We start from the raw sequence: 72,089 nt of genomic DNA on the forward strand, positions 1-72,089 counted from the left end.
GACCATCTGGAGAAGTCCACACAAAAAAAGTGCTGAGGGGGATAAATCTGCATCAGGAAGGAAAAAGGCAAAAGAGTTTTAATAGAGAGACGAATGAACAGTTCTCAGTGCGTTGATGCTTGACTTTGCACGACAAAGCACTGGAATAAACCAAGGCACCAGAACAATAACTATCTTCTCATCGTTTGTGTTTTATGTGGTCTTCAGGCTATGAACGCAGCTTTAACACGCCGCTTTGGACTTGAAGACATGAATGCACGTCGGACGAATGGACTGTGTCCATTTTACAGGATGATAAAAGCGTCTTTCAAGTCCGAGTTTCTATCAGCCTCTGGGAGAAACATGTACACACTTCTCTTTCTGGGGACGTGACTCAAGACAAAAGGTGGCCTTCAAACTCAAAAGCCAACCAACTTTCCAACCGGCCTTTGCTAACAAGGCTAATGAGATGATATGTAAATGAAAAGTGGGGATGATTGCCTCTGCGTGGGTGTTTTCAATTAAGACCGCATCAGATATGAAAGTGCACAAGGTCACTGCGCAGATCACATTGGAGCATTTGGTTTAACTCCCCCGCTTGTCACTGCAAGCTGATTTGCAGGCGGACTCAGGTGGTCCTGGTCCAATTAAGCGGTCCTGCTGCAGCATGAGTAGGGAAACTGTCAATAAAAAGGAAATGAGATCAATGCTAGGTCTTATTCTAACCCAGATGGGACACGGGATGTCACTGAATCCTGAAACCTGACTTGGATTTATCACTGTTGCATTTCATGTCACTTGACTGCAAATTGAAGAGACCGTTATTGGGACTGACTGAGTTTATCGTGATGCACAAAACCTTGCAGCTGCTAAAAAGGAAACGCGGCTCTTTCTAATCTCTGTCATTTGACTGATTGCTCAGTGAAGTGTCCACGAGATCTGTCGTTGCCATGGTGTTGTGTCTCCTCATATTTCCATGGAAACACAAAAATTATAAATTATGACTAGCGTGGCGCTTTGGGGGAAGTTTTCAAGTCCGGCTACATTCATTAGGGTTACTTTGTGTAAGATAAGCATTTGATGCACACTTAACCCCATGTGAATTGTCATTATCATTTCATTGTTATATTCATGTACGTCAGTGACTGCAAGTGCCAAAGGAGTGGCAACTTATTTTACAGTCTGTGTACTAGTTAGTGTTATATTGGTGAAATAATCACTAATCATCCTTATTTCATAATGCATTGACACCGGTGTGCAGCTTTACTGGAAAGGTGGCGCCCCCTTGTGGTTGGCTTCATGTGAGCAAGGCTAAGGCAAGTGTGACGTGTAATCTTCACCGGTAGATGACTATATTATGAATGTACCAGCAAAAGTGTCACATTGTGTCTCCGTTACTTATAGAGTTAAAATCTTTTTTTTTGTACAACATTCGGGGCGAAACTAAAAGTGACGTCATCTCAAACCAGGTCCAAAGCGTAGGGGTAAATGGCGACATCCGAAGGATAAAAGACTTACTACATGTTTGGCAGTCACCAACGGGGCGATAACTAATGAGCCTCCATTCATGGGCACGTTTACTTGTTCTTGTGGTCTTTCTCTTGTAGGTTTTCATTCACCTAGTATGGCCCCGGTGATGACCAAAACCCACAACGAGGACATGAGCTCGTGTTTGCCGGTGGGGCGTGTCTGTTGGTAGCAACACTGAGCTAATAAGCCAGCGAAGAAGCACACTGGCAGTTTCATATCAAAATAAAACTAGAAGCCAGCTATCTAAACGATTTCAAATCATAAAATCTGCCAATCAAATGTGTACCGTCCAGGTCCAGCACCATTTTTAAAATTGTAATTCACGTTTTAGCTACAATAAGCACAATTTAATTTAATTAGTCGTGTGCGCTCTAAAGCCTTTACTTTGAAGGTTATTACAGGAAGTAGAGTAAGCGATTCCGATTAACTTAATGTCACTTGTCAGACACCTTGTGAACCAGACGGTGGGCGCTCACGACTCACGTGCGTCGACAAGTATGGTCTCAAAGAAAAACAAAAGCTTTGCTAGCCCCTTCCCAACTTCAGTCTGATGTCCATTTGCCGAGCGGAGGAGCTATGAAGAAGCACCACAGTCCCACCAAGCAGCATCAGCAGCTGGCGGTGACAGACGTCCCGGTGGCGGCGACGACGGCTCCGGGCGGTGAGGTGACCGTCCAGCAACTCAACGAGCTCCTGTCCAACGGCAGCGGCTTCTACAGCCTTCCGACGCAGCACTTCAACGAGGTCTTTCCGAGGATTTACATCGGCAACGCGTGAGTCTTCACTATTTCATTATTATTGTTGTTATTTGGTGACGCCGACAGGTAGCAGGTAGTTGGTGGCAAAATGCCCCACTTCCGGCTTCATGTGCTTCCGCCTCGCGCCATGACGAAATGCACGCGCCCACACGGGCTGGTTTATTTGTATTTTTATTTTTTTTAAATCAAAAACACAAAGTTTAAAGTAAGGTGGCATATTAATGTTTAGTTGACAGTAATATGTGCCTCTGCTAATGCCTAATAAGTTGTATTATTTTAACAATAAACACCTTTTAGAGTCAAGTATCCCTCTGATGTTTGTGAGCCTTAACATCCTCCGCCATTGTTGCCAAGCAGCCATTTGCTGGACTCAATTAATGACATAAACACAATCTAATACCTTGTGGATTGTTGTTTGCACTTTTGGTTCTATATTTTCACCAATGCAGCTTGCCCTGTCTTTATCATCGTCTTTATAATATGATGATCATTGTCATGGGAGTACCCGGAGAGCACCCATCCTTGAACCCAGAACCCAGACTGTTGGCCACATTTGTTTTCCCTTTAATGTAAATGATGTGTTTTTTAATATTTGCCATGAATGTCTTTCTGGCATACACATATGAAGCCGTATGAATCCACATAAATCTGTGGATGCTGGCTGTCCCCCGCCTATTGGCTTTCCAATGAATGTGTCCACTCGGAAGGAATTTACCCCCCCCCCCCCCCCCCCCAAGTTAATCCATGGCTATGTACACGAACCACCTGCTTGAAGACTTGTTAGCTGTGTTCTTTATGTTTAATTTGGTTACACAATAACGATACAGGTATGATACCATGTTTATCAGATGAGCTTGTAGAATAACTATCAAGTGTAACGTCATTGCACAGATGGATCTCAGCCTGTTAGACTGATGCTTGGAAGAAGTAGAGGAGCTTAGTGTCCCAAAGCTCTCCATCTCTTGGCGTCGGTTGCTGCCAAGAAAAGGCAGCGGGATGCTATGCGTGCACTTTAATGTATCGCTGCTACAACACAATCGATGGGATTATGTCAATGAGGCGGGCCGAGGCTGCAAACACCTAGCTGCTGTATGGTAATTAGTGCACTGTGTGTCAAGGGAAGGTCGTGTTCTGTGTTCCCAGACTGCGTGAAGGTGTTATTGATTGCCAATTTAATGCATGCGACCACCTCGGGGACCCGCCGCCCAGCCTTTTTGTGCTGACGTGTCCGCTTCACCTAGGGTCCTATGAATTCTGTGAAATCACGGAATTGACCAGTAAAAACGGAATCTACCGTTAAATGCGTAATCTCATGGAAATTTACTGTGTGAATAAAATGGCTCGTGTGGGAAAACGTTTCCCCAAAGACCACTCATTCAAAGCTGCGTGTCTTCACAAACACTAACCACCCCTTCTACTGAAATACTACTACTACTGAAATACTGGATGTCAAAGCTGGAATGGAAAATCAGTCGGCGAAGACACTTTGAAACTCATTACAGCAGTACCCAGTGTAAGCTAGCTAGGTTAGCTGAGTTTAACGTGTGTGTCTGCCACTCAGGCTATAAAGGTTGTGCTTTATTCATTCATTCATTCATTCATTCATTCATTCATAGGTATATATAGGTATGAATGCAAGTGTGAATGGTTGTTTGTCTATATGTGCCCTGTGATTGGCTGGCGACCGGTCCAGGTTGTACCCCGCCTCTCGCCCGAAGACAGCTGGGATAGGCTCCAGCACCCCCCGCGACCCTTGTGAGGAAAAAGCGGTAGAAAATGAATGAATGAATGAACGTGTGTGTGTCTGCCACTCAGGATATAAAGGTTGTGCTTTATTGCTTGCAAAAAAACCAAAACTAACAGCTGAAATGAAGGTAACACGACAAAAACTTAAGCCAATGACACTACTAGTTCATGGCACGAACGGTGCAATCAAGCAAGTAACTTGTCCACACAAGCTACCCAACATTGTGGCTTAAAATACGCTGGGTGGCAGTTTTGAAAGGTGATTAGTGATATGATTATGGACAATTAGGCCTGTTACAAATTATTACTACAAATTATTGTCTTGTCATTACAGCTGTTTATTTTTCATTTCTGCTGTTTTTTCTGTTGTTTTTTTTAAATTTAACATTTTGATTTCATTCTTTTAATACAACTTTTTCTCCAACCTAATTTTCCAAGTTACAACATTATTTAGTTTTGTCTCTTATAATATTGCGACTATAAACAAATAATATTTTTTCTTCAAAAATAGCATACATTTTCCTCATAATGTTGAGTTTATTCTGATAAAATGCCAACTTTTTCCTCCTTAGACTGACTTTTTTTCTTAATATTTTGACATTATTCTTGTAAAATTACTGCTCTTTTGTTTTTTAATTTTCCAACCATTTACCTTTTATATGTACTATATTCTGTTTTTGTAATATTAGACTTTATTATCATAGCATCTTTACTTTATTTTTGTGACATTATATCCCGAAACCAAATATTTTTTTTTTTTTACCAGTGGTTATACATTATAAATAGCTAATTGTAATAAAACATTTTTTAGTTATTTTGCAAAAATTACAACTTTTTTACACTACTTTACCTACGACTTTTTCTTCATATATTGACTCTATTCTCGTCAAATTACAGCCCTTTTCAATTTCTGCTGTTTTTATTCCAAACAATTAAAAAAAAATCTTCAAATTTTCTTTTTTTAATATTATGATGTATTCCACTTGATTTTTCTAACATTAGAACTTTTTACGTAATCTATTTTTCCACAATTTGCACCTTTATTTTTGGTTTATTTGATTGTCAAAATATAACAACTTTAAAAACAATATGTATATGTGTATGTATGTATATAATGTATATGTTTTTGTAATATTTCACCTTTATGCTCCTAAAATGTTGTTATTTTTCTTTACAGTATTACAAAATGATTCTTGTAAAATTCCAACTTTTATATATATATATATATATATATATATATATATATATATATATATATATATATATATATATATATATATATATATATATATATATATATATATATATATATATATATATATTATTCTTGGAAAAATTACTGCTGAGTTCTCTATTTTTGCTGTTTTATATATTTTGAAGTTGTCTTGTTAAATTAAATCTTGTTGTTAAATTATATTTTTACAACGTGCCCCAGGCCGATAAAATAACAGCGGCGGGCCGCACTTTGGCCACCCCTGACTTACGCCAAGCCAGCAAGGTGCTTCAGTCCTTGGAAGTGCTCGTAAAGTTCCCTCTGAGGCTCCCTGGGGAATTTGACCTACGTGAGGTCTCGGTTTCTGGCAAGGACGCGAGTCAAAGGGGCATGCTGGGGTTGGGAGTGCAATGCGTTGCTAACAAAGCACACTGGCATTGATTCAGTGGCAGATATTGGTACAAAGCAACACAAACACTGCCTCAGCTGAAAGTGTTTGTTGCAACAACTGAGGCAGCAAAATGTTTTATGAAAGATGCAGTGCATATATCACTTTCAAATAAATTGTGCTGACACGCTGCTTTTTGATCACTGCAGTGTGATGCTTTGTTCCTCTATTGTGCATATGCATCAGTCATCCCTTTACTGCACGGTTTGGCTGCTCTACATGCCTTTCAAAGCCCTCATCCTGACAGAAAGGTGCTAAAGGGGATGAATGTTTGTCCCTCTCCTGCCTTGCAGGTTCGTGGCCCAGAATGCAATGCGTCTGCAGAAACTGGGAGTGACCCACGTGCTCAACATGGCGGAGGGCACCTCCTTCATGCACGTCAACACCAGCGCCGACTTCTACGCCGGCACGGGCATCACGTACCATGGCATCCAGGCCAACGACACCGAGCAGTTTGACCTCAGTGCCTTCTTTGAGGAGGGGGCCGACTTCATCGACAAGGCCCTCGCGCACAACAAAGGTGAGAACAAATGACATCAGTGCGACTCAGGAGCGAAGATGGAATAATACACGAGTATCACAACCTAGAACCTTCATTGGCATCGTAGATAAGCCTCGCCCCTCTCGGCACCCGCAAGCGTTTACCATGCATGTCTGGAACTTTGTGCTCTCCTGTGGTGATTACTTCGGGTTTTTGTGACAGCTTGTACTTCATTGTCGAGTCGATGAATGACGCGGGAAACGCATCTTGCCACTTGTCACTTTTAATGCATACTGCATGGGAGTATGGAGCGGAGACACGACATGTACAGTCAATGTTTGGGAAAAAAAACTGTGGGAATGTTGGTGTGCTTAACTCATTCATTCATTCATTCATTCATTCATTTTCTACCGCTTTTTCCTCACGAGGGTCGCGGGGGGTGCTGGAGCCTATCCCAGCTGTCTTCGGGCGAGAGGCGGGGTACACCCTGGACTCCCAGCCATTTTTCAAAGGCCCCTTCCGGCACACAGAATATTGTATCCTATGCCTATATAAACATTGAACCTACCAAAAGAAAGAATAGGCTCCTGTCTTTCATATGAAAAAATGTTTGATCCCCCTTTTTCCGGCAGTGGAATATAGGCAAGTTTCAGGAAAATATCACGTGTAAGACGATGAACTATAGTGTTAAAATGTCCCTACAATGCTATGCCACAACATTAACGACACAGAAAAAGGGTTGTTTTCCATCAAAATAACCATTTATTTACAAATATAACACCAACTAGTTAAAGTTTTAACTTATGGAACTGAACTAGCGCACGCTACACTCCTTCCTCCATGTTCTTCCACTTCCTCCTTCCTGTCATCTTATCAAATGTAGTTCTGACATTTTTTATGCTTTAAGGTTCCTCTAAAAGTGATATCCATGAGTGTGCAGTTGTGTCATGGAATCTTTTTGCCTCTCGCACCCCCCCCCCCCCCCCCCCCTTCTGTCTTTAACTCATTCAACACCAAAGATGTAGTTTATAAAAACTACATCTTTGGTGTTGAATGAGTTAAAGACAGAAGACAATCACGTATGGCTAATTGCGACTTACCCCAGAGTCCTGCTCCATATTCCATTATCAGATCACATTGTGTGGTTTATCAGTATCCACGCATTGCTACACCTGTGGCTCCCAAGCGGTTTTTTTTTGGTTGAAATACTGCAGAACCTTTATCAGAAATGTTCCACATTCAAGCAATAAGATCTGCTCCAAAATATGAAATGAAACTGGGAGCCAAGTGGCCAAGTGGTGGCTTTTGCCGCAGTATCAGGTTTTGCATTACTGGCACATTTTGTCGCCGTCATTTGCAAGCAAGCTTTCAAAAGGTTGAAGGTCGAGGATTTTAACGAGGAGCTGCATCGATGTTGCTGCAGTGAGACACCATCTCCTCACGTGGCGTCATCTCTTCTTGTGCGTGCACTCCACAGGGAAGGTGTACGTACACTGCAGAGAAGGCTACAGCCGCTCGCCCACCGTGGTGGTGGCTTACCTCATGCTGCGCCACAAGATGGACGCCCGGCAAGCGGTGGCCACCGTGAGACAGAAGAGGGAGATCGGCCCCAACGACGGCTTCCTGCGCCTGCTGTGCCAGCTCAACGAGAAGCTGGCCAAGGAGGGCAGGCTGAACGGCGAGGTGGGCAAACTAAAGACCAAATGAAAACCTCCCATTATGCCTTTCACTGGTTTCCACTGCTCCGGAGGACCCGCCCACAAACCAGCACCCAGTCGAGGGGAGTATTCTGGGACACACTTTTAGCAGTGAAGATCATTACACACACACATCCACGTTTACCTTCTGATCCCCATCGGTCCTCTGCTGTAGAGCTAGGTCTCATAGGGCAAAGCGACTTCAAGCATTCCGTCTCGTTCCGAAACCCTGACGCCCTTACCGCTGAGATTCCAGAAGTAAAAGACGACAGCACAATCATTCCAAGTGATTCCACTGCCGCCTTTGTCGCTGCCCTCGACGCCATTAGGGGAATCCTCAAAGTAAAAATCTACGGCCCCAAACCCAATGCAACAAAGACCCTAAACGAGGCAGAGAAGCATTCCATGTTCACACAAACGCAGGCGGAATCTCAACTTTTTATTCCTAAAAACAACTATTCACAGGATCCCAGGAGGTGCGAAAGGTCTGCATAAAGTAGCTTAGGCTTTACGCCACTTCAGGCCAACAAGGTGACTTTTAATCATAGCTGCATCCTACCCAAGGTCCCGTGAATGTCGATCAATCACATTCCTTCTCGTCTCGCCCGCCTCAACATCGGCCAGTCACACAGCCAACGCATCAAACAGCCGCAGGCGTCCGTTTCAACCCCTCAAATGCATCATGGGACATTTTTCCACTGCCAGCTCTCACATCCAGGACCAGAACCTCGGGATGCAAAGGTCCATTTTATTGATTTATTTATTTAATTTCAAAATTCTGATCTTGTTACAGTAATCCCCCGCCACTTGCTCAAACTTTGCGGCTTCACCCCATCAACGTTTTTTGATCATATATGAATTAGTATTTCTGGCAGTTTTGCGTCTATCATTAAAACCTATTATTAGTCACATATTGTGCATATTTAAGCAAATTTGGCATGTTTTGCCTCAATGTAACAAAACAGCTAAATGAAGTAAAATACAAATATAAGGCATTCAGAAGAGAAGGCGCATTAATTAATCATTAGGTGTCGGTCATGTTACTGGAATGTTGGGTGAGACACACAAGCACCAGACTTGATCGCTGGTTATTGCAGGTTTGATTTATCAGGCACTGTGATCCCTAACACGGGCTACTACCCACACCAAGTTAAAACTCAACCCTGAACCCCGACGTCACTTCCTGTACAACGCCGGAACACATTTACAGCTACACACGAGCAAAAATCTTATTTGGTCTTATTTTCTCTTATGTCTACTATATTGGGTAATAGGAATGGAAAAGTGACTATAGGGGTGTTATTTCTTGTCTTGAGGGCTCTAATCTAATCTAATTGAGGGCGTTAATCACATTAATTGTACACAGCAAAAATATTAAAGGAATCATACTTTGAGGAAATTCACTTATCATAGTCGGCTCTGGAGCCAATTAGCTGCAATAAACGAGGGATTACTGAATTTGGATATCTGCCAATGCTGATACAATTGGGATACCAATTCAAAGGAATATCAGCAGATCTAGCTGGAAGAATATCGGTAAACACACACACACACACACACACACACACACACACACACACACACATGTTCACAGCCTAACAAACAGTCTGACAATGCTTCCAGGTCATTGCATTGTCATTGTTATTGTCGTTTACGTGAGGCTGTAATGGACCCCGCTCTATGCGCAAGAATGATTTTGTAGCGACCTGGAAGTTTTGCATAGGGCGGACGTCTGACTGTCTTTTGTGGCCGTGAGTAAGGAGACCAGATGCAGTGTGCAGATAGCCGCAGCACATGTGCTCTTACTCTTTTGGCTACGTTTGCTGATATTCTTTCTAGTTTACATTAAAGCACAGACGCGGCTCACGAAAATCTTACACAATTTCCAAATTACGTCTATTACAATGGTATCGCGATCCGATACTGGGTTGGATCGGTCCCACACCTTTTTTTTTTTTGTTTAAGCAGAGAAACATTGCAATATATGTCAATACTCCACCATATACAGTATGTATAGAATGTAAGGACATCTCAGTTATTCAACACATCTCTTGTGTCGTGTAAACTCATCTCATGAATGAACTCGCTATTTATTCCTCCTTTTCTATATATGTATGTCTATATGCATATGAATATATACATGTACCGTGCGTACTGTATATACGTATTTACTGTACTGTACATGTTGACATATATGAATGTATGAGCAATGTGTCTGTAACGTGTAGGTATCGTCCGTGTGTCTTATATATCACGCTATGCTCTTCTACAGCTCAACAATTGGCTTTCCCACATCTCATTTGATGAGTGACATGTACTCTATGAATACTCGTATATGACGTGCATGTGAAGCCTTTCCGTGTGATCACAGTAGTGGAATCAGGCGTCTCCAAAGCGGAGACGGAGCACCGACTATCACAGAGTCTCTGATGATGACAACTTGTGTGTTTACATTCCGGTGCAGGCGGCAGTGTGGATTGTGCACATCACCTCCATGTTTGCGTGTATCTCTTTCTGAACGCTCAGACCATCATTTGCAATGTTGTGTTTTGACCCGGTTCAGCTCCACGAGGGGGCGCGCTTCCATCCATCCAGATAGTGACTGCAGAGGTTTTTTGGGAGACATCCAAACAAATGTGCTCCGGGCCCGCCTGATTCAGACCTGACTAAACGCTGCCAGATGCAACGTGGTGTTGCAGCAGCGTTTGCTGACGTCTAACATGGAGAATACTATCCTGTTGGCTTACAACTGACTTCAGGCTCTCCCTTGAAGGGCGAGCTGTCCTTCCCCTATTCCGGCTCTGGGCGGCGCTTCCTGTCCGCACCGAGTGTCCTTTGGCCCACACGTCGCTGCACACGCTCTGTTGTGTTTGGCAACACACATCAGGTGCACCGAGTGAAACAGATACCACGTTATCAGCCACGTGTAATCGTTCATTTACCAGCACAACCTGCTGTACTACACTGCTCTCGCGAAGGCATACAGTCCTCGTCTGTTTCAAGTGCAACATCTGTACAATGGCAATGATTTGTCTGGTCAACCGTGAATTTGGAGCGGCAGTCGTTCCTTGCCACTTGGTGGTTCAAACATCTCTCACTCGCTTGTGTTTTCCAAGTCTATTCTACACTGGCCGAGAGCTTGGGAACTTGCTACGCTTAAAACGGCAGCCGTCTCCTGTGTCCATAAGCACTACCTTATGTTTGAGATACTGCCACAGTAAACTTTCCCAATACTAACATGTAAGGTATAATGTATTACTATTGCTTACCATGTCCGCTGCATTGGGTAATAGGAGCGTAAAGGTGACTATAGGGGTGTTATTTCCTGTCTCGAGGCCCGAATAATGTGAACGGTATTTAGATTTAGAGGATTGTCAACATTTAGCGATCGGTTCGGCCCCAGATGTACTTGTTTTCCAAAGTCGGCGCTGATGTGTGTAAACAGCAAAACACAAAGACAATAGGTCTGCTTTGGTGGGTGATTTAGGGCGTTAAAAAAGATGCACGTTCGAGAGGCTGAAATCAGAGGATATTTTTATTTTTAAATCATAAAATGGTGAATCAAAAACCAAAATAGGTGGTAGTTAATTGGATAAGCGATTAATCATCAATTAATTGTTTAATTCTTCAAATATTTTAGCTCGTTACGCTCTCTTTCTCTTTATGTGATGACTTTATTCCCACAATATTTTCACTTTTTAATATTATATATTAAATATACTTAACTTTCCCAAAAATTTCAACCACATTTCGTTAGTTTGTTTTTCATTTTTGTTTCTCTCTGCTTTTTTCCTGATGACGGACTCACCACAGCGGGTCTTTTTCAAAATTAAAAATTCTATATTTGTGTATTTAATGTATCAACTTATTGCGACTGAAATGACCTTTTTCCTCATAGGTTTTTCTTGTAAAATTGTTATTTGAGTATAACTTTTTTCTCTTAATATTTAGACTTCATTCTCTTAAATGTTAATTTCTGCTGACAACTATTTCAACTTTCTTCTTGTACATTTTCTTTAATTATTTTTATAATTATTATGTAATTATTATTTTATAATTATTAATAATTACTATTTTTTCTTGTAACATAACCTTTTCCCCAATCTAATTTCCACCCATTTTTTTTTCAATATGTCATCTTTATGCTACTAAAATAATATTGTAGTAGTACTGCCAATGAAGCAACTACGTTTTTCTTGTATAATTTAGATTTTCCTTCCTGTAAAATGACTGCAAAACTTTACATTTTTGCTTTTGTGTTTTTTCTTTGTTTGTTTTTTCTTGCTGTAGTTTTCTTGTTAAATTGCCGCAGGCTGTAAATGGCCCTAAGGTTGCACTTCGGACACCCCTGGTGTAGGGCCGAACTGATTGCTCGGGAAAAAAACAAGCTTCAGATGAATTGACAAAGAAAATAATGTTTGGTTGCGGGCAAGAAGGGCAAAATATATTTAGTATAGGGGAGTTTCCCAGGGAAAACAGGAGGTTTGACCGCTATGATGAACACGCAAATCAACACTGCCGCCTGCTGTCCAGCCAATGTAACACCGCCAACGCCTTCTCTGGACTGAATTGACCCTAACCGGATTGTGTTACAAAGTGCGGTGTAACATTGTATAGCGTTGGTGCTCGATTATTTTGTGTAGCGATGCGCCACCAGCATCGCGTTAGAAGGTCTGACCCGGCTTTACTGTATTATTTCAAACTCTGAATGTCAAACGTGAAGTAGCCTTTGTGTATATTGTTCTGTACCATGCACTAAGTGGTGACTTGCTGCATTTCATGTTAAAGCTGGCCTACTATATGGTATATATGCGTCTACCGTAACACGTGATGAACGTCTGGCAGGGATGTTTGTCATTGAATTGTTTTGCTCGGTTAGGAGAAGCAGGAAGTGCCCACAGGGTAGGGATAGGTTCACGACCTACTTCTTTGACCGACTGTCATTATCGTGCATGTCATTGGACGAGGCGCTGGATCCTAAATGTAATGAATTCACAGTGCTGGTTTTTCACAAAGGATTGTGAAAGCTTCAACGCCGGCTCCAAGTGAACTTGTCCATCTCAAAGAGGTTTGCTCATTTGACTCCCAAATAGAGTACAAATGTGAAGTCTCCTGTGGTGTAATTTGGACATCTGCGCTTTTGTCGGACTGACAACTGATACTTTACATCATGGAAACTCATCTGGCTCAACTTGTCCACCGTTTTTTTTTTCCTTCACCGAGCAGTCGGCTTGATCCACTTGGGAGTTTTTCAAACACGCTCCGGAAACGACCAACAAGTTTGCATTGAGGCCAGGTGGAGGGCAGACGCCATCTTGTCCTCCTCCGTGGTTTCTCGCACAAGAGTCCACTGCCTGACTCCTCCAGAAGTCCGTCATCTCGCCCCCCACCTTCATCCGTGCTCATGGACAGATGATGATAATGATGCTGCTGCCACTCACACATGTGACCCGGACAACACAACAGTCAACCCCGAAGCCTTACACAGTGTGTTGTTCACTTTGTGTATTTCACCTCACACGACAGGATGGCAAGGCTTTGTTGAAGTGCACTTGATTTAAGATTGCAATCTTCTTTTGGTTTTTCTTATATTGGACAACTTTATTAAAAATAAACGGCTGTGTTATCACCTTGGCTCATTGCTGCTTTGTTCTGCGGAGGGAATCACCATCCATGGGGGGCAGGGGCACAGCACCCATCTTGCAGAGGTGTAGAACAAGTCACAGCAGGAGAAGCGGGAGAGAGGCAACAAAAGAATACTTGAACACTGTGTGACAGCACACGGCACAATAAGAGATGGTGTAATGGTACAGCTGCTGCCTTTAAAGGGAAAGCACTTTTTGGGCCGAGGAATTTTGCCCACCATCTACACTCCTTATGTGAGACATGGAAACATATCTTTCTCTTTTCTGTGTGTTTGAAAGATATAAGTGGAGGCAGCTGAGAATGCCAGTAATGGGATGCCACCATTCCGTCTACAAAGCCTTCAGACGGAAAGTCCATTAAATACCAACAATGCTCCGTTTACATAATACGACTGGCATACTAACCAAGCTTGTTACCATTGTTACGCCGAAGAACTGCTTGACTGATGTAGTGACACCTCACCACACTACCTGGGGGGCGGTTGAAAGTTTGAAAACCACCCCCGACCCACAAATTCCCTCCTATTTCGCGTGGAAGTGGTAAATGTGACTATCGAGGTTATTTCATGTTAATGATAAAAAACACACCGATTCCTAATTAATCGTGATTAATCACTATTAGCGATTTATATGTCCATTTTTACTGTATTTAATGAAGAGAAAGATAAATGACAGGACAGGATTATAGACTGTATATTTTAACTGCTCCAAATGAAGTCAGCATGTCAAGCTAAAAGAACTCTAGAATGTCTCTTTAATAGTACTAAAAGATTTGAATCACACTTTAAACCGTGTTGTTATGAGCGATGAGATGTTGTTGAGATGTTGAGCAATGAGACGCCGAGTAGTTTCTTAGTTTCTACACTGGTGTCATTTATGTTACGTCATATTACATGGATGAGACAATATAGACACCACGGGAAGTAGTGTCCAGAAACCGGAACAATACCAAGAAAGTCTCCCAGTGCTGGATGTGAGACCATATTATGTTTTATTTTCTCTTATTATGTGTAGGTACTATATTGGATAATAGGTACGTTAAGGTAACTAAAGGGGTGTCATTTCATGTCTAGAAGACTCAATGTTTTTTTTAATATAAAAAAACATTTAAACAGGTTTCCTATACTATGCAAATATTCAGCTGAAGACAGCTGGGATAGGCTCCAGCAATGTTTTATTGGCACAAATTAACAGCACTATTATCATCCATCATAACACTAACAATTAAATGTGTCTTATTTTTGAGCATATACTCCCGTAAGTTTCATTTTTCTTTTACCTAACCTGAAGGCTGAGGTCCAGCGGCACCCGCCCCCTGGCAAAACATCTTTGGTTTCATCCACATCACGTGGTGGCGGCCCCGTCTGCCATGTGCTGACTTGATTAGGATTTTGTTGGTGTGAAATGTGCTCATGGCCCTATACCCCCACTCCAAGTAAAAGCGTTTACAATGCTCTACCACAAGGTGGAGCCAAACCTCTGCATTGAGGGCGGATAACTGAGGCCCGTCAACAATCCAGGCAGGGCAATGAGGTGTTGGAATCAGATGACAAGTTATGACTTAATCACCACCTGGGGCGGTCCGGTCCACAAGCATGACAGCCTGTCGTGTTACGACCACGCTCTTCTCTCTACCTTCAGTGCACGGCTGCACACACGGTAATCCTTACAGAGCAGCTGTGTGGTCCCTCAGGGGCCTCAATTAAAACTAATGTCTACCTTCTATTAATTTTACAGCTCATAAATGGATTTAACTGATCTGTTCAGGTCTGCAAATGCGAGGATTCCTGCTGGTCTTGGTTTGTAGAAACATGCCAGGTAAAGAGAGCCCAGCACAGGACAGGAAGTATGCTGACAAAGAATGTGTTGGAGCGTGTTATAGGTCCCTCACTGCAGCTTTATTCCAAAGCAGCTCTCAAATGTCATCAGTATCCACGCAGGGGCGCGCTGTGATGAAGTGACATTCATTCCAACAATGTAAAACAGCGCGTTTGCTTGTGCATGGAAATGTTTACAGCTTCAGTTCAAATCAAACCTGACTGCTTCCTGTGAGGGAGTTGCAGAAAGAAACACAAGCCGGCGTCAATATGGATTTAGTTTTTTAGGCTTTTTCGAACATGTTTGTTTCAAATACCTGAAATGCTTGGAAACGTGTTTATTTTCATGAGTCATCTTCTCATTGCTCACATCCGCTAAGCTAACATCACCTGTGAAGAACACGGGTGTCCGTCGATGTCGGGCGCTTGTTTATGGAGGAAATGATTCATGAGTGAGAACCAGGACATCTAATTTGCGGCCTTGATGTTTTCACCACAAATAAAGTCAGCGCCACCGGCCTGGTCATGGAGAGCGCACCTTTGCGCCTCCATAGTGTCATTTCCCTGCTTGGCCACGGGTCAGAGATCACACTATCAAGTGGAAAAGTGAGTGATGCTTCCGACACTGACGTTGAAGCACATCTGTGACACAGCGCTGGTTTATCAGGAAATATGAAGCAATGGGAGGAGGAGCCGGATTCTCAGATCCACTTCCAAGTGGTTTCGCCCGCGGTGTCCATCGTTTCATCCCTGTGATGTTTGCAGCCTGCTGGCTGTGCCGCATGTGGATACTGGGAGGATGCAGATACAATAATAAAACCACAGCATCACGCCCAACACATGATAGCCTGTTAAATGTACGGATGTTTTAGAGCTGTCGTAACTTGGCGTACGCTCCAAGATGAAGAGCATGTTGTCGGATCGGAGCGCAACGTGATTCATTGTTCGTTTGATTGTCCGTTGGCAAGAATTTGTATTTTTTGTTCCTTTTCTGGTTGTTTAGGTGGCCTTTCTGAGACGCCCTTCCCGTTGATCTGCGGCACTGGAGATGTCCGGTGTCTTGGTGTCGCAACCAAACTTGTGCATCGCTGCACTACCAGAGCATATCTTTGAAATACCCGTGAGAACACGGCACATGTTGACATGAGGGGTAAAAAGTAAGGTGGCGTTGTTAAAAGGCAGGCCTGGCATTTGCAACGTTTTGCTGCCTGGCTAATTGCTAAAGGCTGCACATGATCATCTTGTTGTGCGGCCAGATGTTGCCGCACCTCCGTCACGGAACCATGCTACAGGTTACACAAACCCTTGGAAATGTTCACATGAAGTGCCCGGGCACTATAACTGACACCTCCTGGTGCTCCACTTGCCTGACTGGCATGGTTCGCTGCATTAGAGTGTGTTTCTAAACTGCCCTTTTAATGCATGATCATAATGATCATCATATCATACCCTGGTTTGCATCTAAATGTGCTGTCACACACGGTGAAGGTGCAAGAGAGCGAGGTCTCGGTGTCTAAGAATGGAAGCAGCACCCTGGGTGGGCTCGCTCGTGTTTGTTATTAAACGCTGCAGGGTGAGATTATTCTCACATGTTTGTTGTGTTTGACTTATTAATCATGCAAAGAAAACAAGCACGCAGACTGCCAGTGTTGCTCTGTTTGTACTTACATGCTCAATTAGCACCTCCTGCATATAATCCTGGGATATACGTATGTCATTCAGAAGGAACGTGAGACCAGCCGAGCGTCCGGCGCGCTTCAAATTGTCCATTGTCCAAGTTGACTCAACTTTAAAAAATTGTAAGCTGTTGACTTAAAATATTGATGAAATCTAGCAAATTATTTCAGGTAATTTCAACTCACAACTGAGTTACTCCAACTTAAAAGATCAATTTTAAGTTGAACTTTTTTAGGTCAAATAACCAAATATTTTTGTTGCATACAACAATGTAAGTCAAGTAATCTCAACTCATTTTCAAATCTGGTTAACAAATGATTTCAATTAATTTCAATTTAATTGTAATTGTAATTAGAGGGCTGCACGGCGGTCGAGTGGTTAGCGCGCAGACATCACAGCTAGGAGACCCGAGTTCAATCACACCCTCGGCCATCTCTGTGTGGAGTTTGCATGTTCTCCCCGTGCATGCGTGGGTTTTCTCCGGGTACTCCGGTTTCCTCCCACATTCCAAAAACATGCTAGGTTAATTGGCGACTTTAAATTGTCCATAGTTATGAATGTGTGCTATATGTGCCCTGTGATTGGCTGGCCACCAGTCCAAGGTGTACCCTGCCTCTCGCCCGAAGACAGCTGGGATAGGCTCCAGCATCCCCCGCGACCCTCGTGAGGATATGCAGTACAAAATGAATGAATGAATAATTAGTTAGAATAAATCAAAAGGGAGTTGAGATTACTTGAATTCTATTGTTGATACAACAAAAATATTTGTTTATTTGAAACAATTTGCTACATTTAATCACAATTTTAAGGCAGCAAGGTTACAAATTTTTTGAAGTTGAGTCAACTTCGTCAAATTTAAAAACTGGAAATGCATCTATTTTTAGTGGCAGTGGGTTTTTTTTTTCCAAGGAAATGCTCTACTTTGCTACACCAAAACCACAGGTTTAGTACGCTAAACCTAAACCTAACCTAAACCTAAGAGTTGTGCTCTATGTGGAGTTGACAAGCAGGGTTTTTAGCCAGCATGCCAGCGAGCACTCATGACTTCTCTGGACTCGGTTTGAGCCCAGGGTGCTACATACATTGGTGACCTGGATGTGTGAGTGAGTGGACCCCCGTAATCAAGCGGGTTAGAACCCAGTCACATGAAGCCTTGGAATGGGAGGATCCTAGAATTCTGGATGTGATAGAACTTGGGTCTAACGGTCACTGGTTTTGATACTTTTGGACGTGGGCCAATGGGAGACCTGGTAACCTGCTAGCAATGTTCGAAATGGGTATCACACAATCCAACCAAACCTTGTAGCGTTACTTTGAGTCATTTGAGATATATCAGAAGAATGTCGACTGTGGTGAGTCCAGCCAGTCAAAATATTCAAATATTACGTTGGCTTGTTGTCAAAGTTGTTGTTGGCGACGGGTCTGAGTCGTCGCGGTTTTGAGAAAGAAGCAGGTTTCTTGTCTACACGGAAACGACAAGTCGCCATTTTTAGATTTTCCCACTCACAAAATACCTTTTACCGATAAAATACTTTGTTGTTTTGACCTGAAAATGAATGGACTCCTCCTTCAAAGAACAGCACATGCGTCCGGCATGCTGTTGTCGAGTGGTGCAAGGAGTGGCTAAGGATTGTTTGCAAAGAGTTCCATGCAGCGTTTGAGGTCCAGCCAGCCTCGCTCCCGCCGGCCAACTTCCTACTTTGCAGCTTGTCTTTTCAAGATTCTAGACTCTAAGAGGTCCTCAGACAAACAATGAAGATGTGACGTTTGCTGCCGCCAGGGTTCAATCTCCACTTTTCCTGTGTGGAAGCCTCATAAAAAAGATCAGAGTGGTACAAGCATCCCTTTTGGGGCTTATTGTGCCTCGGCCGCCCCGTAGCAGTCTCTCAACTCCTGATGACCTCCTTCCCTGCCGAAGAACTCCAAACTGGGGCGGCTGCCAGCTGATAAGCGGTCAGGATAAGGAACATAACAGCTTTTGGTGTCAAAAACAGCGTCCAGGGAGCGATGCAACATAAATTGTTGTTTCATTCAGAGTCTAATAAGTAGCTGCAAGTGAAAATGGGAATTCTTCGTCCGAGATGACTGCCATATGTTGTCTCTTGAGCTTGTATCGTGCTGTCACAAATGATAAACGTGTCAGAGGGAAGTCTAATTTACGAGAAAGACCGGTCAGGCTTGTTTGAGAACTTTAGCATGTTCCTCATATCTGAGAGCGGCAAATATGAGCGACTCCTCGTTGCTGGTGTTTATTGTGGTAGTGCGCTCTGATTACTGCCACATGTTGCTGCAACAACAACACACTTGCCGCACACTGATATTGTATAGATCACAATGATTGACACCCAGCTTTGTGTTCAGGCGCTCATACCAGTGTCAGCGGCTGGTAGGATGCCAAATGCCACTCCGGTCTTTACGAGGAGACACAAGGGAACGTTTTACTTACACACTCGAAGAATGTTCGTGTAAATTATCCAGCGGATCGACTTGACTGCGGTGCATGCATGCAAGGCAAAGATTTCCAGTCTTTACCTTCTTTATAGGTTTACGGTCTACAAACGAGTTCCGTTCCTACGACGGTAAGCTGGGTTTTAGTGTGGGAACGTTTGCCTCGATACGTAAAGACCTAAATCGTGGCGTTTCAACCGATCTTGGTCTGGGTTTCTCCACTTTCTGTGCATTTTCAAGATGTCCAGTTTCACGTCGCTTTCCTTTTCCTTGACGCACTGCAATCCGGAGTAGAACCCGTGGAAGACGTAATGAAGGGAAAACATTCATTCATTCATTTTCTACCACTTATCCTCACAAGGGTGGCGGGGGTGCTGGAGCCTATCCCAGCTGTCTTCGGGCGAGAGGCGGGGTACACCCTGGACTGGTCGCCAGCCAATCACAGGGCACATATAGACAAACAACCATTCACACTCACATTCATACCTATGGATAATTTGGAGTCGCCAATTAAACTAGCATGTTTTTGGAATGTGGGAGGAAACCGAAGAACCTGGAGAAAAGCCATGCATGCACGGGGAGAACATGCAAACTCCACACAGAGATGGCCGAGGGTGGACGTGAACTCGGGTCTTGTCCGCTGTGCAGCCTTGAAGGGAAAACCGTTCACAACAAACAATGAAAGTGGAGTCCGTCCACAGTGTATTCTTCCTTCGTGTACTTGCCCAGCGCAGTGTTCACTGGCTACATTGAGGGGGCCCCAGTCAGTCAGGGACCCTTGGAATGACTAACTTTTCCCCTCATTTGGTGCCCCCCTGGCTAGGACACGTCCACCGCTGCTCCAACGACCACCCCACACCCAAGTTGTCATGGACTTTGACCGGCTAGAGATCACGTACCCACTGGTCCGACATCATCAACCAAGAACTCCGGCAGATCAACCTGTCACTGGGGAAGCGCCGCGCTTGATGCCAAGACCGTGCAAGCTGTTCTTAACCTAGAGGGCTCACCACTGTGCTGGCATGAGACTTAAGAAAGAAGATGAAACCAAGGCCGCCTGTATCGAGCTGCTTCACTGCGACAAGAAGAGCTGTTGCCTACATCGGTGAGTACCTTTAGCCAAGTCTCGGTAAGCACAGCAAAACACGCCTTTTGATGACGTATAGGTCTCGCACCGAATATGCACCCTGACCGTTCAGACTGCAGCAGCATCGCATACCTGCCGGTGTTATACATATAAACATGGGAATTGTCCTGCAGTGTGAACATGGCCTTAAACTCCGCCGGCCATGTCTTTGGTTGACCGTGTTTGGTGCAGAAACAGGCCTTCCTCAAAGATGGAAGCGTCCACAATGTCTTGCCAAAGACAAAGCATGTGCAGTGCTGGAGGCAGTCTTCCAATCTGGTGAGCATCTGATTGTTATTACACTGCCACGATGATTAAAAAAACAACAACAACAAAAAAATGCTGGGCCCCGGGGGTGGGGGGTGCTTCCAATGGAAGAAGCCAGAAAGGACCAAATGGAGATTCTGACTGACATCCGTCGCTGAGCACATATATTTAGTAAGAGCGTAAACACAACTGGCAACACTTCACACAACATAACATCTCCTCGCTGTGAAACCCCCCTCAACTGGTTTGGCTGCGGGATTCACGGGCTCTCAAATGTCCTCCATTTGAAGGGACTGTTGGCAGCACGACAGTCGGAGGTGACACGCTGTCTCTCTCACTCTCTGTATGTCACGCTCTTCTCTAGCAGATATCTGCAGCTGCGTGTCGCACAGACGTCACGTTAAAGGAAAACTGCCCATCATGAACACCAAAGACTTTGTTGTTACAGTGCTTTCTGAAGATATAAAAACAGCTAAAAAGAGCCACCTATTCCGCCAACAAGGTTTATATCCATGTAGTAACAGGTACATTCATGAAAACATCTACCGGATTTTCTGGACTATAAGTTGCTCCGGAGTATAAGTCGCACAAGGCCAAAAAGGCATAATGAGGTAGAAAAAAACATACATAAGTCGCACTGGAGTAGAAGTCGCATTTTTTGCGGGTAATTTATTTTCCAAACTACTTGACCAAAATGGACATTACGTCCTCTTGGAAGGCAAGTTCTAAATAAACAATAAAAAATTAAAAAATATATATATAAAAAAGGGCGGCACGGTGGTCTAGGGGTTAGCGCACAGACCTCACAGCTAGGAGACCAGGGTTCAATTCCACCCTCGGGCATCTCTGTGTGGAGTTTGCATGTTCTCCCCGTGCATGCGTGGGTTTTCTCCGGGTACTCCGGTTTCCTCCCACATTCCAAAAACATGCTAGGTTAATTGGCCACTCCAAATTGTCCATAGGTATGAATGTGAGTGTGAATGGTTGTTTGTCTATATGTGCCCAGTGATTGGCTGGCGACCAGTCTAGGGTGTACCCCGCCTTACGCCCAAAGACAGCTGGGATAGACTCCAGCACTCCCGCGACCCTCGTGAGGAAAAGCGGTAGAAAATGAATGAATGAATATATATAAAAAATAAAAAAAACTTTAATTATATTAGGTACCAGTTACTGATTGTAAAAGTACCCTGATGGAGGGGTAGGATTTAATAAGCTGTGCTTCTTCCTACTCCTTTTGGACATGTGGAACTGTGAACTGATTATGGGATGCACTCAATTGGAATCTGATGCATGTTCAAATGAAATAAAACCATTACCATTACCAAAAGAATAGAGACCAGGCTGAATAGGTGTAAGATATGCTAACACAATGGTTATTCAGCTACATAAAAAATAAACATGAACAGAAAAGGTGTCCAGTGTTTATGTAACATAAACACTTTTTTCATTTATAAGTCGCTCTGGAGCAGGGGTGCTCACACTTTTTCAGCATGCGAGCTACTTTTAAAATGGCCGAGTCAAAATGATCGACCCACTACAAAAATGCAAAACATCTATTTATTTTCAAATGTATTGAGGATTATTTGTACGTACAATGTATGTTGATGTACCTTACATAACCAAATGAGCCAATATTGCAAAACACACATAATTAACTATTAACATTTTTTGTAATTACCTGAGTTTACTTTGATGACTTGCACTGAATTGAACCAGCCAGGGATGCATAGTCCGGACAGTAGCTGCTGATAGCCAGCCTCAAGCACACTTCCAAATGTTTATCAGTCATGGATAATATCCGTATCATAATATCCGTATAATATTCCATATCCGTATGGAAGTGATATGTTTTTGCCTTTTTACTTGGTCCAGCTCCTTCACTCATTTTAGTGACCATAAACTTTAGCGAGGGCTTAAAATCTCGCAATTCGCCGACTAGCTTAGCACTTTGCATCGTTGTTTACGCATGAGCGGTGACCTAAAGGTCAAAATTCAGTTGTCATCTGACTGGTTGTCCTGTATGTCAATCAAGTAACGGGGATGGATGATAGGCTGACATCGTAAGTTCTGCTGCACTTAGAGACGTTGTTTGATTTGATTGGTCGCCCGAAGGGCAACATTCAGTTGTCATCTGAATGGCTGCCCTGTATGTCAATCAAGTGACGGCATTGATGCTAGGATGATATTTTTTTAATGTCACGCCGCGATCGACCAGTACCACCTCCGCGATCGACCGGTAGATCGCGATCGACTTAATGAGCACCCCTGCTCTGGAGTATAAGTCGCAGGAACAGCCAACCTATGAAAAAAAAGTGTGACTTATAGTCCGGAAAATACGGTAATCGTGATAGTATTTTGCTGTATTTGGATCATTTCAAGCATTTGTGGAACTTCCTTCCTGGGCTCATTGATTTCACATAGCAACCCAGCATTAACGTTTCCGAACTCAAAAACATGTGGCAATGACGCACTGTGAGCGAGTGTGCGGTGAAGCGAGTCGCTGGGTAGTCGCTATAGCCGGCGTGGTGTAGTGAGGTGTCGCTACGCCTGAAACGTAGTTCTTAGGCATAACAAATAACAATAATAATAACAATGTCGCTATACTTGGTGAATATGTGGATCACATTAGCTTCCTCTTTTTGGCTGTTTGTATATCTTTAGAACGCACAGAAAAGAGAAAGATGGACAAAATGTATGTCCCGACCTGACAGGGGCAGGCTGACAATCGGGAATACTAAGAGTTAACATTCCGGGAGAAAACATGTCTCTCCCAGGTGAGGTACGACAGAATTATTGACAACCACCGATATTAAGTGTTGTTTGCTTTCAGCTTTTAATATTTCAATAATGTTTTTTTTATTTTTTATTATTGTACTTATTTCTCACGTTCCTAAAAGAAATGCAAAGCATCCTACTGATCCCTAGGGGGCAGCAGTGCTTGCTCTCACCAGAAATGTCTCAACTTCTTCCAGGGGATCAAGTCACCTTGTTCTCCAGCCGTAAAAGATCCAAACTATGAATCAAATAGATTCCATTGGATCTGAGAGGGCGAGCGGCTTTTGTGCTGAGTTCACCGGTGCAGAACCGGACCTGTTCTGGCTCACAGCTCTTGGCTCGCTTGATTTTAGGTCTGACATATGGAAGATGAGCGCAGAGAGAAATAAAAGAGCCATCCGGCATCTTAAATTAAGAGGACGGCCACGTCTCTGGAGGTGACTGCGAGAAGGCCAAAATGTCATCCTGATGTTAAACGGATCCCACCCGGACGCGGCGTGGATCAGGACTAGATCTCTATTTGGAATTTTCCTTTTCTCCGAGGAGCCTCCATCTGTCAGCGCTTGTCAGATCACCGAATAGCCGAGGATGCCAAGAGGCTCTCAGTCAACAGACTAATTTGAAGCAGACTCATTCCCATATTAAACATTTGGATGGAGCCGTGCTGGAGTACACATGTTGTCCTATTAGTCGGAGCAGATGTGGAATTGTCCAAATAAGAAGAAGAATTCTGCTTGGGTTCCTGGTGGATGATAAAATGAGGCGGCGGCGTGGCCCACTCCTCATTCCGGCATCAGCAGCACACTGACCCCTAGCTTCGGCCCCGCCCACTCCGCCCACGTCACAGGCTAATTGGCGGCTTTAAAAAGCGTGCGCGGCTCTCCGCCGTCCACACGAAGGCCCCCAACAAGCACGCGCGTCTTCTCCTGGTCTTCTGCAGCCTCCCCCCGCAGCCCCCTCCCCGCCCGGGTTCGCATCTCCTGCTCGGGCTGCAGCATGCGCTCGCCTCCGGTCCTCCTCCTCGCCCTGGTCCTCCTCCTCCGCGGATGTTGCAGCACCTCCGATGGAGGGGGGGTCTCGAACAACGGCACGGAGCACATAGCGGAGTACCGGACGCGGCAGCACGCGACACACAACAACACAATGAACAACAGCAACAACAGGGCGAAAACAGGCGGAAGGACAAGCAACACCGTCGCATACAGTAAGTTGATTTTTCACGACCTGTGTCACAATGGAGAATTATTGTTCAATATTATTGTTGAATATAATACTTTATGGGGGTCATACATCCCGTTGGTGTCATTGAACTCCATCAGGGAATAAATGTCATATTGTCTGCAACAACTTGGCATCATCGGTATGTACATTATATATTGCATTTTTATTTATTTATTAAATATTTAAGAGGGACTAAAAAGGTGTTATTAAATTTGCTCCAAAAATGCATTGAAATCAATTTGATCAATTATTCTAGATTGTAGAAACGGCTTCTACAACCTCATCCCAAATATTCCATTGGGAGTCATTTTTGGAAAATTGTTTGTTTAATCAGAAAAATGATAAAATAACAAATTGAAATTGTTTTTAAATAAATATTTTTTAAATTAATGAATTAACTAATCAATACTTCAAACATATTTTTATTATGCATAAGCCTCAAAAGTGTCTCATTTGCTCCAAAAATGCATTAAAATCAATTTTACGAATTATTCACTTCATTTTTCACCTCAACCCAAATATTCTACTTTAAAACTTTTTTTTGGCAAATACTATATAGTATTTTTTCCATAACAAGACAGGGTTTGTTATGACAAAATGTCACATTAACATTAAATAACTTATTTCAAAGTATAAAAAATATGTATAAAACATTATGTAAAAAATTATTTGAAAAAAAATCCACTTTTATTAGCGGGACCCTTTTGGGTCATAAGAACATGTTTTAAAAATAATACTAATAATCAGTGTTATAAATGATCTTCTATGCCGCCTCCTCATTAGGGTATGCTGGAGCCTATCCCAGCTGTCTTCAGGCGAGAGGCGGGGTACACCCTGGACTGGTGGACAGCCAATCACAGGGCACATATAGACAAACAACCATTCTTCAGGCGAGCCAGCCCGAAGCCCACATTCATACCTATGGCTGTCTACCAACTCATTTTTGGAAAATATTTTCAGTTTTTCCAATTGGAAAAAAGACAAAAAGGGCATAAATACATAAACAAATGAAAAAAAAAGCAATTTTTTAAATTACATCCCATTTTGGGTCGTATGGCTAAAAGTGTAAGGTGTTTTGGCATCAAGTGTTAGGATTGTTCTTCTTCTGGTCCTGAATGTTAATTGGATTTTGTTAGCTTGAATTAGAAGAATAAGAACGAGGTCGTCGCTGTGATCAACACACACACACACACACACACACACACACATTCCTGTGGTTTCTGCCCCGACACCAGTGGAAGTGGAGCATTCACAGAGACATCGGAACCTCTCATTTGTTCATCAGTTTATTCCCTTCTCAATTTATATTATTAGTCAAGCTCTACTTAAGAAGACGTGCGAGTGATTGCAGCAACATGTCGCGGCTAATAGAAAACAGCAGTCTCCTTCGGGGGAATATGTACGGGGGGCGGGGGAGGCGCCCTTTAAACGCAACGCTGCCTTTGAGAATGATCCCCACCTGCGTCTCGCCTCATTGTCTCATTGCGGGTGTGAGTGTCACTTTCTGAAAACAGGGATGACAACGGGAATAAGCTTGTTTTGATAATGGATGTGAGGCCCTGTCCGTTTCTCCCTCCACCCTGTGGGAGGCCCTGGCCACCTCTTGCGCCCGCCCTCCCCCACAGTCCTTCTCACTTTGGCCGGCAGAGTAGACAAACGGTACAATCGCGACGACGAGACAAGCTAACATGATTAATCGTTGAGAGGTGTGCTTATACCGCGGCACCAGGATCAGGTTCTCTCAGGGAGAATAAAACGGAAGTTGCTTCTCATAAATCCTTTTGTTAGTTGCATTTTCTTTTTGTCAAGCAGGCACAGAGGAAAGTAGATCCCTCTTTGCTCCTTTCGCCACACCGCCTCTTAAAGAAAGCTACACAAAAAACCCTGACAATAGGTGTTGAATAGGTTTAAGGTGTCCCCGAAAAAGATGATGAAATTCAAGATGACGGCACGTTGTTTGACGGCCGTTTAGTCTTCTTAGCACGTAAGGAGCAGCTCAGACCTCCATTCGGTTTGACTGAACTCTTTTCATGGAGCTCGCTTCTCTGGAATTGGACGTCCGAGCAGAGGCCAGTTGACGGTTTGCCAGCAGGACACCAATTGAATTAATAAAGTCATCTTTGTTTCTTCAGACACTTTTTAAGAATGTTTGAAGTAGACATTGCCAAGAGTTCTAAACGGGAGAAATAAGAGCTTGTCAGCTTGCGAAAGCACAAAAAACCCAAATGAAAGCATACCCAATGTCAGGGCATGCAACCTTGCTGACCTGGAACCTCACTCCCTTTAAACTGAGAAATCACCAGTGTTTCATTTCTTACTCATTTTGTGCAACATGGTCAGCAGAAATCTGATTTCTGATTGACAGCATTCCTGATGATCAGTTAACAGTAATCAATAATTGTGACCAACTACGCAGTTGGTCAGTGCTGGTGTGGTTGCACGCAGCTGCAAGCAACGAAACAGTTAAGGTCTGTGTTGTTTGTCTTGTAACCGAGCGTATATCCCGATCTTCCCATCCAGGCGCCTCGGAGCTGAGCTGCAGGGAGCTGCGTTCCTCTCGCTACATCACAGACGGATCCTGTCGCAGCGCCAAGCCGATGAAGGAGCTGCTGTGCTCAGGGCAGTGCCTGCCATCTCACCTCATGCCCAACTCCATCAGCCGCGGGAAGTGGTGGCGTGGCGGCACCTCGGACTACCGCTGCATACCGGCACATTCGCGGACCCGCCGGATGCAGCTCCACTGTCCCAACGGCAACACTCGGACTTACAAGATCCGCGTGGTGACCGCCTGCAAGTGCAAGCGCTTCCGGCCGCACCACAACCAGTCTGAGGCCAAGGAGCTCCCGCGGCCGCCGCGCAGCAAGAAGAACAGTCGTTTGTCTCGGGAGCGGAGCAAGAATGACACGCCTTTGACGGGCAACTCATACTGATGCTTCCTTCGGCGTCTGAGGCCAAAGACACACACACAAACCAGCTGACCGACAAGCCAGGAGATGCAAGAGACTTTTCACTCGAGACTGAATTCAGAAGCTAACTGCTGGCCTGAGTTGAGACGTTTTCAGTCGACTATCAGCGCATTTGTGAAATTTTGCATGACAAACCTCACAAGTTGGGGCTCGCTATGAGGAGACATGGGACATGTCCTCCTGAACTCTGATATAAACGCATCTCGAGTGTAACAAACGTCCTGCCTGGGCCCTAAAAGCCACCTGTACAAACACGACTTCGCACCCCTGCTTGATTTAAGGCCGACAAGGTGTTCCGAAGGGGCTGCAATCCATCTGCTTCTGCCGAGACGGGACGCTGGCAACTCGGAGGGTGCTCTGATGGTGAGATGGAGACAGCTTCAGTGAGGCCCCCACCTCATCAGCGGTCCACAGAGCCCTTGAAGGGCCTCAGTAGCCCACAGCGGTCTCAGGCAGGGGCTCATCTGTTATGAGGACAAACTCCAGAGTTGGGGCATTCCACAGAATTCACTGAGGCTACCCTGGAATGGACCTATTCTGTAAATTTACACGCACGACCACAATGCTTCACCATGTTCCCCGTCATTTCCCATTCAGGTGTTCAACTAATCTTAACAACGTGGCCAGATTTCAGTTAGCAAGCCATTGTCGAGTGTAATTCCCTGCCCAGACTGGGAGCGATGTGATTTCCACAAACAAACAAATGAACTGCATATTTATTTTCTTTTTCCACATTTAAATTATTTATGCAACCTTTTTAAATAGTAATCGCCATTATTGTTGTGATGTAGTATGATGATGAAATGACTGTACAGTACATGAATAAAGTCAATACACATATATTTGACAAGGTTGTTTTTTTCGAGTGCGTTTGCCAGTGCTTTTTATTCTCCAACCTCAAGCAGCCTCAGGAAAGGGATCAGTCTAAATGAGGTGCTTGTGTTTATGGTCAAATAAACGACGTGTGTGCACAAAACAAGAAATTACCGTGGTAACCGCAAACGAGCCTTCGGAGTCCATATTAGATTTCACTACATCATCCCAAGCGTGTGGTCATTATGTCATCCCCGAGCTGTGTTTTCCCGCAGAGAACAGACATGCCATGCCTTTTCTCACTCAGCTCCGACCCGGCGAGAAACTCAAGAACACCACCTGAAGTGCAAAAACAGTGCAGTGATGCTGACAAAGCATCTGTCCCGCGTTAAGGTGCGCAAACTTGCCGACCCCTGAGTGACCCTTCTTCCCGACCGCAGGGATACTGCGGCGCATGAGAAGTGGAGCGTGTTGTATTCCCAAGCAACGCATCAAGTCCACGGCGCTCAGCTCCAGCCCTGCTGCAAGTGTCATCAGTGGAGGGCCAGGTGCTGGGGTCCCACAGGACCCGCTGCCTGCGTTACAAGGCTCAGAAATGAGCTTGACATGTCGCCAAGAGTCCACACACACTGGGCCATGAGTAATATTTATAGAACTGACACACTGACCACAATAAATGACAGTGGACTTCCTTAATCCAAACATGGGAACACAAGGGAGATGTTTGCTTTTCTGACTGGACTTCATGAGGTCCCCAAACCCCAGTTGAGCCACAAAACACCTGCTGGGCCATTTGCGGGATAGCTTTAAACTCTCATTCTTGCTTGAACACCTGTTGATGCGCTTCAAAAACACGACTGGTCGGACTGGAGAACTGGTCGGCAACTCCTTGACGTATCGTTTTTGTGCAGGGGTGTCTAACACATTTTCACAGTTGCGTTGCAGTTATGGTTACCCTGAGAGGGCCACTGGTAACTGTGAAATCATGTTCATGACATTTGATTGGGATCATTTTCACCTTCTATTGTTTTACCAGCAAAATTAAATCTAAAAACATTTCATTGTCCTTGTGTGTGTTATTTTCAGGTTGAATCTTGGAACCAAAAAGGGGAATGCCACACCTAAAAGTTCGAGCTGAAGGAGCCTTTTGGATTAAAGGTGAAACATCTCACCAACAAAAATTGTCCAGTTGCCTCATTTCAAGCTTTTGCAGATTACCCTGACCTGGATGACTGAGGATCTACACAGACATTATTTCCAGGCTTTAGCAGGCCGAGTTTGACACCTGTGATCTGGTGTCAATCTGCGTGAAGAAACCAGCAAGTAAGTATCAAATCCATACAAAAAAGGGTTTTGAGTATTTCAAAAAAAGTTCAACTGATCCATCCCTTTTCTATGCCGCGTATCCTCGCTAGGGTCGCGGGTAATCCGGAGCCTATCGTAGCTGACTTTTGGCGAGAGGCGGGGTACACCCTGGACTGATCGCCAGTCGTTTGCAGGGCTACGACTGATCCAGTCCTCTCAGTCTTAAATATAAATCGTCGTAAATAACAATTTAGAACACAAAGTCTTGCTTAGTCCCTGCTGCCATTTTTGTGTATGCACTGTGGTTGTAGTTCGTGTTCTGTCTTGTGACCCTGCCGTCCACTGCGAGTTCACTCTTGCCAAATTAAGGATTCTCTTCCGTAAGACAAGCTGTACCTCTGACCGTATCTTACAAATAAACAGCGCGCTGACACTAAACTTTGATGTCAACTAGGGGCCGCAAGTTTGACACCCCTGATCTACAATAAAACATCATATGAACCAATTCCCCCCGTGAGCCAGAAAGTGAGCTAATAACCGTGGGTAATGTGTTGCGTTTCTGCAGAGCAGCTTGTGCAACAGCTCCAATGTCCAAAAGATGAAACACTTTTACTGGAACCAAAGATTTAGAACTTCTTCAGCGATGATGCAATCATGTCAAGATGATTTGCCTCATTCGTTTCAATCACACTTTCCCCAGAGTGGAAACCTCTTCTGTAATCAAACAATTACAGAAGCAATTACGGATGCTGGATTCGGACATGTTTGTGTGGCACCAACCACCAAGCATCAGGCTGATTGAAACTGGACATTCAAACTGGAGACTTAAATCAAGGACGTTCCAAGATTGTCTCTGTTTCAGGATAGTTTTAGGAACCTTTCAAAGAGGATTCTACCAAGACTCTCAGTACCAGAGATGGACAGAAGCTATTTATGGGTCAGAGGACTTACGCTTAGCTCTAGAGTTGCTCCGCCAAGTTAAGCAAACGTGCTGAGGATAGCAGAGGAAGTGGGCTGTCAACAAAGACTCCTTCTGAGCAAGGACTTCCTAGGTGTTACTCAACACCTGATGGATAGCGTTGACAAGGTGTCGGTTTCATGTGAAATATGTCCAGGATTAGAAAAGCACAGTTTGTTTTAGTAGTCTTTGGCCTTGAAAGCAGCGAGCAAGCTGCTTGAATTTGATTGCGTTTACACGTTTACGTCACTCGGCAGTAGAGCTTCAAGATCAAGTCTGCCACCACTTGCCGACTTTGTTTCGGGTCCAGTGAAGGGTGTTCCTTCCAAGTCCATAGTGAGCTTACACTGGGCTTGTAAACTTGTTTCATTACTTTTGCTGATAAAGTTTCATGAGGGGGGTTTTGGCATTTAGAGGCTGCACCCTTCGAAGGATCCAGCCTACGCCGCCTACAAAGGAGATGCCTCAAAAAGGCGCCTTTAATGGGCTCATTGGGACTTCTGTCATCACATGTTTCTTTTGTTACTCACGATGCTAGGCTACATGTTAGCATTTGACAGAAAGGTAACATGATGTTCATTGAGTAATACATCCATTTAAAAGAAAGCTCTTTACTCTCTTCTTGATTAAGGGATACGGTTAGAGTTGGGGTCAGGGTAAGGAGACTAGGGTTAGGGTTGGGTTCAGGGTAAGGAGGCTAGAGGTTGAGTTGGAGTCAGAGTAAGGAGGCTAGGGTTAGGGTTGGAGTCAGGGTAAGGAGGCTAGGGTTAGGGTTGGAGTCAGGGTAAGGAGGCTAGGGTTAGGGTTGGGTTCAGGGTAAGGAGGCTAGAGGTCTGGTTGGAGTCAGGGTAAGGAGGCTAGGATTAGGGTTGGAGTCAGGGTAAGGAGGCTAGGGTTAGGGTTGGGGTCAGGGTAAGGAGGCGAGAGGTCGGGTTGGAGTCAGGGTAAGGAGGCTAGGGATGGGGTCAGGGTAAGGAGGCTAGAGGTCGGGTTGGAGTCAGGGTAAGGAGGCTAGGGTTAGGGTTGGAGTCAGGGTAAGGAGGCTAGGGTTAGGGTTGGAGTCAGGGTAAGGAGGCTAGGGTTAGGGTTGGGTTCAGGGTAAGGAGGCTAGAGGTCTGGTTGGAGTCAGGGTAAGGAGGCTAGGATTAGGGTTGGAGTCAGGGTAAGGAGGCTAGGGTTAGGGTTGGGGTCAGGGTAAGGAGGCTAGAGGTCGGGTTGGAGTCAGGGTAAGGAGGCTAGGGATGGGGTCAGGGTAAGGAGGCTAGAGGTCGGCTTGGAGTCAGGGTAAGGAGGCTAGGGTTAGGGTTGGAGTCAGGGTAAGGAAGCTAGGGTTAGGGTTGGGGTCAGGGTAAGGAGGCTAGGGTTAGGGATGGGGTCAGGGTAAGGAGGCTAGGGTTAGGGTTGGGGTCAGGGTAAGGAGGCTAGAGGTCGGGTTGGAGTCAGGGTAAGGAGGCTAGGGTTAGGGTTGGGGTCAGGGTAAGGAGGCTAGAGGTCGGGTTGGAGTCAGGGTAGGGAGGCTAGAGTTAGGGTTGGAGTGATGATAAGGAGGCTACAATTGGGGTTGGGGTTACGAGGCTAGGATTAGGGTTAGGGTCAACGTTAGGAGGCTTGGGTTGGGGTCAGGGTTAGGAGGCTCGAGTTAGGGTATGGGTTAAAGTTAGGAGGTTAGAGTTGGGGTCAGTGTTAGCGTTGGCAGTTTACCTTATTTCAGCTCCACAGCGAAGTTAAACATGTTAAAAGAAGTCTGAGTGTTTCCCAGGAGAATGTTCTGCCATTTGAGCTTCAGTCTGTTATCATGGAAGATCTTGTGTGGGTGGCTGTCTCGCTTGTTGTGTCAGGCGCTCGTCAGTCAGTCACAGACCAAAACCAACGCCTCCTGTTTTGAATGCAGAGCAGACACCGAGTAGTGAGTCAAACGCTCTGTGTCGTCAGTGTTAACCGCAATGACGGTGGAGCCAGACAGGCTTCGACTAGCCAACCATCTCGGCCGTTACCTCCTTCTCTTTCATAACTGACTTTTTGGCTCCTCAGGACACTTTGGGGAACTGATGATGGTTGTCTTTGGTTTGGATTATTAAGCAAAAGCCTAAAAATAAGAGGCCACGACTTCTTAAACCACAGAAGTGCCGCTCATTGGCCGTAATGGGAAAGGAGACCGAGCGTGATGGAGGAGCAAACCTGGCGCATAGAAGGCCCCAGATCAACAAACGCTGGACTCTTGATGGTCGCTTACACAGACAGACCGGTGCCTTTGTGCTTGTTTGTATGTTTGTCTCCTTAATATTTATCTTTCCCATGAGCGCATCGGCCCACATGGAACTTTTTATTTTCTGGTTCCTGCTATTGTTTCATCCGGCGCCAGTTTCTCTCCATCCTGCTTGGACGAGCTCGCCGCAATCAGGTCCGTGTGCGGTGGAAAATCCTTGCGGCTGAGGGTGCACGACCTGGGACGTATCTCCTCAATCTCCCCGGCTTAGGAGAGTTTAAGATCAGGATCACTACAGCTCGCCCACAACCTTATCACATGTTGGCGTGCCTCCAGAACCAAACGCCTTGTCCCGGTGTTGACTCGGGTCACTAAGACTCTCCCTGGTGGCACAAACTGAAATTGGAGAACTACAACGATGTTGATAACTCTTTTCCTCTGACTTTTTGTCCATAAATGGACTTTCAGCAGCTTGCATTAAACCAGTGCTTCTCAACTAGTGGGTCAGAGTCCGGTGGGACTACTTTCAGTGTTAGTGCAGACCTGCCAACATGTCCAAAGTTATTGTACTCAACATGCAATTTGACTCTAGAATACGCTCGGATGCTTTACAGCGCTCTTGCATTTTCCTGGTTTCAGTTTTGAGTTCCGTCTGTACAATGCAGATAAATACTCTAGATATTATCAGTTTCTGCATGGTAGCATTTCTGTCCTCTGGGGGGGGGGGTCATGACAGAATATAACTGACAAGCACCGCTTGAAACTTGGAGGATTTAGGACCTTTAAGTTTGCCGTACATTTTCAGCTTCATTCATTCATTCATTTTCTACCGCTTAGCCTCACAAGGGTCGTGAGCTGGAGCCTATGCCAGCTGTCTTCAGGCGAGAGGCGGGGTACACCCTGGACTGGTCGCCAGCCAATCACAGGGCCCATATAGACAAACAACCATTCACACTCACATTCATACCTATGGACAATTTGGAGTGGCCAATTAACCTAGCATGTTTTTGGAATGGGGGAGGAAACTGGAGTACCCAGAGAAAACACAGAGATGACCAAGGGTGGAATCGAACTCGGGTCTCCTAGCTGTGTGGCTGTGCACTAACCACTCGATCACTGTGCAGCCCATTTTTTTACTTCTTGTGAAGATTGTGAGCAGTGCAGCCCCGCTTTTCGTTGGGATTATATTCTAGGGCCAGCAGCGAATGTTGAAAAACTGGTGATACACTGGTGATAAAAATGTTGATGTATGTATGTATGTATGTGGCCTCCTATAGGTTGACATTGATGTTCTTCCATTTTGGATCAGAATTTGCATTAAAGGTAAGTTATTTTATTATTAGAATAGGGGTGTCCAAAGTGCAGCCCTGGGGCCATTTGTGGCCCGCGGCTGTTTTATTGACAAACAAAATAAAGTTGTAATTTTTGGCAAATTAGGAAAATATTATTTTTATATATGGTTTTACTAATATGAAAATGGAAATACGCATTTTTACTTAAAAAGATTTTCATTAAAAAGTAGAAGAAATGGAAAAAAGCTGTTAATTCAAAAATATAAAGTCTAAATATTACGAGAAAAAAAAGTCAGAATTTTATGGAAATTATGGCAAAAAGTAATTTAATTTTTGTAGCAGAACCAGTGTCTTTTGTAGTGTTGGAATATCAATATTATGAGAAACAAATACAATGGAATAAAGTTGTCATTAAAAGAAAAATAATTACAGTAGGTTGGGGGGAAAGTTATAATATTATGGGAACTTTCAAAGAGTTGATTTTGTTCATTTCAAACTTATATTGGTACTTTCTTTTCTTGAAAGATTACCACTTTATCCTCCTAGTATTGTGGCAAAATTACTGCTCTTTTGTTAGATTTTTGCTGTTGTTTTTGGTTTTTTTTGTTTTCCTGTTTAATTGTATTTTTGCAGCGGATAAATAACCTGCCATGGGGGCAAAGAAAGTTGCGAGTGCAAACATTTGACAAAGAAGGTGAGAAACAAAATTGAATTCAAGAAAGAACGATGAGGCCAGCGCCATTCTCTCTGCTCCTCGTCGTCCTCGCCAATAAAAGTCTTCAATAAGTCATATGTAAATAAATGCAATATTTTTGTTGATACGTTTGAGTGTCTGGAACAATTAATTGGAATTACAGTACATGATTCCTTCCGTCACTTTTCCTCAAATGAATAATGAAAAGCCAGTTTGTTATTCCAAAATGTCACCACAGGAAGACACCACTGAGAATTGACACTGAGAAGGCCCATTGGTCTTTGGCATTCCATTAGCACCTGAAGCTCTAACCTGAGCTCTTTCAGACATTTTTTTTAGATTGGTCACCAGGAACCAGAATTATTGAGTAAAGTATGAGTGGAGTTCCTGCTGAGGAAAAGGTTGTGTCCCAATCCGAAAAAGCGAACCTATGACTGGAATTAAAGCTTCCCCTGCTGCTGCTTCATGTGACTTTTCTTTCGGTTTAATCCCCTGCCGAGTGTTTGATCGGCGTCCAGACTCCAAAGCAGACACATCGTTTCCAGTTTGCAGTGAAAACACAAAGCGGCTGATTAACCGGTGACACCGACGCGGTCCCTGTTTTTTTTTTTTATGATTTAATTGGAGCTATTTCTTAAAGTGCCTCCTCCTCGCCAAGTGGCAGCAAAATGATGACGGATGGCATCGTAAAAAAAAGCCACTTTGCGAGAAGACGCTTGGCTGGGCTCTCGGGCGGCTGTACTTCATCCGATGGCGTTTGTCACATTTGTATGTGTGGGGGACGCTCGCGTGAGAGTCCTCTTCGGCAACTACCTGTTTGGATTCTGTGACAGCACGGTAGCTGAGGTTTATGTGGTTGTCTTTAAAATGGGTATTATAACAATGTGGAAAATCCTCTAAAAAAATTCTATCCTGCTGGCCTGCTAGCCTGCTAGCCTGCTAGCCTGAAGACCAGGTTAAAGGCTTCGTCATCTTACTTTACACCCTGGACTGGTGGCCAGCCAATCACAGGGCACATATAGACTAACAACCATTCTTGTCCTCCACTGAAGTGCTTTGCTCAGACGAAATACATCATGAGAAAACTTTTAAATACATATATTTTTAAATTTTTAACTTGTATTCAGGTCGAGTGGTTAGCACACAGACCTCACAGCTAGGAGACCCGAGTTCAATCCCACCCTTGGCCATCTCTGTGTGGAGTTTGCATGTTCCTCCCACATTCCAAAAACATGCTAGGTTAATTGGTGACTCCAAATTGTCCATAGGTATGAATGTGAGTGTGAATGGTTGTTTGTCTATATGTGCCCTGTGATTGGCTGGCGACCAGTCCAGGGTGTACCCCGCCTCTCGCCCGAAGACAGCTGGGATAGGCTCCAGCACCCCCGCGACCCTCGTGAGGAAAAAGCAGAAAATGAAAATGAATGAATGAATGAATGAACTTGTATTCAGGTCCAGTGGTTAGCACACAGACCTCACAGCTAGGAGACCCGAGTTCAATCCCACCCTTGGCCATCTCTGTGTGGAGTTTGCATGTTCCCCCCGTGCATACGTGGGTTTTCTCCGAGGACTCCGGTTTCCTCCCACATTCCAAAAACATGCTAGGTTAATTGGCGACTCCAAATTGTCCATAGGTATGAATGTGGGTGGGAATGGTTGTTTGTCTATATGTGCCCTGTGATTGGCTGGCCACCAGTCCAGGGTGTACCCCACCTCTCGCCCAAAGACAGCTGGGATAGGCTCCAGCACCCCTGCGACCCTCGTGAGGATAAGAGGTAGAAAATGAACGAATTAACTTGTATTGATACAGTTTACACCCTGATGCAGCTTACATATTTTTACATATATGTTTTTTCCTTTATATTTAGTGGGTGTGGCTTACACACCACTGGGTGTGTTTGTAAAATAACATTTTTAAATGGAAAAATTAGCAAAAAACCTTGTCACTACAACACAAAACTTTTCTTTAAATATATGACCTGCTTATTAATTTCTCAGGATGTGGCGCTCGGTGGAAAAAGTTTGGACACCCCTCTATCCAAACTTTGGAGTTTCTATTTCCATCCACCCAAAAAAACAACAACAATAAATACAAATCTTTGTTCAATAATAATAATACCAATGAAAGCATTCATTCATTCATTCATTCATTTTCTACCGCTTTTCCTCACGAGGGTCGCGGGGGGTGCTGGAGCCTATCCCAGCTGTCTTCGGGCGAGAGGCGGGGTACACCCTGGACTGGTGGCCAGCCAACCACAGGGCACATATACACAAACAACCATTCACACTCACATTCATACCTATGGACAATTTGGAGTGGCCAATTAACCTAGCATGTTTTTGGAATGTGGGAGGAAACCGGAGTACCCGGAGAAAACCCACGCATGCACGGGGAGAACATGCAAACTCCACACAGAGATGGCCGAGGGTGGGAATTGAACCCTGGTCTCCTAGCTGTGAGGTCTGCGCGCTAACCACTAGACCGCCGTGCCGCCCCAATGAAAGCAATACCTCCAAAATATTCCTCATACTGATTAGCTGCATCAATGATGATATCATGGATGTGAACCTGTTAGACAAAGTAAGGAGAAAATTTGCTCATGAGAAATGATTCTTCTCCAGCCTTCAGGCTGATTTGCATGCACGCTTGTTATTAAAAAGCAGCACATGCGGGACGCATGATGACCAAAGCAGACTGTACTCCACGTCTGGGATGGGTGCCTACAGCCACCCAGAGGAACTCTTACAAGTTCATTTGTCCCCCCCCACCTTCCGGCGATGGCATTTAAAGGCAGCACAGGCGGACGGCCGTGCAGCGTAAATAACTCCAGCCGAGCCTCCGGCCTGTTGCATCCGTCTGCGGGATGTTTGCAGAGGGCCCGGAAGCATCCACGTTCCCTCGTGTGGGAACCTTCCGTCAAACACTTCATGGCGGTCCTGTCAAGCTTTTGGATGTCCAAACGCAACATGTCAACAGGTTTTTCAATTCAAGCTTTAGCGCTTTAGTGTCTCTGGAACATTAGCCTGTTGATTTACAACGTCTTCCGCTGGACTTTTTCTTTGGATTAAACAGTCTAATAATGGCGCTACAACAAGGAAGACAAGTTTGATAAACATGGTGAATCCCCCCTCATCGAGTTTTGGTTTAAAAATGGTTCAATCCTGCAGTAATCCTTCAGTATATTTACAATTTTACACTCATTTACTACATTTTTGCTTTCCAACTTGTGAAATTTTGCTGTTTTTTGTGGACCAATTAATTGGTGTCTCCCTGTTTTTTTTACTGGCAAGAAAACTACAAGAAAAAAAAGAGAAAAAATCTGCAGTGAGAATAGCATCAAAATTTTAATGGCTAAAACTTGTATTTTACAGAGAAAAAATGTGAAAAGTAATGCCACTTTCGTAGCATAAAGTTACATTAAAAAGACAAAAGATGTAATATTATGAATGAACAAAACAACAATTAAAGTTGTTGTTTTTGGAAACTTAGGTTGTGTGAAGAAGCTTCTGGGATGAGACTCAGCACCTCCAAGTCCGAGACCATGGTTCTCAGTCAGAAAAGGGTGGAGTGCTCCCTCGGGGTTGGGAATGAGGTCCCTCCCCAGGCATTATTGCAGTGTCTGCAGTAATGCTCTTGCTGTAGTGGGTAAGAAAGAGCTGAGCCAGAGGCCAAAGCTCTCAATTTACCCCCCCCCCCCCACACTCCCCATCTATGTTCTACGTAAATATTAGTCAATGACAACACAACTGAACACAAAATGCAGTTTTCAAATGAAACTTTTTATTATTAAGGGAGACAGAAAAAAAAACAGACCTACATGAAAAAGTGATTGCCCCCTCATTAAAACATAACTGACATCTATAAAGGTTATAAAATCATTTCTAAAGCTTTGGGACTCCAGCCAACCACAGTGAGAGCCATGATCCACAAATGGCCAAAACATGGCACAGTGGTGAACCTTCCCAGGAGTGGCCGGCCAACCAAAATGACCCCAAGAGCGCAGCCACGACTCATCCGAGAGGTCACAAAAGACCCCACAACAACATCCAAACTGCAGGCCTTGCTTGCCTCAGTTAAGGTCAGTGTTCATGACTCCACCATAAGAAAGACACTGAGCAAAAACGGGAAATTTTGCCAAAAAGCATCTTGATGATCCCCAAGACCTTTGGGAAAATACTCTGTGGTCTGACCAGACAAAAGTGGAACTTTTTACAAGCTGGTCTATTGTTTACTGACAGTTAGCGAGCAGCTCACACAGTAAGCTAGTTTGCTAACTATTAACGACTTTTGACCACAACAGGAAAATGGTACAATGGAAACTGATGGCATGGTTCTTGAGCCCTGGATGTTGATGGGGAGCTTGGTGAGGTGCTGGACTAACTTTGTTTGGGTCTCGTCAAGCACAAAGAGACTATTCAGCCTCTTTCCTGGATGGCCTACTTCCATTAGCTCAAACACCAGCCACAGAAGCTCCTTCTCCGGCTTTCAGACCCCAAGGAGGCTGCTGATGGAGGTGGAGGTCTTCAAGCGCCCACTCGACATGCCGGGCCTTCCTTTTGACCTCACAAGGGCCTGTTCCTCATCACGAGTGGGATAACAAGCTAGCTAGCAAGCTTGACATGAGACTCCTGGTTATTCTCGCTGAAATGTTCACGTATCACCCCCCCCCAGCACCCTCTTGCAACTACAACAGCTTGTGGGGTGACTTTCCCCAAGGGTGTCCGTCCCCATTCTCCCCGGGTTCCCAACCAGGTTCTAGAAGCCAACTCAAGCTTTAGTAGGATGTTCCACGTTGGAAGTCACATGTGACAACAACTAGCGGGAGCATCAACATGTGTACGGCAGCCAAGGATGAAAGGGAAAAGGTCACGGGTGTTTCCCGTCTCTCCGATGGCTTGCGCTGGGCTAAGTGCAAGACATAATTTGGTTCCGATGGTGTGATGTCATGTTGATTCTGACCAGCGACTGCAATCTTCTCTTTCATGATTCTTCATTTGATGTGTTGGGCTTGAGAGCTTCTTCACTGCCGCTGCAATGGCGCGCAGCTGGGACTCATCACCGAGGAGCGGGGGGGGGGCGTCGGTCAGAGGTGGACGACCGCATAAGTTGGCAGACACGGTAAGTACACGTGGAGGTCAGTCAGCTTGTCAAGTTCGCTTGCAAGAAAATCTACCTCCCCAGTGAGCACAATCTGATGGTTGCTGGTTCGATCCTCAGAACCTTCACAAGAAATTCTGACTGAAATTGATTTATCTGATTTTTTTCCTCTGAAAATAGGCCAGAAAAAATCTTAATTCTTGTAATTATGACAGTGGTTCTCAATTATTTTCTTCTGTCATGCCCCCCCCCCCAAGGGACAGACCCACCCACCCCCAATTTGAAATGCGAAAGAAACTGCTCACCAATTCATTGACCAGTACTGTACAGACTGGACTTGGAACCAAAACCAGCAAATGCAAGAAAATGGAGACAATATTCAAATGCTTATTGCAATGCAATCCCACCCTCGGCCATCTCTGTGTGGAGTTTGCATGTTCTCCCCGTGCATGTGTGGGGTTTCTCCGGGTACTTCATTTTCCCCGCTTTCCTCCCACATCCCACAAGTGATAATAATGTGAAAAAGCATATTAGCACGATCGACTTCACTCTTTCCTCTTTTTTTCCTCATAAAAAAATATTTTTAACTTTTTTAAAACTTATTTTAACTTTATCAAAATATTATATATAATATTTTAATAATTATAATATAATATTAAGACTTTATGCATTGCATCTGGGCAGCACTCAGTGGCTGCTGGGGTGTTGCAATGACGTCAGCATCCCTCCAGTGGACACAGACACCATTGCTGCGCCATCCATCCATTTATCCTTTTTCCATGTCGCTTGTCCTCCACTTTTAAATATATATTTTTATTTTTAACTTGTATTGAGGGCTGCACGGTGGTTGAGTGGTTAGCGCGCAGACCTCACAGCTAGGAGACCCAAGTTCAATTCCACCCTCGGCCATAGGTATGAATGTGGGTGTGAATGGTTGTTTGTCTATATGTGCCCTGTGATTGGCTGGCCACCAGTCCAGGGTGTACCCCGCCTCTTGCCTGAAGACAGCTGGCATAGGCTCCAGCATCCCCCGTGACCCTCGTGAGGATATGCAGTACAAAATGAATAATTAGTTAGACTAAATCAAAAGGGAGTTGAGATTACTTGAGTTCTATTGTTGATACAACAAAAATATTTGTTTATTTAACCTAATGAAGAAAGTTCCCTAAACAAAGCAATAAGTCACGTGAACTTGGTCTTTTAGCCTGGAGAAACTTAGTTGTGAGTTGAACTTAATAATTTGCTACATTTAATCACAATTTTAAGGCAGCGAGGTTACACATTTTTTATAAGTTGAGTCAACTTGGATTTTTATCCAGTTCCCCATTCCAAAAACATGCTAGGTTAATTGGCCACTCCAAATTGTCCATAGGTATGAATGTGAGTGTGAATGGTTGTTTGTCTATATGTGCCCTGTGATTGGCTGGCCACCAGTCCAGTCTCACCCAAAGAGGAAACTGGAGTAAACTCCTTGCAGAGATGCCCAAGCAGATTCCCGATCTCCTGTCTGTGTAGCCAACATGCTAACCACATGTTCACCGTGCGGCATTATGACTTCATTCCCACAATATTTTTACTTTATTCTTGTAACATTTGAACTTTTTCCGCAATCTAATGTTCCCAAAATGGCAACTTTATTTTGTTTTGAGTGTTCGTCATAATATTATAAAATGTCAGGAAAACTGCACTTTTGGGGGAATTTGGCCATCATGCACAATCTTTCTGTGAAACGGGAACATACCTGTCCTTCTCTTTTCTGTGTGTTCTAAAGATGCAAAAACAGATCAAAAGAGGCAGCTAAGAATGTGTATAAGAATAATAACAGGCTACAACTATTGAGTGCCAACCATTCCCACCCACATTCATACCTATGGACAATTTGGAGTCACCAATGAACCTAGCAGTGGAATCGAACTCCGGTCTCCTAGCTATGCGGCCTGCGTGCTAACTACTTGTCTGCCGTGCAGCCTGGTTGAAACCAGATCAGACCGATGCACCAACAAACAGTTAACAGGAGGTTTACTGATCAATGGGACTGCCTCACACTGCTAAAAGGGCCGGACCGAACATTAGCCTGTCTGATTGATTATTATTGATTAGTGGTTATATTTGCCAACGTCAAGCTAGCAGGAGCGTTTGGAGGGGCAGAAGGGAGCCTCAGTCTCTCGTGTACGATGATATGATCGTCTGTTGAAACGTGAAACGCAAACAAGGACGAGGCCGTCAATCCTGCAACATAGCTATTCAAAGGAGCATGTGATTTGAATTAAAGCTCCCTTATGTCAAGTGTTTCGAAACACGCTCCGTCGGGGAAGATGTTGCGCCTAAGAGCAAGCTGCAGCAGAAACACTTTCAGGGAGATTTTTATTGCTTCCAAAAACAACAACAACTAGAAGGAACCCAGGACTGACCCCCAACGAGCTAATGTGTCAAAGGCAGGACTAAACATTCACCAGGACTCCAATGTCTCCACTCCACAAAGGCCGAAACCGTAGCCGACCAAAGGGAGACGTCTTTCCTTTGGACCGGAATGGAGACTGGATTGCAACTGGACTCCTGTTGTATCCTCAGTGTAGCTCGCAGTGGGACAAGGGTGACATTCCCCTCCGCGGTTGTGGAGCATCGCTGCAGGATCCATCAGGACCAGGCGGAGCGACGCTGATGGAGCAGGCAGATGGAGCCCAAATGAGGCATGGACTCGGTTGAGCACCCTCTTGTCATTATCCAAGATGGGATTTTCATTTTCCTCACAAGCATCCAGGGGATCTTTCTCCTTGTTGGACTCGCATCTGTTGCTTTCCTTTCCGATGAAGACTTGTATCGTACCAGCTTCTGACATGCCAATATTTGTGAAAATCACCATGAAATAACAAGTTCTTCCAATGAAGCCTTCTGGAACCTTTGATCTGCGAACTGAACAGGCTCTACCTCCATGGATCTTCATCAAACCTGAACTCAATCTTGTAAAACGTCAGTAAAACAGCCAATGTAAACCCCGACAGGAAAAAAACCTTCCAACCGTGACGCCATCGTGCACCTGCAGTGGGAGAGCGATGAGGGGGTGGTCCCTGTTAAAGCTACACACACACAGAGGGCCTGCAGGCCAGTGTTGGCCTCCAGAGGTCCGATTAAAACGCTCAGCTGCACTTTGATTTAAGGGCTTCGTTAGAGCTTGCAGCGGCTTGTACAAGTTCAATAAATGTTACACAACAATATCTAAGTGGAAGTGACATTTTCATGGTTTATGATTGAAGTTTATGGATGTTTTTTCGTGAATACATCAGCCAGTGGAGTATACAGTGGTGCCTTGGTTAGCATCATTCATTTGTTTCAGATGGTCCGACTCAAACCAAAATGAACTCTAACCAAGGCAGGTTTTCCTATAGAAAATATTACAAATCCAATTAATCCAAAAATTTTTAAAACAAAACTCATTTTGTAATGCTTGTTATAATCCATCCATCCATCCATTTTCCTCTGCTTATCCGGGTCTGGGTCGCGGGGGCAGCAGTCTTAGTAAGGAAGCCCAGACTTCCCGATCCCCGGCCACCTCCTCCAGCTCCACCGGGAGGACACCAAGGCGTGTCCCAGGCCAGCTGTGAGACATAGTCCCTCCGGCATGTCCTAGGTCTGCCCCGGGGCCTTTTCCCGGCTGGGCATGCCCGGAACACCTCACCAGGGAGGCGTCCGGGAGGTATCCGGACTAGATGCCCGAGCCACCTCAACTGACTCCTCTCGATGTGAAGGAGAAGCGGCTCTACTCTGAGTCCCTCCCGGATGGCTGAGCTCCTCACCCTATCTCTTAGGGTGAGTCCAGCTACCCTACGGAGGAAACTCATTTCAGCCGCCTGTATCCGCGATCTCATTCTTTCGGTCATGACCCAAAGCTCATGACCATAGGTGAGGGTGGGAACATAGATCGACCGGTAAAAAGCTTTGCCCTCCGGCTCAGCTCTCTTTTCACCACGACGGTCCGGTACAGCGACCGCATTACTGCCGAGGCTGCACCGATCCGTCTGTCGACCTCACGCTCCCACTTTCCCTCACTCGTGAACAAGACCCCGAGATACTTAAACTCCTCCACCTGGGGCAGGACCTCATTCCCAACCCGGAGGGAGCACTCCACCCTTTTCCGACAGAGAACCATGGCCTCTGCTTGTTATAATCCTTTTTTTAAACTGTTATTGCACTCATCTTGCCTGTTTTACATTTAATGCCACAAACACGACATATGTATGCAATCTGCAGAAAACATCATCCAAATAATGAAGGTGGTAAATGGTAAATCAGTCAGGAGGGGACGTCAGGTCACCTGACTGAAGTCCTTTCCCTCACCATCCATCCTTCCCTCCGGATTGGTGGGTTGAGGTGCCTCACCGGCCGCTGGTGGACCCTAGTGTCACGTTTCACGTGTCACGTTTACGACGGTCAACCGGAGGCCTTTGAGTCAGGCTTGGTGGTGAAAGAATGGGCAGTAGGCCGTCCTCTACCACTCGGTGACCTGCCCATGTTGACCAAGGAACCTGGGCAGGCCCCCCAGAGCTGTTTCCTGGAGAAGGATAGAGCCCACCATGGAATTCCACAAGAAGACCACAAATGTTTTTCATTTCCTACAATCTGTTAACGTGTATTAACAGAAAAAAACCTCCAAAGGAGTCGGTGCCTCGCCAGCTGTGAACCTCACTGGTTAAGTCCCTGTTGCAGCGAGCCTGCAGTGGTGCTGGAAACTTTAGCAAAGCTTCCTGAGTTGTATTTCACTTTAATGATCCAGCTTCCCTTGACATTCCCTTTATTGATGATTCCTCTTTGTCAAAGACGTCGGCAGCTTCCTGCGGTGACGCTGCACCTTGGAGGCCTTTGGCGTTTTGTTGTGAAAACCAGCCTGGTCGTTGAACGGGACTTGTCGGCGCCAGGACATACTCGCTTCTTTCCCTCCTTCTTCGGCTGCGATGGTTTTCAGTCTCTCTGCAGCCTGGCAGGGAGTCGGCCATGTTGTTCATTCATTGGCAGAGCACACGCGTTCCATGGAAGAAGAGTGCAGGTTGAACAGTTTGTGGCAGGCCAGACTACGTGTCTTCATGCTGCACTTTAAAAAAAATTTTTTTAATTTAAAAAAAAATTTAATCCCATCACATCATCATCATGCCAGGGAGGAACACTAGCAACCTTCTGGTCTCACATCTCAGACTATGCCTCACTGAGAATGAAAAAGGTGACACGTATGAGACCAAAACATTAGAAACCGAGCGTGAACGTAATGGTGCAACCTTGCTGACTGCTGACATGGAACAAATTACACAGAAGCACAGTACACAATGTACACAGTATGGAGGTGTAATGGCGGAAGTATCGTATTTGAGACAGCGCTAGCATTGTTAGCTCCATTTTGACAGGTGGGTTAGTGCACAGGGTTGCAATACGGCCAATTTGTGTGTTATTGTGCGTAGGGAGAAAAAAATCCATTAAGTTTTGCTGGAAATGATGCAGATTAAAGGGGATCTATTACACTCGGTTTCAAAAGGTGTGGTAAAACTGCTCCTTTGTGATGTCACAGAGGAGCTGACTTCCTTATATGGGCATGGCTGTAAGCCAGATAGACTTTCTGCCCTCCCCAAGCTCTGTTTTCCCCCGCCCTCTCCCAAGTGCTGCTCCACTGTTTGCGTTGCTGGCAACGCCTCCTATCAGCCACATTTTCCAATTCCTATGCACGCCACCATCAGGCGGAGTTCAAGGAGGTTGGAGTTCCCTATTCCCTACCAGCAAACAAAATTCCAAAAATGCATATTCAAACAAATGTTTTGTCCTAAATGAAGCGTTTTCAAACATATTCTACACGGGTCACTCGGTGTCAGTAATATTACTTAGCACAGGTTTGAATGATCTCACAACAGGCACAGTAATCCCTGACAATGTTGCGGCCGTAACACACGCCAAGCTTAAACTCCTCATTCGGCTCCCTGAACACCAGAACACATCCACAGCAACAGACACAAGCACAAGTCTTATTCATGTCTCATTTTCTCTTATTATGTCTACTATATTGGGTAATTAGTGTGGGACTGTAGGGGTGTTATTTCATGTCTGGAGGGCTCTAATATTATTCATTCATTCATTCATTTTCTACCGCTTATCCTCACGAGAGTTGCGGGGCGTGCTGGAGCCTATCCCAGCTGTCCCAGAGGCAGGGTACACCCTGGTCTGGTGGCCAGCCAATCACAGGGCACATATAGACAAACAACCATTCACACTCCTACATACCTATGGACAATTTGGAGTCACCAATTAACCAAGCATGTTTTTGGGATGGGGGAAGAAACCCCGGAGTGCCAGGAGAGAACCCACGCATGCATGGGAAGAACATGCAAACTCGAGGGTGGAATCAAACTTGGGTCTCCTCGCTGTGAGCTCTGCACGCTAACCACTTGTCCGCCTTGCAGCCAATACTCAATTTGTTTTTCATCAAACAGGAAGCAGCTAACATTGAGACACAAATGAAGCGCCTCAAAGTCAACAGAAGATTTTTCTCATACAGACGGTCATCCTGTTATGATGTTTTGTGGTTATGCACTCACTTACATTGGGTAAGGATGTTAATTTTGGCTTTTTTTCATTGACATTTTCCCTTAATTACGTCTCTTCATTTTGAGGTATACTTTTAGGGAAGAAAAGGAAAGTGAAAGTAAAAAGTCGTGTGAAATAAGCTGTCGTAAAATGCTCCAAAAGTGGAGAACAATGCAGATCGTTTATGAGACGCCCTCCTCCCGATAACGCCTTATAACGTCATCTCTCCTGGCCTTGCCACGGCCCTTCCAGTGTGAAATACGTTACCTCTTTTTATTTGATTACATTCTTACTTTCTTGGTTAATGACGTCAATGACATCAAAAATTCAGTACAGTTTTCATGTAACGTATATTTATTCTTCGGCTTGAAAATGATATTCTACGGAAAAGCCTGAGCATCCTTCACTCCCAGTGTGTGTGTGTGTGTGTGTGTGTGTGTGTGTGTGTTCACAGTTCGCCATGCATTCCCCAGATGAAAGTGTTTTTGACGATCTAATTAGGAAATGATTGCTGATGTTTCCAATCAGGCGCTCAGGCTGGAACCAAGTGAAGACGAGACCCACCCTGAGCCACTGTCGATGTGTGTGTGTGTGTGTGTGTGTGTGTGTGTGTGTGCGTGTGTGGTATCTGGAAGAATCCCAGCTCTCTACCAAAATTAGAAACATTACTTCAATCGCTCCCTAATGACAATTATGATGATGAATAAGATCGTTTACAAGTAAGACAGAAAATCCCTGTTTTGGACTTGAGTGCTCGAACATTTTGTCTGCTGTAACACAACACAAGCTCTTGCAGGCTGGTAAAAGCTGCCATCAAAAATGAAACTGTCAATGGTCGTTTGAGGCCGCTAAGGTGGGTCCATTCTCTGCCAACCACAATCAAGGTCAATGTGTCCGAAAAACTTGTACCCTCAAGTCCGACAGATTGTTTTTTTTCGGGTTGTAGCAGAGTGATTCACTAAGGATATTTAGTCCATGAATGTCACACCCTCGTCTCCACAGAAACCATACGCAACTACTGCAGTACATGTGTAACCCACCCCTGCCTGGGGATGGAACCAGGGTCCACAGCCAATTAGCTATAACCTTGAACTGTCAACTTGTCATCTTTAAGGTGTCAAGGAGTGAAGTTTACTGGGTCAATTCCCTGCTGGCATCCATTACACTCACACCCAGGCCACGGCACCAATGTCTGGTCTACCCCAAACTGTTAACTCATCGTCTTTAAGGAAGGGAGTGAGGGTTACCCGTGCAGTCGTCCCTACTGGCATCTGTCACACTCACCCCCAGGACACAGAATTAATATAACCTGACTGGTTTGCCCCTGTGCATGCCCAGGGAAGGAACCGGGGTCCACAGCCGAGGGATGGAACCGGGGTCCACAGCCAAGGGATGGAGCCGGGGTGCACAGCCGAGGGATGGAGCCGGGGTCCACAGCCGAGGGATGGAGCCGGGGTCCACAGCCGAGGGATGTAGCCGGGGTCCACAGCCGAGGGATGGAGCTGGGGTCCACAGCCGAGGGATGGAGCTGGGGTCCACAGCCAACGCGCGAAAAGCCCGAGCTGTCAACTCGTCATTCAGAGCGGCTCTTTAAAGGAGTGAGGTTTGCTCGCACAGCGAACCCTGCTGGCATCCATTATACATGCAAGTGTGTTCAACTGGGGGGTTCACATCCCAACAGAGGTTTCTGGTAGGCCGGGGGTCTGGCTCGGGGGTGATTTTGGCAGTGAGCCACCAGGACATCAGAAAAGAGCTGTGATTGCAGAACAAAGGCTCATAAAAGTCAAAGTAAGACAACTGGCCTGAAATATTGGACGCGGCGGGCTTCTTTTTCATCCTTTTATTAGCAGTTCCTGTTGTCATCCCGCAGGGTAAAGTGCTGTTTAATCAACTCAGCTTTGGATGTACTTCAGAGGAAAGCGACGGGGCGACGGCGAGCGACGCCGCTGCCAAAATAAAAGTACGCCAGAGATATAAGTTAAATAAGTGACAAGCAGACGCATTCATTATTTGGCTCTTTTATCTGCTCTCATTCATGTCGCTCCTCTGCAGCTCTCATGGCTGCATCATGGCAGTAAGACCAAAAAAATACAAGGGTTGGTTACCACGGCAACAATACGAGATACCCCACCTACCTGAACCCCTGAAGACACCCAACCCAAGGACTGGATTACAAAGTCTGCCTTGCAAGGGAGGGAAAGGAGGCCACTATGCTGCTTAGTTATGACTATCCGTTTCATAGGTGATCCTTTCACATGTTCAAGGATGCCATCTACCATCGTGTTTGTGAGGCTCGGACAAGATTGATTGCCGTTTACTCAACTTGTGTGCACTTTATAACAATTTCCTTTCATTTTATTTAACTTTTGCTAATTTTGTATTTGGGCTGCATGGCGATCGAGTGGTTAGCGCGCAGACCTCACAGCAAGTAGATCCAAGTTCAATCCCACCCTCGGCCATCTCTGTGTGGAGTTTGCATGTTCTCCCCGTGCATGCGTGGGTTTTCTCCGGGTACTCCGGTTTCCTCCCACATTCCAAAAACATGCTAGGTTAATTGGCGACTCCAAATTGTCCATAGGTATGAATGTGAGTGTGAATGGTTGTTTGTCTATATGTGCCCTGTGATTGGCTGGCTACCAGTCCAGGGTGTACCCTGCCTCTCGCTCGAAGACAGCTGGGATAGGCTCCAGCACCCCCGCGACCCTTGTGAGGATAAGCAGCAGAAAATGAATGAATGAATAATTTCGTATTTGTTTCATAGAACAACAGCATGAATGGAGTGTTTGTCTTTGTCTCAGTGGGTGGAGGCGGGGCTGCCTGCAATGCATACAGAGTGTAGAAGAGTGTAACATAGTCGAAATTATATTAATAAATTGCAAGATACAGTCACATATCTTGTAGGTTTTTTCATTGAACTTTTTTCAAAAGTTAAAATCCCATCTTGTTTCATTCTCATAGACCCAATCTCGTGTATCGTCTCGTGGGGCTATCCACAAGGAATTTTTATCAGGTCACAACGACAAAGAATTGAATTATTTCTGCATTCTTGGTGATGTTAAAATTATATTATTTGAAAACAGCTTTCAGAGTGGGAAAATCTAAACAGTACAGTGGACCCTTGGTTAGCGTTGTTAATCTGTGCCGGATGTTCCAACTCTAACCGAAACGGACATTAACTCAATAAAAGGTCATGAAAATCCTATCCTATCAAGTCATTGCAAAACCAAAAACATAAACACGATTATAGTTTAACATGCATATAAATACAAATAAATGATGAATTAAATGGATAAATGAACATTTAAGGTTACTTTTACCTTCCCTGAATGTGGGTGTCCCCAAAGACACACCACACAGAAACCACCTTCCTGTTTTGCCATGAGTTATTTCTTGAATTCACATTAGTAACAACTTATTAGTAAGCCAAAGAAAGTTGCATCTGCCAGAATTTTCTATTCAAAACTCACGGCAAAACAAGAAGATTTTGTCTGTGTGGTCTCGCTACCAAATTGTGTCTTTGGGAACACGCACATCATGAAAGTAAAAGGAACCTCGAATAGTCAGGTGTCCCTTTTGTTTATTTATTTAGAAGCATTTAGATTTTATTCATGGAAAACTATAACAATATGTTTTTGGTTAGTATTTTCAAATCCACCACTGATGACATCATAGATAGGCTATGTAGCTGACTTACGTAGCAAGCTAGCTTCTAGCTTCTTTGTTGGAAGCTAAGTATGTTTGGCGATAAAAAGCTGGACTCACGTGGTGTGTTCAAAACACAGCAAGGCATGCCCCGTGCTCTACGCTAACGGAAAATGTACGTAAGTGGAGGCAAAATGTTGGCATTCATTTTCTGTGTTAACTGACAAACATGCTAGCCCTTGGTGAAAAACTGATGTACAATTTTTTGCTCTAACCTTGACACCAGCAAAACATACAAAAGACATGTCGGCCGTATGGACGACATACAAAGGCGTTCTAAGTGTGTAAGTTTGTCTTGCAACTTGGAAAAAACACGTATACCAGCCGTAGAAACCCGCACGACTGGTTTTGACCGAGGCTTAATCAAGGTTCCACTGTATTAATAATTTATGGGAGTTCATCGTAACGACAAAACAAGCGATGAATCTTTGACAGCGATTGTTAAACCCCATCGTGGAAAATATTAGCTTGATGTCCCGTTAAGGCTTTCCCAGAGTCCCAGACTCGTAGACCAGACAAATCTAAGACTTTGCTAGCAGTCATATAGCCTGCCGGGTGGCTCCTCCGTGTTCTTGTTAGAACTCCTTGGGGACAAACCAGTGCAAATAAATCCAAGGAATTGGAAGGAGCTGACAGACAAAAGTAAACACGTTCCGGACTGGAACCAAACTAGAGATGTCCAATACTAGCAACTGACTGATGTTTTCATTGTCCGATATTCAGGGCCGCTAACCAAGTGGTGAGCATGTCGGCCACACAGTCAGGAGAACGAAAAGACCTGGGTTCGAGTCTCTGCTCGGGCATTTCTGTGTGGAGTTTGCATGTTCTCCCGGTGGGTTTTCTCCGGGTACTCCGGTTTCCTCCCACATTCCAAAAACATGCTAGGTTAATTGGCCACTCCAAATTGTCCATAGGTATGAATGTGAGTGTGAATGGTTGTTTGTCTATATGTGCCCTGTGATTGGCTGGCCACGAGGGTGTACCCCCCGTCTCTCGCCTGATGGATGGATGGGTTCATATCGGTATGGGTTTACCCGTGCGGGAATTTGCAGTCTGGAATAACTTACAAGTAGCTGACTGTTGGAATGCAACACCTTAAAGCCTCCATCACATTAAGCATGAACCAACACTTTTTCCTTGGCGACATGACAAGATATCCCGGCGGCGGAGTAAAGCATGGCTCTCTTTTTCCTTGTCAGCATGTTGTGATGCGCTGGCGGCAGGAATAAGCTAATCTCCTTGTTTCCTCGGTGGTATGATGTTAAACTTGGCTCTTTTATTCCTTGACAGCATGACGTGATATCAATTGGCGATGCATTAATGGGACGTGACGTTTCAGTAGGATTTTTGGGGATCAGTACCTCCGCACGGCAGCCACTGTTACCTTTGCTCCTTTTGTCTTTGGCGGTATGAAGTGATGGGATGTGATTAAAATGTTGGGAATGCTGTGGGAATAGCAAATAGTTAGAATGCAGTCACAGTGCCTGTTTTCCAGGATTTTCAGTGTATTCAGCGGACCCCGGGGTAGAACGTGGGGCAGACAGAACCAGGCAGGTTCAAGATCTGCAGCGTAACATCCACCATACGACCTCATGACCCGAGGAAGGCCCGGGTTCAAGTCTCGACCAATAAACTTTCATTATCTCTGTCGAGTGTGTGAGGAATGTCTCCACGCGGGGAAAACAAATAAACCCCGCACCGGCCGACCTTTTCCTCCAGAGGCCTGCAACTCGTCTGGCCTGGTTCTGCGAGCCGTGGTGTCAAACAGACGGAGCCGGTGGCAGCCTTTAAGGACGGTTCTGGTAGCGCTCAGAGCAAGGACCCGCTCCCATCTGGCTCCAACTAAGACGGCGCTCTTCCTTTGGACTGTGACGTCAGCTCATCATTCGTGAGAAGAAAGGACGCTGCTAACACAGTTAGCATGACAAACCGGCGATGTTAGCATCTTTGTCCGGGCGTGTCCCAAATATGTCTCTAATCAGCATATCTCGTCAAAAGCAAACATGGCTCATCAGTGGGATCCACCAGAATAAAACAAGATGTTTGTAATCAGTCCATAAAGATCAACACACACACACACACACACACACACACACACACTACGTGTAACATGTGGGACTAGATGATGGAACTTTCACGTCAGTGGACATGTAGAACAGATGTTATATTAAATATAATCATGTCCCGACAATGATTAATGCTATCAATTCATCTCCCCACAGCTCAGTGTGTGTGTGTGTGGGGGGGGGGGGGGGGTTGTTGGACCGCTGACACTTGAATGATGGATGGGTGGAGGCTTGATACTCTTCCCTGTATGGAAATTCTTCCAGCAAAGTCTCGAGCTGCCATCCTTTGCTGCCACAGTGACGTGGTAGCCACCCAGCTAAGTGTGAGGGCGGAGCCAATCCTCCACTCGGCCCTGTGAGTGACATCGGGACATCGGATGCTTGTTGTTTATGAGCATTCTTCTTCGGCGCCCCCTCATGCTTCAATGGAGGTGCTTTAGGGCGGTCTGTGGGACTCCATGTCCCTATGTGGGGGGGGGGGGGGGGGGGGGGCAAGTCTGCCTGCTGCTGAGTGCCACTCATGCGCTCCAAAGTCTTCCTCACAAAGTGTTTGCATTCCCACTTGGACCTCTCAGCCCCCCCACATCATGTAACATTCTTGGCGGGCGCCGGCGGAGGAGCCCCATTTATTGGGGGCGGGGGTGTGGTCCAGTGGAGGCGCTGGGAAAGGATGTGCCTTTTTAGCACCTTAGCTTAGCATCTTTAGATAGTCAACAGTCAAGGGAGGAAACATTTTTACTTTTCTTTTCCATTTTTGGATTTAGATTTTAGAAAAAAGTCCTTCATTTTTGAGAAAAAAAATGGAAACATAACAGTAAAAATCATATTTTGGAAATGAAAGTTTTACTTTTTATGATAATAATAATGACATAATTTCAGGAAAAACGTTTATATTTATAATATTTATGGTGAATTAAGTCAAATTTAAAAAAGTTCGCTAACAAGAATGTAGTTCTTTGTTTGTGAGAAAAAAAATATTTGAGAAAAAATCATACCTTTATGAGAATAAATCTCCTATTGGAGATCTTTAGTTCTTTAATGGAGGCAGCCCGGCTCTCGAGTGGTTGGAGTCTTACAAGTATAAAGTCCTTCAATTACAAATCCTTACATTTATTATATATATATATATATATATATATATATATATATAATTATATTTGTATCTATTTTATAAATATAAGTCATAATCTTACAAGAATAAAACTGTATATTTTCAAGGAAAGTCAAATTAAGTTCTCAGGATGGGTTGTCATAAAAAAGTCATAAAATTGTAAGAATAAAATCCTATATTTTTAGATATACTTATTTGGGATGTCAGATAATTATTGGCCCGATATCAGCATAAAAATGTAATATTGGTTGATATTGGTATCAGATTTTTTCCCAATCTTGAAAACCGACTTTAACAACCAGCCAACAAACCGGAGAAGAACCAAGCAAATCAGGTCAGTGAATCTTCCGCTGCTTTCCAAATTGTCCAGGAGCCATTTGTCTGTCCCTGCAGCAAGTCCCCCCCCCACCCCAAACATCATTTGTGTCCTTGATGCTGAATTGACAATAAAGACACTTCAATCTTAAATCAAAAAATAAATATTTTTCACATAGGATCAACTGAATGTGTTAAAAAAAGGTGTACATTATTTTGAGAATGAATTAACATTTTTTCTTAAAAAAAATAATCTAGGGAAAAAAACTTTCTGAGAATAAATCTTGTTGAGGTGGCATGGCTCAGGTGGTCCTCAACCGAACTTGCTGGTTCGGTCCTTCGTCCTCCCGTTGTAGCGTCATCAGTCGGTGAATGTGCTGACAGTGTGAAAAGTTTCTTCAAAGTGGTCCACACCTGAACTTCCACCTTTGGTCTGTTCCGTGATTTCCCATGACAGACTCTCATTTAAAACAAAATAAAATATTTTCCATGACAACCTGGGCGGCACGGCGGTCGTGTGGTTAGCGCGCAGACCTCACAGCTAAGAGACCAGGGTTCAATTCCATGTTCTCCCTGTGCATGCATGGGTTTTCTCTGGGTACTCCGGTTTCCTCCCACATTCCAAAAAACATACGAGGTTAAGTGGCGACTCCAAATTGTCCATAGGTATGAATGTGAGTGTGAATGGTTGTTTGTCTACATGTGCCCTGTGATTGGCTAGCGGCCAGTCCAGGGTGTACCCCGCCTCTCGCCCGAAGACAGCTGGGATAGGCTCCAGCACCCCCGCGACACTCGTGAGGAAAAAGTGGTAGAAAATGAATGAATGAATGAATGACAACCTGGGCTCATCAGGGCCCAAGCGTTTTTTCTCTGCCAAGTCGCTGCAGTAGTTCACACAAGTATCAGGAGTGTCTTATTTTGATTTTAGCTGGGCTGACCTGACGACAGGGAAGGACTTTTATGTAGTGTCTTATTTTGAAAGGATGAGTGCAAATGAAAAGTCATCCACATTATTCATTTATTCATCATACATTCAACAACAGCCATGCTTTGAAGAACTCCTACACATTATAGACCCCCCCTGCCCCCCACCCACAACTCAATCCTGAGTCTCATTGGGAACCTCAAAAAGACAAAGCTTCAACCCCCTCCCCGCCCAAACCCTCCCGCCCCCCCACTGGAGCACCATCCAGGCTCCCGGAATGTGATCGTTTAATTAAGAACCCCTCAAGTGGGCTCATGGGAAGCCCCTCCGAAGCAAAGAGCGACCCCCCCGACCCTACCTCAGCCGTCCGTTCGTCTCTATTTTTAATTTCTGGTCCCTGTGGCACCCTGGGCCGTCCCGTCAAGGGGGAGGGGCGGGTCAGCGCCCCGAGGTGCCACGCTGCCAGAGGTTAGCGAGGCCAGCCGGTTCTCAGACAGCGTGAGTGCCAAGTCCAATAGGACCCTTGACAGGCCGCCATGCCAGGACACATTTCCTGAATATTTGTCAACCCCCGTGGACTCCACCCGCAAGAAGGTTTGGACTCCTGGATGGGAAGCTCAGTGAAGCCAAGTGTGCTTTTGGGAAAAAATACTTTTCCTAATATGGTCTCGTTCCTCCTGCCTTTTTTTCCCACGTAGACGTTTCCACTTGGACCCTACTTTGATCTCAGCAGGGTTTGAACGTCGCCTTCTCATGTGGGCTGCAGCAGGAACGTACTCTGACGGGAGACAAAAAACATAATTCATACTGTACTGTACATGTCATACATGTGTATAAAAGGAAAATGTGTACTAGTAAAAAGAATGGTAATCTTACCCGAATAAAACCACATAATTTCAAGAAAAAAGTTGTATATTTTTGAGAAAAAAATATATAATTTCACAGAATAAAAGTTATTTGTTATTGTGAAATGTTTTTAAAATATATAAATATGTTTTTATATTGCATTAAAAGAAAAAACTATGTATATATATATATATAAATATTTATATTTATATTTATATTTATATTTATATTTATATTTATATTTATATTTATATTTATATTTATATTTATATTTATATTTATAATTCCTAAAAAATAAAAAAGTTGTAATCAAACAAAAATTAAACCAGGTGTTTTCCCATAAAAAGTGTATTTTTTGGAGCCGGAAGTCAATTTAAATTTTTTGAGGAAAAAAAGTACAATTTTATAAGGTTGAGGAAAAATAGTCAAACATCGTCATTTCAAAAGAATGGAATTGTATATTTTCTTGAAAAAAGTTGTGTATTTTTAAAAAATGAAGCTTTTCAGTTTCAGGAGGAAAATGGAGAATAAAATTGCATAATTTCAAGACAAAGGCTTTGTATTTTGGGGAGTTGAGTAAAATTATTCAAGAAAAAATAATTTCACAGAATAAAGTCATTTCTTTTTGAGAGGAAAAATCATAGTCAAAGTCAAATATTTAGGAAAATAAATTAAGTATAATAATAATAATTTCACACAAAAAATGTTTATATGGCAAATTAAATCATTTTTTGAGGAAAATTAGTGACTATTAGTGATTTTTAAAAATGTAGAAGTCATGTATTTATAAGAATAAAAATTATAGATTTTGTAGGAAAAATAAAATATGTAAAGAAAAAACTAACAGAAAGTGTTAATTTTACAAGAATAAAATAAACACGCTGATGCTGTCAGACTGTAATAAAAAAAAATCCTGTACAATAACTGTGCAATAAACCATACAATAAAACATGCAATAAACTGTGCAATAACCATGAAATACTATGAAGCTGTGAGTTGGTCAACATGTACAAAGATATACTTTCAGTTCTGTAAACCTGACATTTCCCCTTGAGGGACTAATAAAGGCACCTTAAGGGTTGAAGTTTAAGGGATGGTCAATCAATCCAAAATTCCCAGAGGGCGTGTTTGTACCAGTGGTCCCTCCCCCGGAGCTCAAACCGGCTGACTGAGTGAAGGCTGGCACCGCTAGCCTTGAAGCTAAAGGCCACACAGAAGCTGTAAGCAGAACGTCCGGCCCAAGAAGCTGCTTCTCACGGTGTGACCTAACAAGGCACCTGTCAATCATCTCTAGGCTAATATCAACGATGTTTAAGAAGGTTAGCTGGGCTGACCTGACGACAGGGAAGGACTTTTATGTTGAAATATTTTCTTGCCGGCACCAAAGTGACAGCTGATGGATGCCATGCTATACTTAGCATGTCTATACTTTGTCTCCCAGGAGCCACACAGACAGGAGGTGGTGGGGGGGTGGGGAGTGGGGGGGGGGGGTGTTCCACTTCCTGCGTGAAATCCTCCAGTGACAAAAGCAGCAGAAATAATAATAAGCTGAGAAAGGATGGGAAGTGGACACAAAGGCCGAGAGCGAAGCGCCAGCCGCACCGCCCTGACGGCCCTCATTGTGTTGCTCTCAAACGTGCGGCTTTGTGGCTGCGGGCCACAGAGTGTGTGTCAGCTGACACCGGCGAAGATGTGTGGCGATAACAAGGCGTAGACCTGTTGACTTTGTTACTTTGTCGCCATGCATCCTCGCTAGGCCCACGTGCTGCGTTCAAGAGCCCTGCGAATAATCCCTTTTGCTTTCGCGTTTTGTGTCCAAAATAGCGTAGGCCGAATGTCGAAGTAGTCCGAATGTCGGCAAGTACAGCTCCCCTCCGAGTAAAACAACGCTAAAGACAATGAGAACATGCGGCAAGTCCTTCCTAACTTTTCCACTGGAAAAGAAAACTTCCAGGTCCTTCCTCCCATTCGCACGACCTGCTAGCTTGTGGCGGCCTCCTCCTTTGTTTGTTTGCATGTTTGTTTTGGACTTTGATGGCGCCGCCAGCCACTGGCATGGCAGGTCGGCACACAAACGCGACGCCAAGAGCTCCCGCTGCAGAGGAATTACAAACAACAAAGCGGCGCTGGCGTCTGAGGGGATTTTTCCACTTTGGAAGCTTTGGAAGCTTGACTTCATGGGATAGATCAAGTTTGCCTCGGTCACCGCCATTGTTGGCTTTATTATTAAGATGTCATCCAGTCCAATTCTGGTGAATTGGTGAAAGATATCAAAGCATATTTTCATCACGTAATGAATTGGCGCCATTCTTTCCAGATAAGAGGAAGCTCTTCCTGCTGCACTTTTTTGGACTTCCTACTGTCCCTGCATTTTATTTTCTTTTGTTTTATTTATTTATTTTTTATTATTTCAATATTTTATATCATTTTTTGACTTCAAAAAATGTGTTGTAAATAATTTTGTATTTTTTTGCAACTATTCCTGCTGCAAAGCCTGCTGCTGCACCTTTTTCACTTCCTACCGTCCCGACACTTTACTTCAATGGCTGTTTGTCTATATGTGCCCTGTGATTGGCTGGCCACCAGTCCAGGGTGTACCCCGCCTCTCGCCCAAAGACAGCTGGGATAGGCTCCAGCATCCCCCGCAACCCTCGTGAGGAAAAAGCGGTAGAAATTGAATGAATGAATGAATGAAGGATTATTCTTGCTGCACATTTTTTTCATTTCCTACTGTCCCAGTACTTTATTTTACTTTTAAAATAATAATAATAATTGCAATTGTTCTTTTTTACTTATTTTCATATTTTATTATTTTTTTTGTAAATCTTTAAAAAATTTGTATTTTTATTATTTCAATATTTTGTATAATTGTGTAATAAAAAAATAATTTATTTTTTGGTGTAAGCTATTATTTTAGTTTTATTTCTTTTATATCAGTTTTTTTATAATTTGGTCAATTTTTGGCATTTCATTCTTTTCTTAGTTCTTATTATTCCATTATTTTATATTCATTCATTAATTCATTCATTTTCTACTGCTTGTCCTCACGAGGGTCGCGGGGGTGCTGGAGCCTATCCCAGCTGTCTTTGGGCGAGAGGCGGGGTACACCCTGGACTGGTGGCCAGCCAACCGCAGGGCACATATAGACAAAGTGAGTGGGTTGGATGTGTAGTGGGGGCGATTAGGGGGCGCTGCCTCATGAAGTGATAAACCTGTATACTCGTTTGGGTCCAACCCGGTCCGGCAAAGACCGATGAGACGCAGTACTAAGTGTGTTTTGCTGCAATCTCCACAAAGCGTTTGTGCTACGTGCTCTAGTACATTGGATCACAATACCGATATCATATCGGGATCATAATGATCAGCGGTCGATATTATCAGACATCTTTAGTTATTATGTTATATTATTTTTCATTTTATGATTTAAATCAGTGTCTTTGTGTTGGCTTCATAGAGAGCATCCCGCCATGGCGTGCTAGCCAACACGTGCTGCCTTACATGCATTTGGCCTGTTGGAGACATGAGCGCCATCATGGACTTATTGGGGCGTTTGTGTTTGAACATATTTGGAGCCAGTGACAAAACACCATCAGAGCAACATGAAAAGGGTTGCCATGGAAACAATCTAGTGTTTCTCTGTGTGTGAAAGAGAACACTGTGGCTTCTTTCAATGCAGCCGCACAAACATGTCGCAAAGCAGAAGGAAGCAAGCAAGGAGGGAAGGAAGGAAAGAAGACCCCACCCTAGCTCTACCTGAGTCCTCATTGAGAGAAAGCGTGCACGGCAGGATATGGTTACCATAAAACGGAGAAAAAGCGCACTCAGCGGTGCCAGCTCGCTGCAATTAAACATGAATGGCGGTATTGTGACGGGCGTCTGATGCGGCCACCTGGAGGGAAGCGCTTCAGCTTTTACACAATGCACAGGAAACAAAACCCAAACACAACTTGGAAACCACTCAAAAATATACAATACATACTGCAGTGATGCACTGTGGCCACTAGGGGAACACTCCAGTAGACACCATCAAGCCTTTATTTATCAACCCGATGGACTCCAGGAACAAGAAGGATTGGACTCCTGAATGGAAATCAAACAAACCCCAAAGCAGTTTTTGGAAAAAAAACAAAAATGATTCCAAGTTTGGACTCACTTTGGTCACGGTGGCAGTGGAACGTCTCCTTTTATCAGCGTTAAAAGCATATATGTATTTTGGTGGACAAAATTGGTACTGAAATTGCATTTTTTCCAGAATTTTTAAAAAAGAATTAAGTCGATATTTTTCAGGGGAAAAAAGCATTTTTACTGAAATAAAGTCATTCACTTTTGGGAAAAAAGTTTGTTTTTTTTTAAAGGAAAGAAGTCTTACATTTATGAGAACATAAATCCTATATTTCCTGGAAAATGAATAAAACGTTTTATTTTCCAGAATAAGTTTCAGAAAAACAAGAAAAAAACAAAACATTTTTATATTTCATTTTATTATGAATTTTATATTTTCAGGAAAAAGTGTATATTTGTTTAATTAAGTGTAAAAAAAATTTTTTTAACTGAAAAATTACAAACTTTACAAGAATGTATAAAAACGTTTTTTTTTTAAGAAAAAAAGTCCTACATTCATGTGACAATCACATTTTCTTTCCCTGGTTGAAGTTGAATTTGTTTGAGGAACATTTTTAAACAGCAAAAAAAATAATATATTTTTGAGGGAAAGGTTGTAATTCTGTCAAATTTCAGCAAAAATGTGTTTTTTGAGAATTAGTAGATCTTTTTTTGGGGGGGCGGAAGCTTTACAAGAATAAAGTAGATTGTTTTTTTTGCGGAAAATGTCTCAGAATGTTTTGGAAAACAATGATCATACTTTTATGATAATAAGAAGCCTATATTTTATTAATATTTTTTAAAGAATTGTATGTTGTCCAAAAAAGTTTTTACCATAAAGTTTCAGAAAAAATGTTTTTTCTTTTTTATTTAGTATTAAGTAGAATTTTTTGAGAAAAAACTAGTTTGTTTTTTAGGAAAATGTTGAGAATAATTATGAAAATTAACTTTTTTTCCTTTTTTTAGATAAAAAAGTGTCACTAAAAATCCTTTACCATTGAGAAAAAAATGTAATTTTAGGAGTAAAAAATTGTATATTATCAAGAATACTTTCACCACAAACAAACAACTTGTATACAAAAGTGTCATAACTTAACAAAATAAAGTGAAATAAATAAATAACATTTTCTTGAAAGAAAAAAGTACTTTTTTTCATAAAAAAAAATCCTAATCTCATGTGAGATTCACAAGCCTGCATATAAAAAAAGGCCAGGTGCAAAAATTGTGGGCAAGCTGTACCTGTATTATCATGTATTCATACATTTATTTTTTTGGGGGGGGGGGGGTGAAATAAAAATACATCTAAAATAAATACAAAAAAACAATAAATAGTACAAAATAAGAATATAATCTGAAATAATAAATAACAAAATACTATGCCAAAAATTTTCAAAAAAAAAAAAAGCTTCCCAGCCCTACTCCCAATGCCTGCGGCCCAGCCTCACCCGGCCCCTACCTCCTGCGGCCCTCAGTGAAACTGAGTCTGAGACCCCTGAAGCCCCCCTACAGCAATCCAAGTCAAGAAATTCATTCATTCGTTTTCTACGGCTTTTTCCTCACGAGGGTCGCGGGGGTGCTGGAGCCTATCCCAGCTGTCTACGGGCGAGAGGCGGGGTACACCCTGGACTGGTTGCCAGCCAATCACAGGGCACATATAGACAAACAACCATTCACACTCACATTCATACCTATGGACAATTTGGAGTGGCCAATTAACCTAGCATGTTTTTGGAATGTGGGAGGAAACCGGAGTACTCCAAACAGAGATGGCCGAGGGTGGAATTGAACCCTGGTCTCCTAGCTGTGAGGTCTGCGCGCTAACCACTCGACCGCCGAGCCGCCCCAAGTCAAGAAATATGGAGAGGTATTACGGAGACTGTTTCTGTTTATTGTTAAACAGAATTATCATTAATGTGTTTATTATTGTGAAAGCATTCAGCATTCAGCAGTAAGATGTTGCCCGTGCAGTTAAGGTGTTAAGGATGTAGGATGTGAGTTGGCAGGTGTAGAATATGTGCTGGTCAAAGTTCCTTTTCAGGCGAAATCTCAGGAATCCAAACATCCCCACCCTTCCGAGGCGAATCCCGCCTGGTGTAAACAGGAAAGCCTTGTGAAAGGACCTGGAGCGATGCCATTTTCGACACGCCGTGGATCGGCGTGTTTATAGTCTGCTGCTCCCGCGTGCGTTTCAACCTCACGTCCGCATGTGGAGAGGGGAGTGTCGTCTGGACGGACTCGCACGGTGGTTTCCGCTGAAGATGCTGACTTTGACGCTTCGGGTGATGATTGAGGTCCAAGCGTGGTTTCAGAGGCCAACAAAAAGTGCGATCAGATTTCAAGGACGCCAAGCTGGAACAGCGTGGTGGGATTCCCGATCCTTCCTGCAAGTTAACACCGTTCCAGCAGCAGGAGGCTCCACCGCAAAGAAGGCGGCCCGGCCATCACAATCACTGAATGCCATCATTTGACGGCACGTTTGCTTACTTTTAATGTTCCTGTGATTAGCGGAGGAAATGGATGATTATTATTTGGGCCAAATATTTAATGTTCCCATTATTTCAGCGTGCACATAAACAAGTGCGTCATCGCCAAAACCACCACGTACAATAACACTCCACCTTTTCCCACAGTGAGGCCCAGATGGGAGCCAACACACACACACACACACACACACACACACAGATCACCAGTGTAGGACACACACCTGAACAAGTTTATTTGTCATTATTCCGTTTTAGTAGTAGTTTGAAGTCATTTAAATGTATTTGTATTGGGGTTTTTTTTATTTGTCATTTTCAGGTTTACTTAAAAAAATATTTTTATTATAAAATAAATACAATTATTTTTCAATTAATTTATTTGTGTTCTGCAATTTTTGGACGTGTGATTAACTCCTCCGGTTTGACCCTCGGCCCCCACCGTAGTTTGTTTGAAGCATGGTAACTCTGTAGCCACAAGCTGGAACAAATATTGATGGGAAAAGGAGAAAGAAAAGAGTATTTAGATTGGTAAAGTTAGCTTCAAAGCCCTGGTAGATGGCTCTTGTAGCAAGACCAAAGTTATTTGTATCTACTGTTGCTGTGTTTAACTTATCACGGATTACATGGCCTGGTAGAGACTGGAGCAGTGCAGGTATTGTTTTTATTGTCATATACAGTGCTACCTTGGCATAAGAGTGGCCCAACTAACCAGTGCTTTTCACATTTTTACATCTCTCTGATGATTTTGGCATTGAACTGCCAGCTAAATTGGAGTTCCAGCTGCTATTGACGGGCTGTCAATGTGATGACGGTGGCTGAAGTCCAGTGTTGTGCTAGCGTTAGCCATTTAGCATAGAACTACCACAATGAAAGAAAAAAATACATCCAAATACATCCATATAGCCCTCTTTGCATCGGAGAACGGTGAGTCGGTGCGTTCAGTGACTGTAGGACAAATCACAAATCTCATTAAACATTCAAAAGCTATGGAAAAAGTATTGTAACAAAATAATATTTACTGTAATATAATGATGAATTTCTGTGTGTTTTAAAAGAGAAATGAAATGACATTAGGTTTGCAATTTGGATGAAATGTTTTATGACGATTGCCTTATTTTTTAGGTATTTTCATTTCTGAAAGGAAAGGTACAATGACACAAATCTTTAATAATAATCCTTTCTGAATGTTCCTAAATAGGCTTTTTTACTCACATTTAGAATTTAAAACCAGTATCATACATAAACAAATCTTATTTTGAGCTGACACAAATGAACAAAAACATGTTTTTCTCACATTTTGTATTTGCTGAACATTTGTGGACAAGTTTAAGAGCTAATATGCTAATAATAAAGAAAAATACTAAAAAATGTGCTTGCTGACTGTATTTTTTAAAATAATGGCCCATAGTTCCGAAATGTATTTCCTTTTACATAAAATTTGATGTAATTATCTTTGTAGTTTCACATTGAATCATTTACCGCAAGGAGATTTCCCCTACTTATCATAGGTAAAAATGTATTTCCATCGGCGATTAAATGCGATTAATTGTGTGTTGGACAAAAAAAAAAACTACGGACAAAAAATGTGATTTTTTTTAATTTTTTTTTTATTTTTTTATTTTTTTCCTTTCCCAAAAAAGACAAAAAATGTGATTAATCGCAATGTCATATTTAATTGACTGACAGCCCTCATTTTAGATTATATTATTCGTCATTATTCATATACACTTACACTTTATTTTACACAATTTTTACTCATTTTTTAATTTTTTTTGTAACTAATTTACATATTTGTATTTTTTATTATGTCATTATTCACGCCATTTTAGAGTAATTTATGAATATATATTGTCGAGGACATGTGGAAGACATGATAACTGCATCCATAGAAATAACCACAGCAGATATTTGACAGGTAAATATACGCAGGATGAAGATGCCAGACATCAGTGGTATATTACATATTTGAGGTCATCTTTGTCTCGCTATCTGCGACCCACTTTGGGTGGACGACCCCTTGCGCCTCTCAGATGAGTTTGTTCATTGTAATTAGAACGTATATTTACTTTGGCCACCCCCAACTCCATAGATTTGTCATCATCATCATCATTCATTTTCCTTCACTGGCCTGCGGTTGTCGTCCACAAACATAAATCCTGCTGGGCTAACGGGTTCAATTCCCGCTGACGGTCATGATCAGCACTAAAAGTTGGAGACCTGACTCCACAGATGTCACATGTCTGAAACGCTCCCTCATGTTCGGGGACGCTCGCCGCCTGCGCGTACACGCTCAGTGGTTGCTCACGGGGACTTCGGCGCGACATCTGTTTCTGGTCGCTTTGCGGCGCACATGTGGTCTCTTAACCTTAACAAAGACGTCTTCATGTGGTTCAGCATTTATTTTCCCAGCCGGCAAAGCTGTGCACTGGTGCCATATTTCCTAATCAAACCAAAATGCTTGAAAAGCGCCCGTCTGATGTGAGGGGAAACCACATGAAGATCCATGTGAAGCTCTTTCTAATTTCTTGAGCAAACTCAGGTGGAGCTCAGCAGCAGCGGAGACGCCAGCGGAGACGCCAGTGGAGACGCCAGCGGAGACGCCAGCGGAGCCACGCCGTTTCTCCCGTTGGCGGATTAACGAGCGCACCTCAGCCGGAATGCAGCCTCTGCGATTCTCACTAAATGAGACCCGGGGCAGTGCTAGCTGTCGAGCTAAAAGCCCGAGCTGTCACCTTGTCGTCCAGTGTTGTGTGTATACTGTAGCTGTGGCGGTCCCTCGTGCAGTGATCTTCCGACGGGCGCCGAGCAGCGCTAGCCGTCCAGGTAAAAGCTCAAATTTTCAACTTGTCATCAACGTGGCTCTTAAGGTGTCAGGGAATGTGGTTGACCAACGGACGGGCGGATGTTATATCTATTACACCCACCTCCCTAAATCTCAAACTGTGCAGTTTGTACCTGCCCCCATCGGGGCCCTCAGGCTCCAACCCCGGTTCTCTGATACTCACTAAAACCCCAAGCTTGTCATGTTAAGGTGTCAGGGAGTGAGGTTTACATACCATCCATGATGGTACCACCCACCCCCCTAAACCCCAAACAGTGGTCACCCCCACGCAATCAAACCCTGGGCTTGCTTGGGCTCAAACCTGAGTTCCTCATTCCCACTAAATGAGCAGCCAAACCCGAACTTGTCATCCAGCGCAGCTCTGAAGGTGTCAAACCGTTTGACTCGCGGGCCCACTAGGTAAAAAAAAATTGGCAAAGTGGTCCCTTTTTTCAGGACCACTTTAAACATGAAATCACATCAAATATCAAAATATATATATATTTTTTTTAATGGAACAGGATGTGTGATATGCAATATAAATGATGAACATTAAACCTATGAGTTAAGCTGCATGGAGGTTGAGTGGTTAGCGTGCAGCCCACACAGCTAGGAGTTCGATCCCACCCTCGGCCATCTCTGTGTGGAGTTTGCATGTTCTCCCCGTGCATGTGTGGCTTTTCTCCGGGTACTCCGGTTTCCTCCCACATTCCAAAAACATGCTAGGTTAATTGGCCACTCCAAATTGTCCATAGGTATGAATGTGAGTGTGAATGGTTGTTTGTCTATATGTGCCCTGTGATTGGCTGGCGACCAGTCCAGGGTGTACCCCGCCTCTCGCACGAAGACAGCTGGGATAGGCTCCAGCACCCCGCGACCCTTGTGAGGATAAGCGGTAGAAAATGACTGAATGAATATAAGTTAAGTTGTATGTCACGTATGTGTTGACCTGGGGTTGTTTGGCACCATGGCTGAGGTAGTTGTCAGGATGCTACTTAAACCATCAAAAGGTTGTCTCAGATGGACTGACTCTGAAATACTTCAATACTTTGGAAGCAACTAGCGGGCCGCATTCAGTAGAGAGAAAGAGTACCATAAGCTACCCAGCATGCCTTGCGGCATGATTATATGGGCGAGATAAACAAAATAGGGGGACAGAGGCTCGATAGAGAAAGAAAACAGGATGGAGGGTTTGAGACACATCTTGACAAGTGTGTGTGTGTGTGTGTGTGTGTGTGCGTTAGTTCTGACTTGATGGGCGACATTTTCCTCCAGCCGGCCTGCTATTTCCAGAGTTGCTGTAATGACTTAACTGCTGATACCAATCTGGACGTCCTGGCCCGCAGCCAGTCTGCGTCTGCGAGTTGTGTCCGCGGCGTGACCGCCGAATGTGCTTGGACCATCGCAGTGATGTTTTGCAGCCACAAAGAGATGACGTGCAGTAAGTGGACTCATTAGGACAGCAACGCTTGGGGGGGTCACATGACAGCAAGGAATGACTCCCCAGGAATGCTATGCAGGGTGACATCTGCAAACCATAACAGCGACACGTTCAATGTCAATGTAACGTTGCCCTCATGTTGTTGACTCATCCTGCATGTTGAATCTGAATGATTCCTACTTTTACCTTCAACCAGAAAGGCTTCATCACATCATCACAGCTAAAAGTGAGAAAGTGAGACCGGCCTAAACCACCGGTGTGTTTGTTTACAGCAACACGGCCGCCATGTTGCTTGGATACCTCAGCAAAGGAGGCGGGGCTCCAATGAGCAACATGTAGATTACTAACAAAAGTACACTTTCCAACTGTGCAACCTGACTAATAGCTAGCAAAACTACCAACTAGCAAGCATGTGATTGACACTGGAGTTTACATGCAGTGTTTAATAGTTTTCGTGATTATGAGCTGAAAACTGTAATGGCAGAAAATAAACTCAACACACTGCACCAATACAATATCAATTAGGTATGGTCCCATCGATCGGACACCAATCAATATCAGGTTCGGCAGTAGTCCGCATGTCCTCAGTAGAGTTTGAGAGTTGAGAGTTGACCAATCACAGTGGAGTGGCCGTGCCCGGCAGGCCATGGTTGAAATAAATGAAAACAGACGGTTTTGGAAATCCAAGGAAATACAGCTGGGATGGGTGCAGATTCTGGCAGATCTAGAAAGCTTTCTGTGTGGGTTATGATGTGTAGCTGCTCTGTAGGAGTCCACAACTCAATACAAAGGGCCAAAAATTAGAATAGTTTACCTACTATTGCTCCCCTGATTTATTAAAGTATAATTGGCAGTACTTCATCATTAGCATGAAATATTGATTGACCAGTACCAGGTTGTACCCCATCCCTTTCTCAAAGTCAGATGGGATAGGCTCCAGCTTACCCGGATATGGATAGATGGATCTTCATCCAGTTTTCTATCCAGTATATCAGTCCAGTATACAAGTGGACAAAGCGGTCCTGTGTGACTCAGTTGGCATCAGAAAAGGTCGGCTTCAGTCCAAAGCCGGCGGGCTGCTCACGGCTCCGACTACACCTAAGCTTCCTCCCTCATTTCCTGCTCTGCTGCCAGTTGTGTGCAACATGTAATTGCCGTGCACTTATCCCCCTTTTCCCTCCGGGGTGCATGGGGACTCATCGGCACTGAACCCAAACGGGCCTAATGGTGGCGGTCTATCTAAATGAACCTCAACCTCAATCCTCGGGGGTGTCAGTGTTTATGTCTGGTGCCCGGTAAGTAAACTCTCATTGCCATGTCTATCAGCGTCTTGCCACCAGGAGACTCTTGGCAGCAATTTGACGCCATGAACCTGCGAGTGACATGAAATGTGTGTAAAGCACATGAAAATACGTAACAAATATGTTCATTGTTGAGGAGAAGTATGACCTAATTCCTGTGTGGGAGGTGGATGACATTCTAACACGCTTGCAGCCAGAGGGGATTCACTGGCACTCAGCACTGCAAGAACGCTGGCTCTTTGCCGGCTTTCCTAAGCATTAAATAAAAGTGATGGAGGAGTTGAAATCAGGGCTGTCAAAAATAGCGCTAACTAATTTACTTCATTAATGACATTAAAATTAAGCCGTATCTCTCTGTAGTGCCCGCCGCAGTAACTTTTTTATGACATAATACTCATATGTGTCTCCAACTTGCTAAAAACACGCTGCTAGTCCTGCTCCTGAGACGGCCGTGAGACGCATTCATGCACACTCCGAAAAATCACAATCATGTCTTAATTATGGGCGTTGGTGTGGTCTAAATAAACAGAAAGGCACTTACTAACATCAACGGAAGTACACGTTGATGCTCTAGGTATGCGGTGTGTGTTTTCTTTTAGCTTGAGTTATATTCTTAGTTTATTTGGAGCTATTAATCCACACAAATGTACATGTCATTTATCTTTTTGATCATGCATGTTTTTGTTGTTAAAATAAAGCAAATGTTGATTAATCACAATCAATTCAACGGATTAATTTGATAAATTTTTTATTTAATCATTTGACAGCCCTAGTTTCAACTGCAATCAAAATCCATCCCTCCATTTTTTACATTGCTTATGCTGGCGGGGGAGGGAGGGGTACGCTGGAGCCTACCCCAGCTGACTTTGTACATTGTACACCATTGTACACCCTGGACTGGTCGCCAGCTCTGCAATTAAAATGTCAACAGCCATTAAAAGTGCCCAAACCACCAAGGAATGACTGACCGGTATTTCAGCCAATGACTGTGAAAGAAGGCGGGCCTAAACAAGGAAATGGAAAACTGTATTGGAAGGTGGTAAACAGGCTGTAACTATGCTGTAACTACAAAAATATTCACGTATCACATTCGGGTCTGGAAGCAATTAAGCGGCATAAACGATGCATGCATATAAACACTAAATTAGCTAAAAACACTAAGAACTACCCCAGACTCCAAATGGTAAAGCCAGGATAGAATGGTCTATTTGTTTTATGCTGCTGAGGTGTTAATGGAGCGTGATGGCACGAGCGAGGCGTGGTGTTCCTGTGACGACATATCTGCTAGATCTGTAAGGTGTGCACGTGACGTGCGTGAGGAGCCCATTCCAGGCCAAATCTCTGTGCTCTTATCTCCAGGGCGCTAATCGCCCACTTCCAATCGTGTTCCCTGATAGGGCGAGTCTTTCCTCTTAACGCAGCTTCCTCTCTGAGCCTCTACAACACCCCCCCTGCCCCCCCCCCGGTCCGACCAGCCTCCATGACGTCAGCACAGCCGCGAGCGCTCGGCATCTTGACACTGGCGGCCAAAGAAATCCGCTTGACAAATTTGACAGATTCAAAGCGAGCGTGACTGATGAGGATGACGGCGTCGCCTTCGGAGGTGAGGTCATGCGAGCCGTAACATCAAGTCATGGTCGCGGTCTTTCAACCCGTCATCATCTGTTGCTAAGTTGCAGCCAACTCCATTTATACTGCCTACACTGTTCCTGCTTTATGGCGGGGCTGGGGTCTACACCAGCTGAGCAAAGCTAACGCCAACTCGTGATTAGCCCTGTTAGCACCTAGCATTTGGTACCCCTGTTCCTGTGCATGGGAGGTTCTGAATGAGCCACACAGAGGGAACATGATTGGGTATCAACAGTCTGTAAACAGTTTCTAACAGAACCTCCAAAGGCACAAAGGGAGGCTGGAGCCTTGCGCAATCAGATCCACCTTCCCGGTGGAACTATGTACTAATCCAACACAGTGTGGACGCAACATTTTTTTCAACCTGGCAAAAAAAAAAAAAGAAATCCCAGGAACGTTTTGGTGTGGACAGGGACTGTCTCAAGGTAATTGGTCGAGGCAGATGTCCGCCCAGAGATGAGTCTCGGTCGTGTTCCGTGTTTTAGCTCATATGGAAAACTGATTCCAGAACTTGCTTCATCTCACATGGTTTCAATCACCTTGTGCTGAAGCCTGCAGGTTCCGAGGCAATGATGGTGTAACCCATGTCATGCCACGACCCTAATGAGGAGCAGTCATATGACTTGGTCAGCTGACGTGAGATCCCCTCCTGATTGGCTGTCTGTGCTGCAAAGACGCACTAAAGGGCCAGCAGGTGGAGGCAATCAGTGGCTCCTGCTGTGGCTGCTCAACAAGCGGCACGCTCACAACCCTCTTTTTGAAATCAAACCTAAAGAACACAACTTTGCGGTAAGCTTTTCCCTTTCACGCCACGTCTATATGTGTATGTATATACTATGTCTCAAATGCTAAACTCATTGCTAGCCAGTAAAGTGGGATGAATGCCACACGAGTGAACTGTTACTGAGATTATGAAGTATGGCCATCTTGAATTGGAAGTGTAATTGTTTGGAGTATTCACCGGTAAATTTTGTAAAGTTTGACTGACATGTTAATGCCTGTTGACAGCTGTACAGGTCAGGTTTTTTTGGACAGCTTTCTTCTACACCAGGGGTGCTCACACTTTTTCAGCATGCGAGCTACTTTTAAAATGACCGAGTCAAAATGATCTACCCACTACAAAAATGCAAAACATCTATTTATTTTCAAATGTATTGAGGATTATTTGTACGTACAATGTATGTTGATGTACCTTACATAACCAAATGAGCCAATATTGCAAAACACACATCATTAACTATTAACATTTTTTGTAATTACCTCCACATTACTCCACATTTCCCTTCTTTGGTACTGCGATGGTAGAATGGCATATGAGGCAAACGCACTTGGAAAAAGACATTGTGAAAAAAAAGTCCACCTCCCATTCCGTATGGAAGTGATATGTTTTTGCCTTTTTACTTGGTCCAGCTACTTCACTCATTTTAGTGACCATAAACTTTAGCGAGGGCTTAAAATCTCGCAATTCGCCGACTAGCTTAGCACTTTGCATCGTTGTTTACGCATGAGCGGTGACCTAAAGGTCAAAATTCAGTTGTCATCTGACTGGTTGTCCTGTATGTCAATCAAGTAACGGGGATGGATGATAGGCTGACATCGTAAGTTCTGCTGCACTTAGAGACGTTGTTTGATTTGATTGGTCGCCCGAAGGGCAACATTCAGTTGTCATCTGAATGGCTGCCCTGTATATCAATCAAGTGACGGCATTGATGCGAGGATGATATTTTTTTAATGTCACGCCACGATCGACCAGCGATCGACCAGTACCACCTACGCGATCGACCGGTAGCTCGCGATCGACTTAATGAGCACCCCTGTTCTACACCTAGCAAAGGAAGCCTTCAGAACTGGCAGCGAACGGGTAGGATTGTCTTTCCTTTTGACTCTGTGGCTAGTGGACTCAAGGATCGAGGACCATTCCTCCAGAGTGGAGTTCCTAAATCCACCGTTACCCCAGAGACTCATCAAACTGTTATACCAGCTACTTGACCAAGATTGCTGTGATCCTCTATTTCAGTGTTTTTCAACCTTTTCTGAGCCCGACTTCCCCAAGTTTTTCTTTCACTTGTTGGAATAAATCCGTATTGTCCGTTTTTCGTCTGTCCAGTCTTGAAATTTAGTTTGGATCAAAAACAAACTTTGCTTAGTCCAGTGCCGATTGCTGGCCTCCATTTTTAAAAGTGAAGAACGTCTGGATCTGCGTGTTACGTCATATCTGAGCATGTGCTGAAAGAACGCACCCGGGATCAATTTAAACAGGAAAAGATCACATTCAATCTTGCTAATATTTTATAATTAAACACGGCACATGTTTTATATAGATATATATATATTTTTTTAATAAAACTGGACTTGTGAATGGCGTATAGAAGTGTTTAGATTCTGTTCCACAGATGGCGGTAATACACACGAAAGCTGCTTGCCAACCGCCAATAAACAGAAGAAGAAAAACACCACGAAGAAGAACACACCCTGACAACTTTCCGATGGAGCGGGTACAAGATACCTCAATCAGATTGGGGAAAGGAATATTCCACCCCTGTTCAATTCTTTCCGTTTGAGCAAATAAACCAAATGCAATTGGAATATTTGGGTCCATATATTCATGGCTATTGACATAATATTTGCAA

General features: G+C 44.0%; 2 protein-coding genes across 3 annotated transcripts; both read left to right on the top strand.

The window, feature by feature from the left end:
* Positions 1 to 1,544: 1,544 nt before the first annotated feature.
* dusp3a (dual specificity phosphatase 3a) lies at positions 1,545 to 29,747 on the top strand. Of its 2 annotated transcripts, XM_058065861.1 has the most exons (4): positions 1,549 to 2,282; positions 5,968 to 6,194; positions 7,633 to 7,838; positions 29,694 to 29,747. In XM_058065861.1, the coding sequence occupies exons 1-4, from the start codon at positions 2,086 to 2,088 to the stop codon at positions 29,730 to 29,732; spliced, it is 669 nt and encodes a 222-aa protein (XP_057921844.1). In that variant the 5' UTR covers positions 1,549 to 2,085; the 3' UTR covers positions 29,733 to 29,747. The 2 variants fall into 2 exon arrangements, with proteins under 2 accessions (XP_057921845.1, XP_057921844.1); XM_058065862.1 differs by lacking the exons at positions 7,633 to 7,838; positions 29,694 to 29,747 and adding an exon at positions 6,584 to 6,745 and having other exon boundaries at positions 1,545 to 2,282.
* sost (sclerostin) lies at positions 24,478 to 28,636 on the top strand. Its single transcript, XM_058065863.1, has 2 exons — positions 24,478 to 24,811; positions 27,349 to 28,636. Exons 1-2 carry the CDS (start codon positions 24,604 to 24,606, stop codon positions 27,756 to 27,758), a joined length of 618 nt encoding a protein of 205 aa, XP_057921846.1. The 5' UTR covers positions 24,478 to 24,603; the 3' UTR covers positions 27,759 to 28,636.
* Positions 29,748 to 72,089: the final 42,342 nt, after the last annotated feature.

Source organism: Doryrhamphus excisus, chromosome 3, assembly GCF_030265055.1.
Source record: "Doryrhamphus excisus isolate RoL2022-K1 chromosome 3, RoL_Dexc_1.0, whole genome shotgun sequence".
Taxonomy (NCBI): Eukaryota; Metazoa; Chordata; class Actinopteri; order Syngnathiformes; family Syngnathidae; genus Doryrhamphus; species Doryrhamphus excisus.

Excerpts from the sequence above, each read along its gene's own strand:
- sost (XM_058065863.1), top strand. The coding sequence starts at position 24,604 with ATGCGCTCGCCTCCGGTCCTCCTCCTCGCCCTGGTCCTCCTCCTCCGC. Across the intron at positions 24,812-27,348 it reads AAGCAACACCGTCGCATACA|GCGCCTCGGAGCTGAGCTGC; the intron begins GTAAGTTGATTT and ends CTTCCCATCCAG.
- dusp3a (XM_058065861.1), top strand. The coding sequence starts at position 2,086 with ATGAAGAAGCACCACAGTCCCACCAAGCAGCATCAGCAGCTGGCGGTG. Across the intron at positions 6,195-7,632 it reads GGCCCTCGCGCACAACAAAG|GGAAGGTGTACGTACACTGC; the intron begins GTGAGAACAAAT and ends TGCACTCCACAG. Across the intron at positions 7,839-29,693 it reads AGGGCAGGCTGAACGGCGAG|GTTGAATCTTGGAACCAAAA; the intron begins GTGGGCAAACTA and ends TGTTATTTTCAG.